The sequence below is a fragment of the Vigna angularis genome, chromosome 3 (assembly GCF_016808095.1).
Source record: "Vigna angularis cultivar LongXiaoDou No.4 chromosome 3, ASM1680809v1, whole genome shotgun sequence".
Taxonomy (NCBI): domain Eukaryota; kingdom Viridiplantae; phylum Streptophyta; class Magnoliopsida; order Fabales; family Fabaceae; genus Vigna; species Vigna angularis.
In genome coordinates, this window is record NC_068972.1 from 31807782 (window position 1) to 31879870 (window position 72089).

Below are 72089 nucleotides of genomic sequence, written 5' to 3' on the forward strand. Positions count from 1 at the left end.
ATAGGATATGTTATCGCCGATCATTATAATATTTTTGTTGTTTGTTTATCTCTTAAGCAATCAATAACTATAATTCCTCTATGAACCTAACACTTATGTGATATTGGACCCCATCATATAATTTCAATTCGGCATGTTTACAAAATTCACTTTATGCAAGTACAATATATTTGTTTACATTATTAGTTGAACTTATATTAAATTTCAATTATTTTAGGTGAAATTACAACAAGATTGTCCCATTCCACCAACAAATTTGTTGTGGTTTTCACATTGTTATCTAACCACTTAAGTATGATCATCACAAATTAACACTCAAGGATTGGTTAGATTACAAAAGAATTAAGACTTTTCTGGTTTATCTCATCATCAAACTTTTTTCTTCAAGGCATATTCATGTATAGAGGGAGGAAGAAACTAATCATTGCAAATTCTTTTAGAGTTATTGTTAAGTCTCTGCTTTATATTGAATTTCTCCATGTTCAAGTAAGAAAATTCATTAAATGTTTTTCATGAATCATTTAATGCAATCTCTTATTTACTTAACTCTACACAACATGACTTATCAAGTCTAAGTCATATAGTTTTTCCCCAAACTAAAGTAGAGTGTAGGACCTAATAACGCTAGAAATCTTTATAACATGACATTTTATCGTTTCAAAAAAAAATTGTTTATGTAAAACAACTTTAGGTGCATTTTTCTAAAGATCTTTGTTGTAGACACTTCATTGCAAGATCCTCTTGTAAGAAATGTAAATACAAACATTATCTAGAAGTATAAAATAAACATTTATACGTGTTTGACATGTACCATAAAAAGCTTATAATATGAAGTTAAATAAGCAAAATATTATGTGTCTATTCAGTCACACAAAGCACTTACTGTTGATGGATTGACAAGTGTACCAAATCGCACAAGTAATATAAAATGGTAAGACCAAGTATCATATCCCAGAAGACTCTCGGCACTAAACAGTTGTGTGATGACTCCATTAATTAAGACTTAAATAAAAGGAAATCATTGGTTTAAGATGCAAGAACAAAAAATTAAAAATGAATGCAATTTGATCACTAGCAGAGTAACACAAAGATGAACGGATGTTGTTTATAATGAAATGAGTATGTTGTTGGGGTTAGATTTCACCAAGTTCCCTCTCATGTATGTAAGAATTCTTCTTTATGCATTAATGTTAACGTCACTCACTAAATCACCTAAACCCGATCCCTCGGCGAATAAGCATGTCCTTAACTATCAGTTCATGCAATTCCTAGCAATTAAATGTGAAGATCAAGAGCTTAAGACGACCAAGACTCATACCCTCATCCTTGAGAAATATTACTCTTTGGAGAATTCAACAAGAACCTGAATTGTAAGGAACCTCCCGGCACTCATGCAATTCATAAATCATGCGATGAATGAGTTAAACAAAGCATGTAATAAGCACAGAAGAATTACTCTAACAATTAATGAAAAAGCATATGGAATTAAGAATCAATTCAAATACATGAGAGTTCACAAGGTTACATCATTCCCCAACAACAAATAGAGTTTAGTTCCCCATAGACATGGAGAAACTAGATGAATAATGGAAAAGCATGAGATAGCAAAACCCTAAAAGTAGAGGATGGAAGCTTCCGCCTCCAGATCCGCCTTCAGAGAGTGAAAGAGTGTGCTGTTGTGCTGCTCTAGCCAGAGATACAAAACCTAGGACGCTTGAGTCCTTTAAATATAACAGAAGCAGAACAAAAACAAAGCCTAGGCCCGAGTCGCCGGCACTCAAGTGCCTCACTTAGGACGCCCGGGCGGCGAGCGGTGATCTTCCACGCTCAAGCCTCGCAGAGGTCGCCCAAGCCTTCTACATCCGGTGCTCAAGCGCCCCCAAAAGGGGCGCCCGGCGGTGAGCGGCACTTCCTGCGCTTAAGCCTTCCAGAGGTCGCCCAAGCCTTATACATCCGGCGCTAAAGCGCCCCCAAAAGGAGCGCCCGGGCGGTGAGCGACACTTCCTACGCTTAAGCCTTCCAGAGGACGCCCAAGCTTCATGCAGTTGGCGCTCAAGCGCCCAAAAAGAGGCGCCCGAGCGGCGAGCGGTGGTTTGCTACGCTCAAGCCTCCAAAAAGGGCGCATTTAGTATTAAAATTACATCACAAATAACGGTATTTTCAACCGTTATCACTTACATCTATCAAGATCTTATGCTTATTAAATAACTTTTTATACTCTTGTTAAAGACATAACCAAAATTATATATAGGGTTTGTTGAACTATGATCTAGCAAAAATAATTGGAAATTGTTCTCTCTATGCACAACATTATAGCACTCATAGGAGAGAAGGACCCAAAAACTTGGTCAAGACATGCCAAACCTTGGGCCATACAACATAGTAACATTGTTCAATTTTATTTTCATCCTTTTTTGTCTCTTTGACCAAAAATCACAACACAAATGGGCATAGCCCATATTGTTTATGTTAACTCTGAAGCTTAATAAAAAAATTTACAATCCTATGGTGAAAATTTTAACAACGTAATACTTGCAAAATATAAAGAGTGATGAAATTTTAGTTAATATATATGTATTAATTAAATTTTTATTAAAAATTGAGGCCCAAAACTAACCCATTTATGACTCTAAAAATGATACGAGTTGATTCATGAATTGTATCACAAAACAACATAGTGTGAACTATAATGCATAACATAGACTGAAATTTAAGCCAAAGAAAAAAGAACTATGTGGTTCAAACCTCCTATGCAAATTGGAAGATGAACGACACAAATGAATGTGCTTGGAAAGAAATCTTACCACGCCACTTGGAGGTGCTCCAAAATGAATAAGGATTGAGTTGCCACTTGTACCTATGTGGAAGGGACTCACCCTTGAGGGGGAGATGTTGGGTATCCAAGTGTGAGTCTAAGTCCCAAATTGGATAGAAATGAGAAAGTAAAGCAGTATATAAAGATGAAAGACCCATTAACCCATTGTCTTAAGGTTTTGGGTAAAGAGTAGTGTTGATCCCTTATATAGTTGGCTCAGATGTTATTGGTGTTTGTGTAACCCACAGAGAACCTCCTTCTCGATAAACCCAACATTAAGATGATACTCACAAATAAGATAGAAAAAATCCAAATTTGAAAGTGATACAAGTGCAACTCTCTTATTTATAAGAATAGAAGTTGATCTCATCAAGTAGCTAATCACTTCCTAATTAAAAATTAAAGATGAGTATACTACAAGATATCCACTAATTAGAAGCATCATATGCAAGGTACTCCTAATGTGAAGTGTGTTAAAGAAGATACTAAAATGTGTACTCTAAACTTGATTTCTCTCAAGTGCATATGCTCCAAGCTGTTGGTTTTCTCAAGTGCCACTTCATGACAATTGCATTGAGTAAAGAACACCTTTCGCTGAGCAAGTTATCCATCATAGGGAACAAAAGAAATCTCGCTAGGCACCACCTAATTTTGTATAAAGGAATGGTGAGTGTTGATATATGATTTAAGGTCACATAAAAAAGCACCTAAAATTATAAGAAAAAAGTGTACACATTTTCAATTTCTTCGTAGTAGAGTCTTCATCATTAAGGCTTCATCTTCTTTTTTCCTCTTACTCCTGGTGTTGTTTCATTAGTTTAATGCAAATTTGGTAGTCATAAATCAAGTTAGTGTTAGCATAGTTGCCTATAGAAAAAGGGGTTTAATAGAGTTTTTAGAATATTCTCACAAAAAATTAAACTAGACCATCTAGCTAATAAGAAACTAGAAATAATATAACATAGGTTTATTCTTGTTCACCCAACTCATGCGCTACATTTAGTTTTTTCTTAAGAACAAAACTTAAAAGGTTTCAACTTAAAACTAATCAAATAAATGATTGCAACAAGTGTAAAAACCACTTTTGATTATAATGAGTATAAAATCACTTCTAAATATCTCAAGTACTCAAACTACTCCTAATTGTTAGAATTCTAAGTGTGAGTCTAAGTCCCATATTGGATAGAAATGAGAAAGTTGAGCATTATATAAAGGTGAAAACTCATTAACTCATTACCTTAAGGTTTTATGTAGAGAGTGATGTTTATCCCTTATGTAGTTGGGTTTAGATCTCATTAGTTTTATATTTCCCTTTATATCTCTCTAGCATCTTAATATTTTCCTCTGAACAAAAGATCACTATATGATTAATATTATTTGTATTTCTCATAAATTCTTATAGGTTTTTTATCTTCATCTTGATATGAAAAATCTTGATTTTGACGAGCATTTTTCTTTATATATATATATATATATATATATATATATATATATATATATGAAAATATAGTATAGCATCTAGATTTAGATTGATGTAAGATTGTTTAGAGATAGAGTAATAACAATAACTAATCTACATTGACATTTAACGTGCTGAAAATTATATATTAGTTTAGTATGATATAATTACAAGTATTAAAATATTTAATGATGAATTTGAAGTTTTGATCAATTTCAAAAGGCTTATACATAATCATGAAAACATTTTAAGGATTAATAGAAAACACTCCATTTCTTATATTAGGAGTTAATTAGTTAGTTTCTCACTCTCAAACTATCACATACTTTGGTTTTATTATTTTAGTTATTAATTTAAATAAGTATTCCTCCAAGTTGAGGGTGTCACATTCTATTATTCATTCTTGATTTGAAGTTGTGTTAAAATTAATTATAATAGGTTAACTCCTTTATTCTTGATTTGAAGTTGAGGGTGTCACACATTCTATTATTTATTCCTCAAACTTTAATAGGTTAACTCCTTTAGATATATTACTTTTGCCAAATAAAGGATGTGTTAAAATGACTTTGGAACCCAGAAATTGGTTTTGGGTTCAAATGAAGAAATAAAAGTTTTCTATTCAAAATAAATCCAAGTTGTATTCAATAGGAGGTGAACATTTTGAAGCGTCAGAAAGGATCAATGATATTGTTTACATGCTGCAATTACCAAGTGATTATGAGAATGGGGAGATCAACCTTCCATATGACTGATTTATTTTTATTTGATGTAGGCGATGAAATTGATTTATGGATGAATGCTTCTGGAAAAGGAAAGAGTAATGAAAATCCAACGTATCAATTTAGGGAGGATCTAATTAGACATGAGAAAGTTTTGCTAAACCTAATGAAATAGGTAAAACAAGATCATGATGGATTAAAAGTTAAATCATAATGGAACACGCTTTTACAAGTAAAAGTAAAAGAAGGCTCTAGAATTAATACAACTTAGGCTAAATAGTCGATTAAAATTCATTTCCTACTTTCTTTTTTTATGATTTTTTTTTAATTTTAATCTTCACCGTAGTAACTAATGGAAGTAATGGATCAGATTTAATGTTTTCCATTGTTAAAGGGGCCTTGCTCCCTCCTCCACCACCACTCCACCTCTCCAACCTTCTGCAAAAAGAATTTAATTACAAAAATAATTTTATTTATTTTTAACTTTATTTATTTACTTTAAATTCAAACTCTATCTTTCTATGCATTTTTACTTTTCACTCAGTCTCACCTCCCAACTCTCCTTTTATCTCTTTTCAGATTCTCACCCCCCGAAACTCCACCACATCCGTTTGTTTTAATTACAAAAATATTAATATAATAAAATTATATATTTCATATAATTAAACTAATAAATATTTTTTTTTATAATTATAAAATTGTTAAAGAATACAAAAACCATATATAAAAAATATATATTATACAAAAACATTAAAACAAAAAACTAATTATATATAACTGCAAAATACAAAAAAAATATAAATATAAACTAATAACAATAAAGATCTTCAAAAATACATTATTAAAATACATCAAAAATATACTAAAAAATAATACATCAAAACATATAAATTACATTATTAAAATATCTCCAAAATTAATATAAAAAGATAAACTAATAAAAATAAACTGGAAAATAAACATGTAACTTTAAACGGATGTGAGCATCCGTCAACGGATGTCAACATCCGTTTAAGGCAAAACGGATATCGACATCCGTTTCCGTTTTTTAAACGGATGTTAACATCCGCTGAGGGATGCTCACATCCGTTTAAAGATTATAGGTGTATTTTTTTAGGGTTTATTACGCACCTTCACAACGAATCATTCAAGCACCACCACACACCGATCTTGGCACGGCTGATCAATTGCTTCCACCACCACTTGCAATCTCTCACTAAGCACACCAGCTAATGAAAGTCCACCACACTCTAAGACCACAATTCTATCACAATTAAAGAATGAGAGGAAGAAGTGGAACGTGAAAAAGAGGAAGAAGAGCACAATGAAACAATAAGGGGATGAACAATAAAGAGGAAGAAGAGTTGTCACTGCATACATGTAAAGGATTGGAGTGGGTAGAGGTTAAAAAATATTAACCCTAAAATTTTACTAAGGGTAAAATAGAAATGGGAAAATAAAGAGAGGGATAAAATAGAAATGGGGTGGTGGAGGGAGAAAGGGGTGGTGGAAGGAGCAACACCCTTGGGAAAGCTTTCTTTTGCTGGTTACAATTTTGGCCCCATTCCTCTTTCTTTTCTTTATATCTTTTATATTTCAAGACTATCCATACATCAAATTTATAAACATCACGTAAAAAGAAAATCATTATATAAAAAAATCATCATTTTTTATATACACATTTCGTTTTTGAATTTTATCCTTAATAATTATTTCTTAAATGATTATTTAGATATATAAAATAATTATTTTACCAATTTTATTTCTTAAATGATTATTTTTCTATTTTTTTTTTTCATTTGACCGTTTTTTTAAACTTAATTTTTTTTAAAACTAAAACTATCTGTAATAAAAAATACCTATAAAATAAATAAAAATTATCTTTTATGGTAAATATTTAATAATTATAATTTTATTAATTTTTGTTATTACAGTGATCAAATGTACACAACACATGTTTTCAGAAGTGATAATAATCGACATAATTCATCATCTAACAGACTACATATAAATTGACAAACAACTATCATAAACCAACGTATTGGTTTTTCTCTTCATCCGAGGAAGATGTATAAGATCACATCCAACTCATCCAAGATATGGTGGCAGAGGAGAGACTATTACAGCATCTTTGTCCATATGCCCAAAAATGGAAAAATTGCAATAAGCAATCGAAACAGCAGAGGTGTGTCACTTTTTCTTTCTCTCCTACTCAACCTACCACCATCTGAAGGAATCGTTGGTGATCCATCCATGGCAAAGGAAGACTTTTTCACGGGTCTTGACCTCTCCAAGTGATCCCATCCACCAAAACTCTGTGCTGCTTCTTGGCTGCCCTTATCAACTGAACCATTATCTTCAACTACCCATGATTGGTACCCATTTTTGGTTCTCTGGTTTTCAGCAGGTTCTTCCTCAAAGATTGTGCCTTTAGCACGGCGAGGTTTCCTCCTCGTCCTGTTCTTGCGTTTTGGTTTGCTCTCTGACTGTCTCCATAATTTATCAAATGCTAGTGCAAGTGCTGACTGACCAAGAGGAAGAGCTAATGCCATGAGGAAAGCTTTAGGGCCACTAGATAGCAACCATGATGCAAGGATGACCGGTAGAGTCCAACCATAGGATTTGAAAATCTGCATTTAAAGAAAAATGGAATGCATCGTAACACATCATGCACACAATTATTTCAATCCATATGTAGACACAAGGTGTTGTAAGCTTATGTAATAAAAATAACAACAGCAACAACCACAAAAATCTGGTAAACCATTAGGTGTTGAAAAAGGTGCTACACAGATTTCTGGAAAGTTACCAATTATGGCACTTCTCTCTCAGTATAAATTTTACCAAAAGAAATTCTGAGTGCTTAATTAGCTAAGGCTTTTGGGCAGTATTATACTTTTAAATAGGAAAGCAATGATGGATAATATATTTATAGACAGAATAAATTACACATACATAAGTGATATGTAACTAGCAATTACTTTTGAAAGCTTTTCAATCCTTTAATGCAAGGATAATTAGAAAGTGTTGTGGATATATAATTTTATGGTGATAGTGTTAGGATAGAGAATATAAATAGAAGGATACTGGGGTAAAGGGGAGAGATTCAGATTAGTAAGGATTTGTAGGAATAGAGCAGTAGCTCTTTTTATAAAAGGGGAAACCCTTGAGGAAGAGTGTTCTCTCTGGTTTTTTCATCTATTTCAATGAAATATTTTATCTCCCACTCTCAATTCTTGGTTCCTAACCAAAAGGAAAAGCAACACCCATTTAGTGACTTAAAGAAGAGAGAATAACAATTATGGAAATGAGAATGAGAGTAAACAAGGTACTGATTTTGAGAAAATGCCAATAAATATACTTCAGTTTTGGATTAAGATTGACTGTGCGGCCAGTGGTAAAAATGCTACAAGAATTGTCTAGAAACCAAGCATTAAAAACAATGATCTCTCCACTCTAGGATGGTTTCATGATTTAGTCCCAGCAACAATTATTAATAAGCAAGGCTTGAATCTTCCCTTAATTTTTTTGTTTAAGTTTGGAACCAAAAGCACTTGAGAAAAAAATTAATTTGAATTTCCGAAACATACTCTTACAAAATGCAAAAGAAATACGAAGATAAAAGTGTAAAACAAATGTTCTAAAACTTAGATGCAATATTAATTGTTGATTCATTTTATTTGGGAAATTAGCTCACTTAATTGTGGTTGTCTTAATCTGTTACCAAGCATTCTCTTATTAGCTTTTAATCCTACATTACTTAAGTAGACTCTAGTTTTTTAAATGTGCTTTATCTATGTCATAATCTAGTTTTGTCACGCATTTCTAACATTTGGCTTAGCTTAATCTTGTTAGATACCTTTTCAGTTTGTCTTAAAATTGTTAAGTTTTGTCTTGGAACTTTTGTTTTCTAAATCTCTTAACTCTCTTGGTAGAATTGTTTCTCTTTCACTTGACACCCTAGTACAAGAAAATTTGATAATAAACTCGTTATCACTTTTAAAAAGTATTGAGAGAATTGGGGTAATCTTACCTTGTCTAAAATAAAATAGCCGAAAGACTTGTGAAGATTATATTGACTAATTTTATTTTCTAATCCTAAGTTGTTACTTGTTTAATTTTTGTTTCTTTTCTGCAAATTGTTTTAGGAAACATGTCATGTTCTTCTCCTCTTTCTCCCATTGCCGTCAACTTCAAGATTGAAAATGAATAATTAAAAAGAAACCACACATGAGATATGAAAAAAGAAGGATAAATCAAAGAATTTGGTGATGCTAGGAGGAGATTTGAAGAAGGGAAAAAGACTCTTTGAAGAGTCAAAACATTAAGAAGAAAGGAGAAGGATTTCATGAAGTCCTTCTCATCATGGAAGCCAAGAGGAAGAGGATCAGCGGGAGCTCCATAGATACAATTGAAGAAGACATGAATCCATGAACTTCAAAGTGTAAAAGCCCAACATCAAGATTCCAAAATCTTATGGTACCAATGATCCAGCAAAGTACATTGAATGGAGGCTAAAGTTGAACAAATTTTTAGATTTTCTAATTTTGATAAGGACTAAAAGGTCCAAATAGCTAGCTTATTAGAATTTGAAGACTATGTCATGACTTGGCGGCACAAATATTGATAGACATTGGGCAAAAGGATATGACCATGCGTGGTCTCTTGGGTATCAGAGTAGGTTTCTGTCCCTTAATCTACACATTCTTTAGTTCCATTTGTCTATGATAGTAATTAAAAATTGTTCAATCCAATAACAGTATTGACCTCTACAAAAACAACAGTATGTTAAACATACATTTTTGCTTATGTTTACTAAAATTTGCTTGCTGAGGACATGTCATATCTGGAGAAAACTGTTGAGATCGTTGTTCATGGTGAGTTTGGTGCATTAATCTTTTATCATGGTTAAGCAATGTTGTTTTGTGGTCGTGTACCCTAAATTATATGCATTGAAATAAAGCCAACAGAATCTGAAAGTGATAGGTTCTTTTAATCAAGAACCTATGAATAGCACTAGAAACACAACACATAACAGGTACTCGGAATTATACAGCCTCCTTTTATTGAAAAGAATCAACAAGAATGGTGTTACAACGTAACCCGAGAGCTTAACCTCTCTCCAAAGAACTACAAGAGTTCTCGCAAAACAAAAATACTCCAAAACTGTCCTCTCACCAACCAAGCCACCCCTTTTATACTGACTTTCCTAACTGCCTTGGCAGTTAGGCTGGGTAACGTTTCTCCTTCTACTATATACAATTAGTTCCCTAACAGAAAGACAAGTCCTTGTCTCTAGCAATCGAAATCCACAATAGGAACTACTACAATCCCTGTAGCTTAGCTGAGACAATCCTAATCAGGATACACTGCATCAGTCACTCAAGAGATGACCTCAACAAAAATCCATTGAAAATAATTGTCTGCCAATCTCATGTAGTAGAATATTTTTCAAATAGAAATATATGAATGTGAGGAACGGTTTCATCCTATGACACTCAACTAAAAGATATATTTCCATTACATTGGTTACAAGTGTGAAATTTTGATAGCAAGATGAGCAATATTGTTAGCATTATGCATAGAGAAAGCTATGAATATTAGAGAGAAATTGAACACAAGTTTTCCCTCTCCAGATTTCAAAGGCCTGAGATCTCTCCCAAACCAATCTCTCACTCAACAGAATGCCCTAATCTTCTCTCACTATCTCTGTATAGCCTGTCTGTCAAAAATCTGTTATATGTTTAATTAACAGTCACTAACTCTAGCTCTTGCTCCCTAGCTAACAGATTTCATATCCCAGCCCATTAGGTCAAGTTTCTAACAGAATACATTACATGAAGGATTAACAGAACCCATGGTTACAAGACATTTAGGTAAAGGGTCAAGCCAATACTCGAGGTTTGTCTGACAATAAAATCAAATTAAATGTATTAAAGTATGTCTGCCCCAACCCATATGTATTTTTCCATATGACACACCGTTCTTGTGTCAGCTCCATGCATTAAAACAGCTCACAAGAAAATATGGGTGACATTTAAGGTCCAGAGCCAAAATGCCTCTCTTTCTTGTAGTAAGAGAAAGATATGATACTGACAGAATATGCAAATTATATCACTTTTCAAGCTAATCACAGTCATGGCAGCATGGGCAAATGATGGGAAATCATTCATTAAGACAGTAGTATCTTCTTTGACACATTTTCACACTTCAACAGTATACGAGTCCTGATTTCATCATGAATGGTAAGGAAACAAGAAAGAAATTCAAAAATCTTTACGAGTATGTAGTAGCTGATTTAGAGCAAGGGATGTTGCTGTAGTTAAACTCTAAAGCAGGAAAAGCCTCCAAGTTAAAAATAACCTTTGCAGAAAAACTTGCATCCATCTCTTATCATATAAAGTCGTGTAAAGGGGTTCAATTTGATGACTAATTAGATGCAAGATTTTGTAATATCTACTCAACCAACTTGGAGTTTCTATCATGGATTATAGAGTTTAAATTATATGTACTATCAATATAACTTTTTTACATAAATATTTGATGAAATTCATCATCACCACATCATAAAAAATGAATACGATGATGTAATAAAATGATCAAAATCTATTGCAGGTCTTCCTATACACGATGCATACAAATCAGTTCTGGTGCATAAAATTTATTTACCTGTGCAAACATTCAACAAATCTTAAAATTGTAAGACACAAGGTAATATTTTACTCATTTATCAATACACTTCCATCTATACCCATAAATTATAAAAAGCGACCATTCTCTAAACAAAACACATAACTAAAAAAATGTCTACCTTCCTTATAAACTACTTATATCTTCCATATAAAAATTAAAAAGGCATCATTCAAACAATCCAAAACACCAAGTCTCACACTCTCAGATTATGCTTAATCCCGTAGCAAGCTGTTACACACGTAACAGAGAAAAAATAAAGACAAATGTTAACCAGTACTTTTAGGATACCCTGAAGGAATGTTTTTGATGGAATGCATAAATGCACGTTCCGTGTAATTTTCACTGCATTCTCGTTTTATCAATGCACTTCCATCTATATCATAAATTCTAAAAGGAAATCATTCCCTAAACAAAAACATTACTAAAAAATTGTCTACTTTCCTTCTAAACTACTTACATCTTCCCAAAAAAAATAAAAAGGCATCTTTCAAACAACCCAAAATATCAAGTCTCACACTCTCAGGGATGCTTAATTCCGTCGGAAGCTGCTACACACATAACAGTGAGACAAAAAAATAAGACATGTTAACCTGCACTTTTAGGATACCCAGAAGGAATTTTTTTAATGGAATGCATAAAAGCACGTTCCCATGTAATTTCACTGCATTCTTCAGTAATTTACCATAAAAATAAAAAATAAAAAATAAAAAATAAAAAAATCTTATTTTAATTCTTCAACCACATTTGCATGGCCCAAAAAAAAAACCAAACACGGACTTGATACGGAAACAATATAGAGAGATAGCTTCACCTGCAGAAACCAGACACCATCAATGGCTTCTTCCACAATTCCACTAGAAATGTCTTCTTCATCTTCCGGGAATTCTCTTTCCTCATCAGACCACCAGCGTCTCTTCCTCCCATATCCTTGTTCTTGTTCTTCCCGTTCCTTGCCTCTGGGGCCGTTGGAGGTGAAATTTCGGGGTCGAAAGGATTCGGCGTTGGAATCCCAACGTGGGAAGTTGTTGGAGGAGCAAGAGACGAGAGAAGGGCAAAAGGGTCTAGCCAGAAGAAAGGGTCGCCATGAGGAAGATAGCTGTGAAGGTGGAATAGGGTGACCCAGAAATTTGGAAGAGTACCAGTAGCATTGGTGAAGATGGGTCTCCATTCGACACCACACCTCTTCATTATCTTTCTTCGTTTATTTCACAAAATTATAAAATGTCCGAAACTTGACATAAAACAAATGTTTAAATACAATATATATATATATATATATATATATATATATATATATATATATATATATATATATATATATATATATATATCAATTCATCTATAAAATTAAATATTAAAAGTAAATTAAATTTTAGAAAATATTGTGTAAATTTAATTTGTGTTTAGATGACAACTAAAATTATTTTTAGTTCTCATTTATGAAATATAAAAAAAGTGGATTAGAAAAAAAGACATGGTTTAATAGAAATTTATAGAAAGGATGAAGAAAATAATACGTTTTTTTTTGTTATCTTAGTTTGTAATACTTTTTTTAGTATAATACTTTGTTTAAAGAAAAATTTATAAAAAATAATTTTTAGGTGAAAGAAATAAAGATATAACTATCGAAAACAAAAATAATAAATTAAGAATTAGGATACATGATAATAATTAGTTTGGGATGTATATTAACAGATTTTTTTTTTTGTTTGGATGATAGGTTATGTATTCTCATTTCTTGTTAGTATAACTACGAAAGACATAATATCTCAACTAGGTTCATACTTCATCCATGAATAATCATGATTCATAAGGATATGTATGGAAAAGAAAGAAAGAAAAAAAAAATGAGAGACCAAATCCAAATCCAAATCCGTATAATCATAAGAACATATATGGATGTAAATCAAACTTATTTCTAGAAAAAATCTTAACTAATATAGGTAGAAAAACTTTCAAACAAGTCTTTATTATTATCATTATAGCAAAAGTTATAGTTGATAGACAATGTATAACTCTTTCTATTTAATAGTGTAGTAACTCAAATGTTATGGTTTGATGACCCGTTTAATTTTTGCCATGGAACAATTGATGCAAGGCTTCTAAACTATTTAAAATAACTTGATTTATCACAAACATATTATTTACACTTTCACCATCCTTTATGGTAAATAATTTGTGTGGACCAGTGAGGATGACAATTTTTCAAAAATGAACATTTTTATTCCCTTCGTAGTTAACTATTAGGGAGTCCCATATTTCCTTTGCAATATGTGCTCTTTCTTGTATTCATTTTTAATTGCATAAATGAGTGTGTACCTAGCTTTGTTATTTAGTTGCCTTTGGTTGTATTTTTGTTTTCATAGTCCTTCCTTGGGGAAGTGATTTTAGTGTCTCCTCTTAAGATGATTAAGCACAACTGATAGTGTGTAGACTTAATGTATATCTCTATTCTATCTTTTCAATATGGAAAGTTTTCTTCCAAGAATGGAAGGGGTTTAGGGAAGGATGATCCTTCATAAAATAGTTGGTTCCATGCTTGCCATCTTTAGACTCAACCATTTAGATCTTAAGTTCGGATACCAATTGTGAAAAACAAAAACTAACACTAGAAAGGAATGTTGAATTGTGTTTTACAATTTCACACTTTTTTTCTTATATTGTCTAAGTAGGCATAGTCAGATAATTTGTACGTTGATGTGAGAAAATATATCAAATTTTTCTTAAAGTTTTGATGGCATACCCCTGGCCATGACCTAGCATATTCATGAAGAGTTGGAGGAATCTATGGAAGATGGGTCTAGACTCTTTCTCTTGGGTCATCTTAAGTCAACATGAAGATTTAGTAGAGTAAGAATAATTTTGGGATTTGTATTTTTGGCCAAGTAGTCTAGATTTTATTTGAGCTTTGTATTTTAGGCCAAATAGTCTAGATTTTATTTGGGCTTTGTGTTATGGGGCTAGTAGTGTAGAATTTCAATTGGGCCTTGTATTTTAGGCCAAGTAGAATAGGATTTTGACCAAACAAGTCCACAAAGGGCCAAGGCCCAAAGTTGACTATGCTTGGACATCCAAAATGGGTGTATTGACCAAGGAGTCAACATTTTTGCTAAGCTTGGAGGACAAGGGAGCAAGATTTTGTCCAAGGCATGTGGAGGTTTCCCATTGGAGGGTTTTCCTCCTAGTTAGTGTCCATGTGTCACTCTAGGAATGAGAGTTTTTTCATAGGTAGTGGCCACATGTCACTCTCTCATTTTAGAGGATTTTTGCCACTTGTCTCCCTCCTATTAGAGAGCATTTCTCCTTGCTCTCCAAGCCAACCAAGGTGGTTCTTTTAGGTTAAAGTTTCTGTCCATTTTGAGACACCTTAGCCTATAAATAGAGGTGCCCTCCATCATGTAATCACTTTTGATTTAGAGTAAAGTTATGCTATCATTTTTGCGTCATACTACTCTTTTAAGGTCACCCTAGGCTACAACAATCCAAGTGGCCTCCTCTAGCCACCTTCCTCCAAGAGTTGGCCCAACCTCTCTTAGAGAACCATTAAACACATCTTCCCTCACCATACAAGTCACCAAAACCATGAGCTATCAACACCTTTCACCACCACCAAATTTTGCAACCTTAATCCATGAACTTATGGCTCGATTTGCTTCTAGATTTGGCTTGTCCTAGTTAATGCATTGTCATCATTTGGTATAAAGAGCTTTTGTTCTTCAAGAGCTAAGTCTTTTAGTCCTTATCTGTCCTTTATTGTTCTGTGTTGTTGATGTTATTTCTTACTTGTCTTGTGTTCTTTCTTTCCATCTATCATTGTTTTTATCTGGAGTAAACTGTGACAATTTTCAAACTTAAACTGCATCTAGCCCAATTGTCCAAAAAATACGTAAAAATACTCAAATGAAAACCCTTTGAGTCTAGTTTAAAAAAAATTCATTTGAAGTTCTTTGGAGAAAGTTACGAGTAAAATACTTAGCAAAGGTCAGAACTATCAAAATGTTGTAATCAGCGTTTTCCAAGTTATGTTTTGGTAGTTTTGGCTATTGTTTTGTGCTTTTTTCTTTTTTTAGTCATTCCTTAATGTTTTGTTTGGTCAATACATGTTTTTTTGAGTCATTTTAAGTTTCAAATCATTCCATGTTGTCTAGAGTCATGTTTAGTCCTTTTGATGTCTCTATTTCCTAGTTGAAACTTTAAAAATCATAAAAAAAAATACAACTTAGTTTGCAAAACTGAACCATATACAACCATTTGAGGTTCTTATCTTTGATGTCTTTGGTTCATACTTGCCATTAGATCATTGGCAAGCTCTTAAAAAAAAATTCTCTATTGACGTTTCTAGTTTTCAACTTCATTTTGATTCTAGTAGGATTCACTTTTATTTTGTGTTTCTTGTCATTGTGGCTTTTAAAACCCATATGTCATCTTTGTTCCAAGTGTGTGGTGGTCTTATTTTGCACCTTAAAAGAATGGAAAAAGAAGTGAAAAAGCTTTTAAGCATAAGGCTTCAAAGGAGTACGGAAAGAGAGCCTAAAAAGTGCTAAAAAAAAGTGTGTGCTTTGACCACTACCACTATTTTTGTGAAAACTATTTGGAACATTTTGCTCACTGTTTTTGGGATTTTTCTCTTAACTTTCCAATGGCTAAAAGTCTTGGCTATGATGTTAAAAGAGTGACCTTAGTGTCCCATTTGCTCAAAGTTGCCAAAAGACAAGAACCACCCACTTTTCTTCTAGTAATTTTTGTTTTGTGAATCTATTCTAGCACCTTTCATTAGAATTTCTTTTGAGTGCTAACCTTTCTTTCTTAACCTTTAATTTCTTGCTTGTCTTCTTGGATTTCTTAGTTTTTTCATAATTAAATTCCTTTTGCAAAGCCTTTCTTGTTTTTAGACTGTTTTATTGCTTTTATTCCTTGTTTCTTCTTGCACAATTTCGGTTTTGGTTACTTTATGTGGTGTAGGTTCTCTTTGTGAGGTGATCCAATATCTTAGAGGTAGCCTTATAGGTGGTGGATACCCAAAGGAAGCTTGAAGTCTAGAGTGGTAGCCAAAAAGAAAGGAGAGAAACACCTTGGGAGGTAGCTTTGATTTGGTTGTAATTTTTGGCTTTGTAATCTTTCTTTCTGTTTTTCTCTTGTAACTCATGACCTTGTTAGGTGTCTTGGAGGAGTCCTTGGTGCTCAATCCCATCTCCTAACAAGAACCTTTATTTCTTAGTAAATTTCGTTTTTAGTTGGTTAGTTGGAGGAACCAAAGTTCTTCTAACTTAATCATTAGACCTCATAGCTAGTTTATTTGTTTTCTTTAATTGTGATGCTTAGTGTGTGTCAACTTTAATTTCAACTTTAGTTCCCTTTGAGAAATTTGGTTCAAGAGTGCCTAAGGTAAACTTTGGGTAGAAAAGGTTTGGTATTTAAGAAATCCATTGTGATTCACCTCCCTTTCCTGGAAGTGAACTTGGGTGTCTTTTACCTCCTTAAATCTCTTAAGGAACTTTCTTTGAAATTTAGGTATTTGTTTGTTGCATTACATCTTTTTGAAAACCTTTAAGGATGTCTAAGACTAATTCCTTCGAAATTGGAAGTGACTCTCGTGAGGATGTAAAACCCACTTTGAAAAACCCACTTTCGATGCTCATCCTTGTGAGGGAGAACTTCTTATGATGAAAAGGGTTTTCCATAATCAACCTAGTTCACAAGAGCACACAAAAAAAGATAACATCTTCCACACTAGATGTAAAATCTTAGACAAAACAGGTTCCCTTGTTGGAGATAATGGCTCATGTTCAAATTGTTGTAGCACTAGGTTGGTTAACAAGCTTGGATTAACTACTTTTCCTCATCCTCAATCTTATAAACTTCAATGGATCAATGAGGATAAGGAATTGGAAGTTAATCAGCAAGTGATGGTCAAGCTATCCATAGGGAATTATGAAGATAGTGTGCCATGTGATATACCTATGGATGCTTGTCACATTTTATTGGGAAGACCTTAGCTTTTTGATAGAGAATCTCTACATAACGGCCACACCAATGAAATAAATATCACTCACAATAAAAACGAAGCTTGTACTTCATCCTCTCACACCTTGTCAAATGGAAGAGGGTCAAGCACAAATGACAAAGAAAATAGAAAAAGAAAGAGAAAAGGAAGGTAAAAAGAAAATAAAAGAAACCTTTTGTTCTAAGTGTCAAAGCATGATGCACAACTCTCAAGAATGCCCTAACAAGAAAATTATGATGTTAAGGGCAAAAAGCTTGTGTAAAAGTGTAAAGGTCTCCTTGCCATCTTCCTCTAGAAGCATGGCAAGAAAAGACCCAAAGCATCCTTGTATGAGAAATAAAATTTTCAAGAAAAAGGCTCCAACTTTTCAAGACCTTAATCATTCATTGGATTTAAGGTGTATCCTTATTGGGAGCTATATCCTTCACATACTCAGTATTATAACACTTGTTCTAACTTGTGTTATAAAATGAGTATTTGACCCTGGTGGAAAAATAAGGAAGAATTGAAGATTATGAAGAAAAGGAAGTTGTCTTTAGCCCATGTTGAAGATTTGAGGGCAAATAATTTTCAAGAGGGAAGGGATGATGGCATACCCCTTGTCATGACCTAGCACATTCATGAAGTGTTGGATGCATCTATGGAAGATGGGCCTAGACTATTTTCTTGGGCCATCTTAAGTCATCATGAAGGTTTAGTAGAGTAAGAATAATTTTTGGGCCTTGTATTTTTTGTCAAGTAGTCTAAAAGTTATTTGGGCTTTGTATTTTGGGCCAAGTAGTCTAGATTTTATTTGGGCCTTGTATTATGGGCCTATTAGTGTAGGATTTGAATTGGCCTTGTATTTTAGGCCAAGTAGAATAGGATTTTGACCAAACAAGTCCACAAATGGCCAAGGCCCAAAGTTGACTATGCTTGGACATCCAAAATGGTTGTAATGACCAAGGAGTCAACATTTTGTCTAAGCTTGGAGGACAAGGGAGCTAGATTTCGTCCAAGGCATGTGAAGGCTTCCCATTGGAGAGTTTTTCTCCTAGTTATTGGCCATGTGTCCTTCTAGGAATAAGAGTTTTTCCATAGATAGTGGCCACATGTCACTCTTTCATTTGAGAGGATTTTTGTCACTTGTCTCCCTCCTATTGGAGAGGATTTCTCCTTGCTCTCCAAGCTAACCAAGGTGGCTCTTTTAGGTTAAAGTTTCTGTTCATTTTGAGACACCTTAACCTATAAATAGAGGTGCCCTCCATCATGTAATCACCTTTGATTTAGAGTAAAGTTATGCTACCATTTTTGTTCCATACTACTCTTTTAAGGTCACCCTAGGCTAGAGCAACCCAAGTGGCCTCCTCTAGCCACCTTCCTCCAAGAGTTGGCCCAACCTCTCATAGAGAACCATTAATGATGGAATCCGTTTTGGGAACTAAATGGAGATCCATGAAGGGAGCATCAACTTAAGCTAAGGCTAGGAGATTAGAAGAAGAATAAGGACTTTCAAGCTTATTCTTGGTTTCCCTTAATCCTTAGAAGACATTGAACCTCTCATAAAGAGCCATGGTAAAAGAAGATGGAAGAAGAAGATGGATCTTGAAGGATTTTACTCTTGTGGAGAATCACTTACTAATCTTCTTCTTTTATCTTTGTAAATATGTAAAATTTTGTTTAGCTTTGTTTTAGAAGCTTAGTAGCTTTTAGAGTAAAGAGCTTAGTAGCTTTTAGAGTAAAGTAGTGCACCATAAACCTTGATGTAGGTGAATATGTGCTTAAAATGGGTCATAGGAAGCCTTTAGAACATGTCAACATCAAGGAAGGCTCTTATACATTGAACTTGGACGGTAGTTAGGGGGGAAGGCTCCTAGACATTGAACTTGGATGGTAGTTAGGGGGGAAGGCTCCCATTCATCCGCCCTTTCCATAGGAAGCTTCTAGTTCATTTCTAGTGCATTAAAATGCTAGCCTACTCCTTCACCTATAAAAAGAGAGGCAACCTTGTATAATTTTTTAGAACTATTTTGAATGCTAGAGTTTATTTGCCAAAGTTGCAAGTCTCCTTCTCCTTAGTTCTCACTCTAAGAAATGTCTTTTTCTAGACTTTTTCTTACCTTCTACTTCAAGGTTGGCCTCACCTCCTAGAAGAACTTCTACCTAGACCATCCAACACCATCAACCACATCTCTTCATCTTGAAAAGTTTTCGCAACATTCATCATCTCACATGGAGTCCATCCTTTGAAGAGCTTCATCAACGCACCTTGGAGAGTATCTCTTGTTGAAGAAGCATCCTTAAAGCAACCTCCATCAATTAAACACATCTTCCCTCACCATACAACTCACCAAAACCATGAGCTATCAACACCTTTCACCACCACCAAATTCCGCAACCTTCGTCCATGAACTTATGGCTTGATTTGCTTCTAGATTTGGCTTGTCCTAGTTAGAGCATTGCCATCAAGTTTAGTGTTAATTTCTCCTCTCTCTTTAGTTAGAAGTTATTAGATACAATATAAAGTATTTGGAAAGAAAAAATATAAAGTATTTGGAAAGACAAGTGGTTACATACTCATGTAATCACCAATCACCTTTGATTTTGAGACACAATATAAGATTAAGGTGATTACATGATACTCAATATTTTTTTATAGTGGTTTACTTGACCACACATACTATTTCCACCTCTTAACCAACCAGTCCCACTAAGAAAACTAATATGGTGAAGTACACTCGAGTATTCTTTCTCCAAGTTACTATTGGGTTAACAAAGTATTTTATCAACAAGTCACATTGATGCAAATCTCTTAACAACATATGGTGAATACATTCTCTACTTGTAGACTGAAGTTTTATAATATTCTTTGAGTACATATTAGCTTAAAGTCATATATTGTACCTATTGTTTGATTGGTTAACATATGTTTATCAAATGAAGTGGAGCTAAACAAAGTGCTTTATCATATGCTAAACGAAGCATACATACTCGTGATCTGAGTGTACATATTCATGTTTTAAACTCTAAGCTTTATTATATTTAATTACTCAATCAAAATAATGTGATAGAAATTTTTGCTTTAACAAACTTGCTATTTAAATATTCACATATATTTGAGTTTGCACAGAATGTTCGAACTTATTTTTGTGAAAACTTGATTTGTTGAACATATCTTTTGAAAATATCATGTTCTAACTTGAATGTTTCAAACATAATGAGAAGAGAGAAAAATTGTTAGAATAAACAATAAACAAAAAAAGTAAAAAATAAAACTTAATTAAAAATATAAAATCTTTGAATAATTAAACAAAAAATGATTAAAAACTTAATTAAAAATGTCTATATTTATGAGACACTTTAAATTTAATTACACCATAATACAAATCCTGTAAATATAGAAAGTAAATATATGTTATTCTTTTGATATAGGAAGCAAGTAATAGGATCCATAATGTAGCAGCAGTGCACAGGCAATTTAGACATAGAGATGGGGAATGTGAGCTATTATGGGCCAGTCCTCTCCGTTTTCCTTCTCACATCGCTTGCTTAACTCAAGATTGCAATCTAGAATACACAATACTTCCACACTACTAAGGCTTAGGCTTGTTGGAAGACGCATCAACTTGTAACACCCAACAATGTTTAATTCACGAAGCAAGGCAAGCTCTCCAAAGCAGTCAGGCAAGGATTCCATGTTTGGAAGATTCCTTAATGATAACTTCTTTAATGCAGTCATATATTGCAAACCTTCCACCTCATCACATCCGGTAATCCCCAAAACCTCAAGAGATGTTAGGCATTGCAAACCTTCCCACACTTTCAACTTAGGAAGCCTCATAATTTCTAATGTCTTGAGAGAGTGCAAACCATGCAGAGAAAAGTTTGGACAATCGTTAACTTTAAGTGTGAAAAGGCACGGAAATTGGTTTTCTCCATCCTCACTTGATAACCTTATTAGGCTTGGAAGACTTTCTAATGATAGATATTCTAGAGCCATGAAACCAACATGATCATCATCATCGTTGGACTCTTCCTGCACGTATTTTACATATTTTGCCCCAGCTATCAGCAGCCTCTTTAGCGAAGGTAATTTCCTCAACACTGGAAGTTTTATACAGTTTCTGCAAAACCACAGCTTTAGATAAGTTAAACTTTTGAAACAAGGACTAGACATCCATTGTGGGAAATTGACACCTTGGTAACCTTCCAGTCTCAAACTCTGGAGAGTCTGGCTACAAGGTTTAAGGGCTTCAAGAACCTCCTCGTCATTTCTTGCTAACTCCCCCTCTCTGAAACCCTCCCATCTCAACGTCAACTTATTCAGCTGCTTACTTGACATATTGCTTTCTTTGGCATCATTGATACTTTTCACTCTCTCTAGATGTTTGATGTCAATACATCCTTTAAGCTTCAGTGGTCCCAATTCTGCCAACAAGAACCCTCTTCCCTCGCCAACAATGTACATGGATAAATTCCTTAAGGAAGTTAACTTCCCCATATGAGGTGTCAAGCGTGATAGCAACTTGCATTCTTTAAGAGACAGCTGTTGCAGGGCTTTTAAGCGTACCAAACTGTCCGGCAACTTTTTGAAAGTATAACAATAGTCTAATTTTAGTATCTGTAAATTCAGTAATTTACATAGGGATTCTGGAAGAGTTTGGAAATTACCATGAGAAAGATTTAAGTACCTTAGATGTTTCAAATCACCAATTGCAGATAAGAATTCTTTCCGTGGTTTAAACTGAAGCAGCCTTAAAGAATAACGTTTCACCACGTCCGGAGAAAGTTGGACATTTTTTCCTAAGTAAGTCCTTAAAGATTTCACTTGATGCAACTGAGCTGGATGAAGCTCCCATCCATAGTCTGAGAAATGGTGGATTCTTTTTCTTTCAAATAAGGCATGTATGTCATCGTCTTTTGTGATACAACAAACCTCCTCTGCAACAAATTGTGCAAGATCACAAACAAGATCATGCATCTTGAAACTTTCAACTTCGCCAAATTCATCCTTCTCAATGTCTTGAAAAAATGATCTCCAGTACAATTCATTCCAGATACCATCACCTACATCTTCAGCATCTAACTTTCCATCAGAGGAAATGAATCCATTAGTCATCCAAAGTTCAACTAAATATTGCTTTTCTATTCTTTCATCTTTGGGAAATATTGCACAATAAGCAAAACATTGCTTAAGATGTATCGGTAAGTTCAAATAACTTAATCTTAAGGCAGGCATTATATTGTGCGTTAAACCCCAGATGTTGCTTTCCTTAACTTTGAGCCACTCTCTTACCTCTCTTTTGAAGCGTAAAAGACCTCCTAGCACTTTTGCTGCCAGAGGAACTCCCCCACATTTCTTTACTATCTCCTTACCTATCACTACAAGCTCCTCCTGTTCTACTTCATCCGCTACAAAAGCTCGGTGTTTAAACAATCTCCAACAATCATTGTCAGATAGATTTGATAATTCAAGAGGTGGCACTGTTCCCATTATTGCAGCAACCTTTGTAAGACGAGTAGTGACCAAAACGGAGGCACCCAACGCCCCACAAGCCAAAACTGATTTCAACCTCTCCCAACTTTCTGGATCATCGTCCCATACGTCATCCAAAACAAGTAAATACCTCTTATTTTGGAGCAGATCTTGAAGTTTTCTTTGCAGTGGATCTAGATCTAAATCTTCACAGGCATGCCCAGACACTGCTTCAATGATAGCTTTGGTCATTCTCCTCAAACCAAAATCTTCCGAAACACATATCCAAACTCTTGGTTCAAAGTGTTTTCTTACCCTCTCATGATTGAGGATGAGTTGGGAAAGTGTTGTTTTTCCAAGTCCACCTAAACCTATGATTGGATAGACTGATAAATTCTCATCATGAGAAGCATCATGAACCAAGAAATCTATAAGTTTATCCCGATCTTCTTCTCTTCCATACACATGTGGTTCGGAAATGAATGAGCTCGTTTGGCGCCACTCAATTACTCCACTTCTTCTCTCGGGAACCATCTCGGCCAAATGAAACCTAGTCCTTTCATCAGCAATTTCTTCCAATCTCTCGCATATCCTTTTCATTTTCTTGGCTATTTTATAACGGAAAACAGTACGCTTGGGATGAAAAGTGGAGAAGCCAGAGCATTTTACCTTGTTTGATGGACAAAGTTTGACTCCTTGGTACTCCAACCTCAATGCTTCATAGGCACACTCGTCCAAAATGTCATCAAGAATGTAAGCGGCTTCTTTTAGCTTTTGTAGCCAATCCTTTATAGATCTGTTGGAGAATTGTTGCTCCTCAGCATCTGCAAGGGTAGCCTTGATTGTGGTGAACACGCTGGCAAGCCTTTCTAAGTCTTGATCAAAACCTAAAAACAGTCCCAACTCCTTTTGAACAAGTGAATTCAAATTCCCTAGCACAACTTCAATTACTGCTTCAGCCATCTTCCAAATTCTTATTCACAAAATGAAATTGCAAGATAGATTGTATGCTTCAGAAATGGAAATACAATGATATCTTCAAGTGATAAAGAGGAGACATAACCCTGTTATCAACCAACACATTTGAAAAGTCAGAGAATTAAACATCACGTTCAAAAATATTTTTTTAACAACTTCTTTTATATAATATTTTAATAATGTAAGTTTTAGTTGATTTATTTCAAATATTTTTTAAAAATAAATTCGTACCGTGAAAAATTTATTATGGAAAAAGTTATTAACCGGTTCAATTTTTTTTATCAATGCCCATAGTCATCAATACTGGCATTTTATTAACTTCATTTTTTTTATTTTAAACTAAATATCAACTCATTCATTATAACCATGCTGTAAATTTGTTAAATACATGCTTTTAAACATATTAACATTTCCTTTATTGATATTTTATTAAAAATAATACAATGAGTATAAAGATTTAGAACACACGAAGAAAAGTTATAAATCTTAATAGTTATAAATTGTTATCAGTATTAAATAAAGTAATGTTGTGCTTTAACCTTTCCTTGTTTGTTTTTATTCTGATTATTGTGCTATTACTTTATAAGATACTTCATTAATGTTTCCTTTTTATATTCATTATTATCTTTAACTATCATCTAAAGAGTCATAGTTGATCAATATGATAGGATGACTATTAGATTACCCTTAAGATTAAAAGAATATAAAAAAATTATAATATATGAAATTTAGAAACAAAAAATACAAATAATTTTAAATTTGTGGTTGGTCCAATACTCATGAAAATTCCCTTTAGATTTATGTCTTGATTAGTGTTGGATATTTTTTCTACTTTTATCAAGTGTACTGAATTATTTGTAATACATAAATAACATGTTATATCTGTTAGTAGTGGGTTTATAACGGCCCGATAGCGGGTGAAATAGAAGAATAGAATGTCCACTTAGAACTCACTAGGATAGGCTCTAACGTGGCTCTGATACCATGTTAGTAGTGGGTTTTAAGCCTAACTCAACCCCACAAAACCGGCTTGTAGGGTGAGGTTTGCATCCACTTATAAACTAAGAATTGACCTTATCTCTAGTCGATGTGGGACTTCCAACAATATCCATGTATATTTATGCAAAATTTCAATTAATTTTAATTTGTCACTTGTAATAAAACTTTTGATATTATTGAAGAATGTGTAATTTTTTAATAAATAATTATTTTTTCTCTTGTTCAAATTTTTTTAGGTATCTAATTTCTCTGTCATTCTCTTTTTCCCATTTCATTTTGAAACAATCAAAACAATTTCTCTTCCCAAAATTACAAGTTCTAACATTTATATTATTTAAAAACTCGATTTTATGTCCAAATAAATGAAGATTTGATAAAAAGAAATGTTATATTTAAAATTGAAAATACGTAGAAAGAGAATATAGATATAAGTTTTTGAATGAATTTTATCATCTATTTGTCAGTAAAAATAACCACATTAATTATGAGTGTTGCTCCGTGGACCTCATATATCTTTACTTGCACGTCTCATTTTATATATTTGTTTTTCATTTATTAAAGTAAAAACAAACTTAATGATGAGTTAATGATTTTTCAACAACCAACAATCCTAAACTTCTCTGTTTGTATAAACTCAACATACACCATTTTCCTATTTTTTCACTTTCTTCACTTCTTCACTTAGTATCATTTTCTTCATTTCTACCGTTTCATTGTTTCCTGAGTTAAGAGTTGAGAGCTTGTGTTTTGTTGTGATTATTGAGAAGGAAGGTGGAGACGAAGGTGGTGACAGAGTTTATAAAGACATTGAGGTTAGTTCATGTAATATGTAAACATCTTTAACTAACGTTGGAGCTACAGTTAAGCGCACCAGCATTCTAACACCGATTTGATATGTTATCCGTTGTTTTTTATATTTAGTTTTATGTTGTTTTAGTTGTATGTTGTTTTAATTTTATGTTTTTATTTAGGTGTTTTAGTTTTATGTTGTTTTTTATTTCACTATATATATTTTTACAATAAATATGTTTAAAATATTTTATATTATATTTTTACAATAAATATGTTTAAAATATTTTATATTTAAATTATAATATGTTAATGTTTTATGTCATTATTTAAATTGTAATAATTTTCGTTGTATTTTATTTTTTATGTTTTATTTATTAGATGATTTTTATGTGTTATTCTTTTTCAATAATTGTTATGATTTTTTAAATATTCTGTTGTCATTAATTGTGTTATGATTTTTTATACATATTATATTGTTTTTTCATTTGTTTAATATTTTTAAGTTTTTACATTTGTTATTTAAATTGTAATATTTATAGGCAGGTTTTTTTAATCATTTTGTTTTTGATAATTTTAGTTCTTTATGATTTAGTAGTTAATTTGTTGTTATTAAATTTTTTTACTTGTTATGAGTTTTGATTTTTTTTATACGTATTAATGAAGTTTTATTTATTTTTGAGTAATTTTTTATTCATTTCATATTTAGTTTATAATATTTTATGTTATTTTGTATTTATTATATACATTTTTTTTATGTGTTAATTTTTTAACTTTTGATTTAATTTAAAATATTTTATGTTATTTATGATGTATTAGTTAATTATTTAGGTGTTATTTTTTACGTAGTAGTTAATATTTTGTTATGAAATATTTTTATTTGTTATTAAGTTTTTAATGTGTTAATGATTTAAAGTTTTATTTAATTTTGAATAAGTTTTAATTTTTTATTTAGTATTTAGTTTAAAATATATTTTTTATATTTTGTCTTTATTGTATACATTTTTTTCATGTGTTAATTTTTTTAAATTTTGATTTAATTTATAAAATGTTTATATTTGGTAATTTTTAATTTAATTTTAAAAATTTTCCTTAACTTTTTATTTGTTATTTGTTAAATTTTAATATTGTAATGTTTATTGTAGGTTGTATTTAATTTTATTAGATGGATAACTATCCATTTCTCGATTCTCAAATAAATTCTAGTTTTATGTTAGAATTTTCTTCTTTCCTAAATGAAGTTTGTGAGGGTGATTACACAAATAAGTATTCCACTGATCAAATCTTTCCATCACGCGCTCATTTAAATGAATGGGTTTGAAAGATTGCATTCAAACTTGGAATTGTTGTCGTGATTATAAGATCTGACACAACAACTGGTGAAGTTGGAAGAAAGACATTCATTGTGTTAGGCTATGAAAGGAGTGGGAAGTATAGGAAATATAAGCCAGATGTTTAGCCTTTTGTATTTGGCACAAGAACATGTGAGTGTCCATTTAGGTTGAGGGGTAAACCTAAAGGAAAGGGTTGGGTGTTAAAGATTATGTGCGGCTATCACAACCACGAATTAGCAGAGACTTTGGTTGGTCATCCTTTCACGGGAAAGTTAAATGCCGTTGAACAATCATTTCTTGTTGACATAACTAAGAGTTAACTAAAGCCCTCAAATATTCTTTTGACTCTCAGAGAACATAATGAAGATAATGTGACCACAATAAAGAAAATATATAACACGAGGTACACTTACAAACGATTTCTAAGATAGAGACAAATACATACAATGGAATAGATGTTTGGACGATTCTGACGAGGTAAGTGACCTGTTTTGGACACATCTTAATTCAGTGCACTTGTTGAATTCATTTAATATTGTCTTTTTAATGGATACAAAATATAAGACGAACAAATATCGTCTTCTGTTGCTTGAGATTGTTGGAGTCACATCAATTGGTTTGACATTCATAACCACCTTTGCATTGCTTTCAAGTGAACGCCAAAATAATTTCACTTGGGTATTGGAAAAGTTCAAAAGATTACCATTGACATCATAGGACAGTCCACGCATTGTTGTCACTGATAGAGACCTTGCTTTTTTAAATGCCATTAGCAATGTATTTCCTGAGATATATCAGATGCTTTGTACATTCCACATTATGAAAAATGTCAAAGCGAAATGCAAGATGTTAGTGGATAATGTTGAGGCATGGGATGTCTTGATGGAAGTGTGGCAAAATGTGATGGACTGTGACGACTAGCCAACCATCAGAGTGGGATTCATGACATACCAACAATCTAGAATCAAGCGACCCTCTACGATGAACTAGGGGCACCAGGATGTCATCAGGAAGGTGTCGCCTCATGCGCGGTGCAAGACTAGGTCGATCATCGTCGTCGGTTGGAGTGATGTACGGGTGAGACACCCACCTAAACCACACTAGGTATCCATCAACACACGCAGAGGGCTCATGAGCTTCAACGACACTAGTAATGGAATGCTCTACATACCGCAACATATTTAGATCAATCGTAGGAATGTTTGGCATCAGAAGACTCTTAGGCGACCGTGGTATGATCTGTTGAAAATCGAACTGTCGTAACACACGTTCAGGCAGGTGTCGATGAATCATGTCAGATGACCACATCATAAGTGAGCCCATCCAGATATGTTCGCCGCTCCGTCAAACCCCAACCCTACCTTAGAGGTATGTATCATGAAGCTCGTGGATCGAGGTTTATGTACCTCCCTAACACTTGCCTCCTTCCCATGCCAGGAAGGTGCTCATATATCCAACTCTACAAAAAACATTACTTAAATTGTTTTATACATTCGTAAAAGATATGAAATAAATTTCCAAAATTAACATATACTTGTAAATGAGTCGAATATCCAACTATCTGCGTGACATCAGTGAAGTTAGCATCTCCTAGTTGCTCATAAGTATGTGCCAGTGTCACTACTCCCCAAGCATATCTCACATAGGCATTCAAGTCTCATAAGAGAAGAAGGTACGAAACTCGAATTAGAGTGTCACTCTTATTCGTAAAAATTGTGCATCCAAGCAGATGCAACAAGTAGGTCCGAGAAGCTCCCAAAGCTCCTACTCAATGCAGGTAGACCTCTCGGAGCCAGCTTAGCTTAACTTTTGGATCGCGTGTCTATTTCATCTCAGTTGTAGCTTTGGAGTGGTCCATGCCAAGCAACTCCATAATTTTAGATTGAGCCTCCTTATACTCTAACTCCTCGACCTCACAAAATTGACCCATGATGGGTAGGTGGAGCAAATTGTGGATGTCATTTAATCTGATGTTCATCTCATCTAATGGGAGGTGGAATGTATTCATCTCCAGGTGCCACCTCTCCACAAGGGCAATGATCAATCCATGATCGACATACTTGTATGATATGTTCACTAAGGAAACCAAGCCCGACATGGAGATATAAGGCTTAATAGCCTCATGGTACAATCCAAAATGTTTTAGTTTTTTCCCATGGGAGATCACCTTGATCTCCCTTTGATCCTACATAAAAACATAAAATTATATAACAAAATTAAATAAACAATTAACGAACAATTAACATTTAGGTTGATGAGTAACTCGGTCTTGCCATATGGCAAATGCAACATGCTGGGTATAATGGATAAGTAAAGAGGTGTCATGTGGACCTCTTGGAACTCCACCATCTTCATCTTCATCTTCTTCCTCACCAACATCCTCCTGTTGGTCATCCTCAGCATACCCCTGCTGTATATACTTGCCGTGATCCTCGTGCTCATGCTCATGAATGACATCCACACGATATTCTTCTACGCGTCTTCTACGAGCAAATGTCGTAGATCGTCTCCTTTCATCATGTCATGAAGATGAAGGCTCACCATGAGAAGATGAAGTCTCACCATGAGAAGATGAAGCCTCACCACGAGAAGATGATGCACCTCTAGTTTTAGTTATTTCTATTAACCAATTATATGCAAAATAAATTATATTATATTTAAATTATAATAACAAAAAAATATAATTAATATTGAAACAAAAAATAAATAATCAAAAAAATTAAAAATTAATAATAAAATAACAAAGAAATAAAGAAATAAAAAATAACAACAAAAATTACTTAATAAATAAAACTTCAATAATTACAAATTATAATAAAAACATTAAAAATTAAAAAATAAATTAAGAAACAAAATAATAAGTCAAAAATAAAAAATTTAGCATAATAATTATTATTTAAATAAATAAATAATTTCAAAAAAATTACAGATTAAAAACAAATTGAGAAATAAATAAAATAAAATTAAACAAAAAAAATACATAATAAATAATATATATAAAGAATTATAAATTATAAAAAAAAACAAAAAATCAAATTAAATTAACCAACTCATTAAAAAAAAGTCAAAAATACAACAAATTAAATTTAAATTAAAAAAAAAATTAAAACTAAAAAAATATACAAGAAATAATTAAATAACAATTCATATTAAAAAAATATCAATAAATAATTATAGATTCAAAAAAATTAACAAACAAATATAAATTTCCAAATTAAAAAAAAAAATAAATTATAAATAATCATTAAATAAATATCAAATATAAAAATAAATACAAATTAAAAAATAAATATAAAGTATCAAAAAACCAAAACAAAAAACATAATAAATATTATTTAAACATAAAACATAACATAAAAATTATATACACAGAATATACAAAGATAAATATAAAATATTAACAAAAGAAATATATAAAATATTAACAAAAAAATATAGAAAATATTAACAAAAAAAAATTAAAATATTAACAGAATATTTAATACATATATATTTTTTAAAAATTTAATATTAAAAATAAATATAAAAATACTAAATAATATACCGCATCAAATTAAAATTGACAATAAATCAAATTAAAATTTAATTAAATATGATTAAAAAAACAATAAAAAATAAGTAATCGCATTTGAAGTGACTACCATCAACCGCAATTCCTACTCCGACACACACTCAAGCACAAATTATGAACAACAAAAAACATTCAACCAAAGCACATCACATATCCAACCACACAATCATACCATTTTCATACATAGCATAAATCCAAGCATAACATCATACCATTTTCATACATTTTCATACAATGTGAAAGCAAAAGTTGAGGAAAGAAACTCCTACCTGGACGCCAAGCCAAGCAACCACAAAGAGAGGAGGAAGAAGCACCACTGCACCTCACCAACATTGGATCGACCACGACAGAACAGAGCACTAATGAACATTGATGGTCGCGATGAACGCTTTGCGGGAGGGAGAAGACAGTTTGCGGAGGGAGAAGGAGAAAACTGAGAATAAAGTGCGACAAAGAATTCTGAATGACAATGAGAGAGGAGCACAAGAGGTGTAGGGTTTTTGGGTCTTTTAATGGATGCACACCATTAAAGATTCGTCTATGTACTCTGAACTTCTGACAGGAACAAACATAAAAATTTCAAAAAAGCTGGAGGTATATAAAGATGGACCGCGATATTCCAACAACGTATTTTTAACACTATTTTGACAACGCCACGTGTCGGCACCTGATTGGTTTGTTTGAAAAATTTTTTTTTTTTTAAAACCTATGACCGTAACCCTTATTTTGAGTGAAAATCCTAAAATAGCCCTTTCTCTGTTCTATTGGAAACGAAGGTCCGTTCTCTTGAGAGGTCGAAGGTCGCGTTTCGTGCCGCTGCACTTTGTTCCGTTTGCGTGGTGTTGTCTCCGTCCAGTTTCGTCTCCTGTTATCGTGCTGAATGGCAAGTTCCGGTGACGATTGTCCGACGACGAAGGTAAGTGGTTTTCCATTCCATGTCGTAGCTTGGTTATTGGGGTTGGTCATCTCGTAGCATGCTTATTTGGTTTGGGTTAAGGTTTGGGGTTGGTATCCTTGTGTTGTGGTTCTTGGGTTATTAGGTTTGGTTCTTTTGATGATTTTATTTTGTTTTTTGCAGTTGAGTGTTCGTCACTCTTTTTCGACAAAGTATATATGTACTTTGAACGAACGATTGACAAACGAGCATCGGTCATTGATTGCGAGGACTCCATTTGCGTGGTTTTTAGATGTCAATGTGAATGTTAAAGTAGGTAGAAATATATTGAGTGAGTTATTGGGTAAGTGGGACGACTGTAGTAGTGGTTTTTTAGTTGGGAATAAAGTTTTGAATATAAATGAAAATGATATTTATTTAGGGTTGGGATTGAGTACAGATGGTGCAAATATTAACTTAAAGGAAGAGTTGGGCAATACTGAATGTGTGAAGTACATAGGCAAAGGAACAAAGGAATTGAATTCGATATACAAAATTCTAATGCGAAAACAGAAGAAAAAGATACCTTGTTCTCATTTTTGTAGCCTTTACCTCCTTGTAGGGATAAGTGAGATTTTATTTCCAAAACGTAGCGGGAAAGTGTTTCCCGTAATGTTTAATCTTGTTGACAACTTAGGTGGTTTGGGTAGTTATTGTTGGGGTAGTGTAGTTTATCGTTTTCTGTTACGTAGTTTGTGCAAAGCTTCAGAAGGCTTGAAGAAAGGCAAAGGTATTTCAAACGTTTACGTTGATGGTTGTGTTTACATGCTGTAGGTAATTAATAGTATTTGATGTAATTACTTTAATTGTTTTTTGATTTAAGTTTCTTACAAGTTAAGATGATTAATTTGTCTTAGGTATGGTTTTTTGAGCTCTTTGTTCCACCAAAAGGTCCTATTGAGAAATTTCCACGAATATTGCGTTGGATGAATATAAGTGTTGGAGACAAGTTTGTAAAACGGTGTATGGAGACAGGTTTGGTAAGTTGTTTGTTATCGGAAGTTTTGTTATGTTTTCATATATTGACAAAAGTTGTGTAATCTGTAATGTGTTGTTAAATTTCAGGTTGTTGACGATGTTTATGGTGGTCCTTCAACGAAGGATAAGGAGGAATACAGACCAACACCTAAAAGAAAGGATGCTAAACCAAGAGGAAAGAAGAAACAAAAAAGAATTCGAAGAGAAACTTTTATGCGTGCGTTGGAGGAACAAGAATTTCTAATTGAAGAACTTAAAAGGAGGGTTGCAACTTTGGAGGCACAATTGGCTGAAGAGAAGGCAAGAAGGCAAAATAAAGATGATGTTGGACAAAGTGTGCCTCGTACAGAACCATCCGTGAACACTGGTTTTGTTTCCCCTACTGACATTGTCGGAAATGAACAACCTTTGAAGACGTATGTTAGGGTTGGATCACGAAAGCGTTACAAGGGAAGAGCACTTAGGACTCCATACATCGGAACCGTAGTGCTTAGAATAAAAAATGAGTGATATGTGTATTTAGTTGATGGAAAATGTTATTTGGAAAGTAATGATAATTGTAAGCATTGTAAATAGATTAAGAAAACAATGTTTAATGTATCCGATTTAGTTCAATGAAATAAAATTTGAGTTTTGGTTTGATTTTGTGTCATATTTTATTTATTCAATAGTTATTATGAGTAGTGGGTTTGTGGATTTTAGAAAATAGTAATTTATTTTGTCTCGAAAGTTGCAGGCTTGTTTGTAAGATGTTGGTGTTTGAGTGGTCATTTTGGGTAACATGGGTGAACAGGGGTCAGCACTGGCAAAAAATCTGACTTTTAGGCTGTTCTGCACCTGTCTGAGGCTGGTCCATGTGTTTGAGTGCTTGGATAGGGTGGTTGGTGATGTGATGTGAGTCCAGGGAGTGTGGGGTGACCCCTCATGAGTTGGAGGAGCAACCTCTGCAAGGGATGAGTGAGGGTGCTCAAAATAGGGTGTGGTAATCGTTTACAGCATCCCTGTAAACGATTACCCGAGAGGAAATGTGATTTTGTACAGAAAGTCCAACACAGGTACTCAGTCAGGTGAACTGGGGTCACCAGTGGGCAAAAATCTGACTTTTAGGCTGTTCTGCACCTGTCTGAGGCTGGTCCATGTGTTTGAGTGCTTGGATAGGGTGGTTGGTGATGTGATGTGAGTCCAGGGAGTGTGGGGTGACCCCTCATGAGTTGGAGGAGCAAGGTCTGCAAGGGATGAGTGAGGGTGCTCAAAATAGGGTGTGGTAATCGTTTACAACATCCCTGTAAACGATTACCCGAGAGGAAATGTTATTTTGTACAGAAAGTCCAACACAGGTACTCAGTCAGGTGAACTGGGGTCACCAGTGGGCAAAAATCTGACTTTTAGTCAGTTCTGCACCTGTCTGAGGCTGGTCCAGGTGTTTGAGTGCTGGGATAGGGTGGTTTGTGTTGTGATGTGAGTCCAGGGAGTGTGGGGTGACCCCTCATGAGTTGGAGGAGCAACCTCTGCAAGGGATGAGTGAGGGTGCTCAAAAATGGGTGTGGTAATCGTTTACAGCATCCCTGTAAACGATTACCCGAGAGGAAATTTGATTTTGTATAGAAAGCCTAACACAGGTACTCAGTCAGGTGAACTTGGGTCACCATTGGAAATAAAAACTGACTTTTAGGCAATTGTTATTAAGTGGTATTGGTTAGTGGTATTGGTGTTTTACTCACAACTGCGATGCTATTAAGTGTATCATAAATTGAACATTACATAATAAATGTCGAGATTTGAGGAACCATTTTCAAAGTAAACAACTTCATTAAATTAAATACTTGAAATGATCAAAGCAGGAACTGTGGTACATAGTTCTTTAAAATGAAGTAAATAAAGCCTAGACAACCTATTCTAAGTTTGAGGATTGTTTCCAGAAGCACTTTGCAAGTGTTGCAGTTGTTGTTCAATGTTCCCAACGTGCGATTGCAACGCATCAAACCTTGTAGTGATGACCATGTCCATGTTTCCAAATCTTGTTTCAAGGGCATCAAATCGAGTTTCAAAGGCATCAAATCTTGTAGCAACAAAGGTTTGAAGTTGTTCTATGCGGTTGATGACATTATTTAGTGTTGTAGATGAACTGCCTTGTTCATCATCTTGTCCTTCTTCATGTTGAGCTTGTTGTAAGGGGGGATGGGGGGCGTTGCCTTTGGGAACCCATTCTCCTTCATCATTTTGCATATAACCAAATGATGCTACAACTTCACAACCAATTTTTTGCTTCAACTTCAGTTCTGAAATGGGATGACTTTCAGTAGGCACTTGAAAGTGTTCCATGAAGATGGTTATCAAATGTGGATATGGCAACTTTGCGTTCTCCCTTAATGCTCTTTTCATCTTATATCTAATAAGATGTCCCCAGTTAATGTGAATGGAATTGAAAAAGGCCCATAGCAGCATAATATCCTCTTCGGATGCCTGACCAATATTGGTTGCACGAGGAATTAATACTCTAGTCAGAACGTAATGAAGTATCCTTGGTTGAACCTTCATTTGCCCCACTAGTATTCTAGATTATATTGCTGCATCATCTCTACACACTAGTTGCCTTGCAGTCACAGAATCGTATTGTTCTTTCCACTCAATAAACGTTCGTACTACAGTAAAGATTGAACGACCGACAGAGCGAGAGAGCGACAGACCGTGAGAGCGAGAGAGCGAGAGAGCGAGAGACCGTGAGAGCGAGAGAGCGAGAGAGCGTGAGAGCGAGAGAACGAGAGAGCGAGAGAGCGAGAGAGCGAGAGAACGAACGTCTTTCCGAGAGAGCGTGAGAGCGAGAGAGCGAGATAACGAACGTCTTTCCCACCCTAAACCGCCAAACCCAATTCTTAAAATTTTAACCTGGAAATCCCAAACTACCCCTCGCCCCGTAACCCTTTCTCTGATTTAATTTCAAATTACTGAGCCAATGAAGCGCTGACACGTGGCGCTGTCAAAACAGTGTTAAAAAAACGTTGTCCAAATAACATTTTCCTATAAAGATAGAGGTGAGGTACAGGGAGAACACTCTATTAAACATTATCTAAAAGATCTTAATATAGATCAAAACTACTTTTGTTGATTATCTGGTCTAAAACCTTTCATAATTGTACAACCTTTTTAATTAATATATTTACAATAAACTTCAAATTTGCAAAATATGATTTCATTTTTATCTAATAAGAATTGTGATAGAAATAGAAATATAAAAAAAAAGACAAACTATTCCTCACACTGGTAGTGTTATGTCCAGTGCTATGTATTTGTTAAGAAGAAATAATTTAGTATTTTTTTTTACTGAGGTTCTATTCTTAGTTCTTAATTATATTATGATTTTTTAACTTTGATATACTTTTTAAAAAAAATAAAAATAAAATATATTATCTTTCATGCAATAAATATTTTAAATTAAACATATTTTCAACATTTTAATTATTTGAAAGTAAAGGGTAAGAAGTTAACCAAATTATGTTTTTGAAAATATTGAAAACATGGAAATAAAAACATTTTAAAAACTATAAACAAAAATTAATTTGTTTTTCTCAAACCATTGAAAATTATAAAAAGAAAATTAATATTTGTAATTGACAAATATTCAAATATTCATAAGTGATCAAAACTAATAGATTAAAAGCAACAACCAATTGTTGTGATTGATATCAATAAAGGATATAAACTATAAAATTAAATAAGAAAGCACTAGAACAAATTAACATAAGAGATTAATTATTTCACACAGAATGTATAACTTTAAAATAAAATCCACACATATTAATACAAAATATGGCAAGCATAGATATCACACATTGCACCATCATTTACCACTATTATAAAAGCACTGGATTGCTAGCAGAGTATTGTATTGAGATTATATGCACTCTCAATCAATGATTTAAATCACAATTCTCCTACGTTTGAAAGAATACAAGCTACAACCTACAAAAGAAAACTAGTGGTAGTATTATATCTTAATAATAAATTTATCAAACTGAAGAATCTAAATAGTTTTGTGAAAAGTCAGTTTGAAAATTCAATAAAAAAATAATATTCATGATACTAATTTCACATTATTAAAATAAATATGTCCCTGCAATACATCAATAAAACATTAATCCTTAAAGTAATAAAAAGATATTAAAAAACTAAAGAAGTTACCACTTCCAAACATCTTTAAAAAAAAATCATGTTTCGGATATAGGATCGACGTCCTATATTCAAAGCACTCAAGATTGTGTGGATGGCCGGATGGACCTTGAAGACTGGGCGAACCTTACAGACCAGACAGACGAAGCATTTTGAAGATCAGACGGACGAGGGGCTCAGAGCGGACAAACGCTGCTCCATGCACTAGGTTGAAGACCGATCGGACGTTTCTCCATGCACTTCAGGTGGTCGTCCTCCTCTTTCTCCAAGCCGGATGGGCGGACATGTGTCAAAGGCACTCCGACACTCAAGTTAGTGATGTAACCGAGCGGTAAGTAATGCATGTATATAATGCATCCTATGCAGTCTGTCCCCAAAATCATACCCGGGACCTTTATTTATACTGGTTATAATGGGCTTTTATCTTTCGCCGGCCTAATGACAGTCCAATCACACCTTAATCTTCATTAGGGGCTTTAATGAGCTATCGTTTGTAATCTAACCATGTGGTCGGCTCGGCCTAAGTGGCCGGTCAGCCTGGTAGGTGGGCGGCCTGATGGGCGGTCGACCTAATAATCAGCCGCTCACTCGGCCTTGTTTGAGGACTGTCTAGTTTGGTGGTGAGGGGAGACCGTTCGGTAAGCGATGGAGCATGGAGACCGAACGGTGCCAGTCGGTGCATGAGGGAGCAAGGAGACCATACGGAACAGATCATAACATAACCTAGAAGAATGAAAAGTATGGAACCACATTATAATACTTTCTACGATCCTAAAATTAGAGCTACATTTCCAAAATAGAGATTAGAACAACAATTTTTTTTCGTCGTTTTTGTTCACATTGCATACTGGGTGACTAGATCTCCAACTCGCGAGTCTACTACAAGTCAATCGAGTATGAGCGAGTCAACTACAAGTCCATTGAGTCTGAGCGAGTCGACTATGAGTCCATCCAGTTTGAGCAAGTCTACTCCGAATGTATTCAAAGAGAGTTTGCGAACGAATCAACTTGTGAATGAAAGCCAAACTCGTAAACTCGTACGAGTTTGCAAGTCAACTTGCTAGTTTGATGACCATGTTTATTAGCAACTCGTTGGTTACAAATAAATAGTCAAGGTTTAATGTTTCGGTAGGTCCCTATTTTCGTCCAAAATCACAAATAAATCCCCTGCTTATTCGGTATCTCAATTGGATCCTTATTTTTGTAAAATTGAAACAAATAGAAGTTTTCCATCAAATTGGACAAATGACGTTTAATATGACCTTATGTGACACGCTGAGGGTATTATTTAAACTAACGTAACATTAAAAACGTGTATGATATGTATTTTGTAATTCAGCAATTGAAAAATGGAGTAGAAAGAGGGGAAATCAAATTTAATTAAGACAACCCCTTCTTCTACAATTGAGAAATCGAAGGGGAAAATGTGATTGGAGCTTCACATTAACACCGTTCAACCACCATCTTCATCACCTCACAACAAGAATTTCCAAAACCCATAAAATCAGGAAGGCACTGTCAAGCTCGTCTTTCCCCTCCAGAATCCCAAACTCGTCTTTCACCCACAACCAATACCACTCGCATTCTCTTCCAAGTCAACCTCTCCACTTGCACTCACATTCAAATCAAAACCACATTCTTCTTTAACATCACGTGCAACTTCATCCTTCTTCTCAATCGTTGAGTTCTACACCTTCAAACCCTCACCATCCTTAGCATTAGCCTCGCTCTTCACAACAACCTTTTTCTTGCTAACAACTTCTTCGTCTCCAGAAATTGTCCCCAATCGCGGTCGTGATCTCAGCCCCTCTCTCATTTCTCACGGAACCGTAATTCCAGAAACACCGTACAGTTGTGCAGATGAAGCAAAACGCATGTGAGGTATGTTTCCCAATCAGCTTCTGAAACCGGCCACAAAAAGAAGAGCGTTAAAGAGAAATCGAATAGAAAAAACAGATCAACATAAAACGCTTGCACAGGTTTGGAAGCTTACCAATGTGAAACCAATAATCAATCAAAATTCCCAATTTTACGTTTTAGGGTTTCGAAATTATAAGAATTCACCATGGGGTGTGTGGGAGGAGACAACACCGCCACCAACGCCGTTAGAGGAGGAAGTGAGGGCGTTGTCGTTACTGCAGTGATTTCCACCATCGTAGTGGCAGCCATTCCACCACCCATTACAGGTTGAAGAAGAGCAGGATATCATTATCCATTAATTTTATCACAGTTTTCTTCAAAAAAAATTTCGCAAATGTTAATCCGAAGAGAGGGACTAATGTGAATTAAAATTTCCCCAATTTCTTAATTCAAATATGAATTTACACTTCAATCATCTAATTACAATATAACTATCCCACATCATTAAAAATAACACCATAAGCAATGTCAATTAAAATTTTCCTAATTTCTTAATTCAAATATGAATTTACACGTCAATCATCTAATTACAATATACCTATGCCACATCATTAAAACTAACACCATCAGCAATGTCAATTAAAATTTCCTTAGTTTCTTAATTCAAATATGAATTTACACGTCAATCATCTAATTACAATATAACTATGCCACATCATTAAAAATAACACTATGAACACGTATATGCTAGTCTAGTCTAACGGCGTTGAGTCCAATTTAACGACAATATTCTATTTATTTCAATTTTTCAAAAATAAGAAATCAATTAAAACACTGAATAAGTAGGAGAAGTATTTGAAATTCTAAGACAAAAAAACCTACCGAAACATTAAACCAATAATCAATAAAAAAACCTACTACATATAACTTCATATTAATGCTTAAGGTCTTACGTGAACTTTAATTATCTTCTTTTTTTTATATGGTATTTTCCTCCAACCTTCAACAATTTCAGAGTCTCTATCTCCGTTCACTCTACACCACCAAACGCTACACTCGAAACCACTGAGCTTCTCTTCCCCTTCTTCTGCATCACCTACATCCTTTCTCCCTTTGCAACTACACAACTTGGACTTCTATCCTTTAAAGCATCAAAAAAACGTTGTGGGTTTGCTTGTTCTTTAGTGGTTGAAATGCATCAAACAAATCCTTGAGTTTCTTTGTCGTTCAAATTTTCAAACTCATAAGACAAAGCCTTCAATTTGTTTTTCATTCAAAGTTATAAACGCGTCAAATCAAACCTTAAGTTTGTTTGTTCTTCTTAGAACAAATGGAGTACAAACAAAAGTCCTCCATTTGTTTGTCCTTAAGATTTCATCAAAGTCTTTTCATATTGACAAACCTATCTTTTTGTACGCGTAACCAAAAGTCGTAATCACAAATCGTTTCAAAATATTCAATCAAAAAATTTATTTAGAAATTATAAACTCGCATGCATGTTTAAATAAACAAGTAATAGTTAGTTTTTGGAAAGAACAGGTGTTACAATTTTAACCTTATTAGCCTTCTTAATTTACTTCCACTTTCACATACAATTTCTTTATTACATAAATAATGAGTATCTAGATAAAAGTTTATTTAAAAATATCATGAGAAGGTTAACACCATATTGAAAAACAAATTAAAAATTATGTTAATTAAAAATTTACAATAAATTTGGATGAGTTTGATAAAGAAAAAATTGACATCGCTCCATCATTAAGGTAGATGTGTTGTATATGTTTTCAAAGGATACTGTCTGACCAAATTCTTTAACTGATCAATCAGTTTAAACGAGACCAATCGATTACAATAAGAATTAATTAATCATCTAGCTAAATCAGTTTAAACGAGACCAATCGATTACAATAAGAATTAATTAATCATCTAGCTAATCTAAATAGTTTAACATAATTGAGTTGTAATTAAATCGACCTTAATCAGAAGCTTATGAAAAAACTATAAATACAGGTTAAAGGTATACTTGTTGAGACATTTTACAACACATTTATTACAATATTAATTGCTTAACCTATCAAACCCAAGCTAATTTAAAGATTGAAGTATCTTTAACATGTATATCCAATCGATTAGAGAACAAATCATGAACAGGAAGAGGACAGTTAAAAAAGTAAGCGATAATGATTGAAGTTAAGTTGTCTTTGAATTGGGGTTCTATTTTTGGGATTCTGACATTGGGTTTCCTTAATTGGATTGAGTTTCTATTTTGTTTTGGTGGCACAATGGTTGAGGTTCTTCGTGATCTTGTGATTTAAGGATTTTCGTTTAGGATTGAGGGTTGTGATTTAGGAATTTCTTGTGTCTTGTTTCTCTTCCATAGATGGTTAATGCTATTTGGGGATTAGGATTTTCGAATTGGAGTTTTGTTTTCTGATTTCACGTTTTGAAACGGTGGTTTGCTTCCAACCTAATTGTAATTTGCTTTAACCTTAATTTTAACCTTTTCACATCAATAACTTTAAGTTTTAACATTTCCATGTCAATTAATCTAAGCTTATCACATAATGAATAACTAGACAGGTCTAGTTAGCGATTTTAACGCCGTCAGCAAAAAGTACCAATTTGAACTATTTTTACAAAACATTAGACCACTATGAACAACTCAAAAATAGGATGACCACTTTGAACACAACTAAAAGAATTGGGACCAAAATTGATATTAAGCTAAAATGAATTTATTTTAGTGGATTGAATATTCGTGTGATTTCAAAATTTAAGTAATACATTCACATAAATCCAAAATAATGTCATTTATCTAGGTTTTAACAGCCCTGGGTGAGTAAATTCGAAAGGAAGAGCACATAATACTCATATAAATCTGATGCTGGTCGTAGATTATTTTAGGTTAAACCCCTTTAGTTGTTCCTATTTTTGTGGGTTTTTCCCAGTTCGATCCTCGTTTTATTGGAATCCTCATTTTAATCCTAAAAAAATGCTAATTTGAGTCAATTGGGCCCCTACCGTTAAATTGACTTAACGGGGTTAAGTTTTTGATGAGGTGGAAGGTTGACGTGACAAGTTTTTTAAACATAACATTCACAAAGCTCTACGTGGAATTTAAAAGCATTTTAACATTTTGATTAAAATTTTTAAAAAAAGTCATATTCCATTACAGTGAAGCACTACCCAGAAATCCTCTTTCCTGTCAATCAACCAGACCCTAAATTCAGCAATAACTTTCATTCCAGCATCTGTAATTCCTACACATTACACAACAATAACCATCATCAGAGAACCCAATCACGCCTCAGAACCACCATCATCTTCCTCGTGCACCATCGACTTGCAATCAAGTAACCATAAAATCAAAATCGTGACTCCGCCATGTTCGCTTTAATTCATCCCCTTCCACCCAGCATTGCGAGGGCAAATCGTCATCATGGCCAACGTAACCAGCGCTAAAGTTCTTCCCGTCACAACCAAACTCATCATCATCTATTTTCTTCTCCGTTAAACCATTTGAAACCTGTAAAATTCCAAACTAGTTATTTTCCCAACCAGCTATGTTTCCCCAAAATTCGGTCATGGAGCACCGATCTCCAAGAGGAGTTTTGTTCTAGAACACGTAAATTGAACTCAAAATTCTCAAAATAAATGGATTTTTTCTGATTTTCACACAACGTTGCTGTTAAACTCCTGCAAAGCCAACATGTAAATATTCTAGATTTTGGCGTAAATAGGTAGAAATGCATTCAGCCCAAATGCGAAAACAGGAATTGTTTCCTTTTTTTCCTTCTTGATTTTTGCAAATATATGCTCAAAAGCCATTCTAAAACCCCCAAATCTGAAATTACATTCGTTTATGAAAAAGACAAAGATTCTCGATATAGAATCACAAATTTGAAAAGCCCCAAATTAGCCACCAACCCTAAATCGCGCTAGACACAAAACGGAGACTTTCGAATCTCCATGGAACCTACGAAACACCTTTAACTCCAATCTCGAACCTAATTTGATTTTACTAAACCCTAATCTGGTGGTTCTTAATTTCATGAAAACCAAATTTCGTGATGAACATCAATTGTTAGGGTTGAAGATGATGAAAGGTAAGGTTTAAGATGATGAACCCTAATTTGGGTTTCAATTTTCAGAAATTTTTTTAATTATATATTTCACGTATACAGCGTAGAGAATAACACGTTTAAAAAACTTGCCAAGTTAACCTTTATCCTCGTCAAAAACTTAACTCTATTAAGCTAATTTAATGACATGAGTCCAATTGACTCAAATTAACATTTTTTAGAACTAAATTAAAAACGGAAAACCCACAAAAATAAAAGCAGGTGTAACCATTATTTTATTCTTTTCCAATACTAGCTAGAACATTTCCATTGAAAACATCCATTTGACTAATCGAACAACCACAATTGTTGCCACTGATTGCTGAGGTCACTTTTCTGGCACTGGATGCCAGTTGTAAAAAGTAAGTGACACGTTTGATTTCTGAAAGTCTATAAGAAAATGCATTGGGATAGACTAAAGTATTGAATTATTGATAGTTCACTATCATACCGTCAAAAACTAATTTATAAGTCAAAATTATCATACTTGAAAATTGTTTGCACAAATAGCTTCAATTGAAACTAAAGCTACCAAGATCAACTAGCCAACATTAAGACCAGTGTTATCTAAACTCCGGCCAGAACATCCAATAATCATAACCCCACCACAAGGTCATAGTTCTGATGCATTAACAATAACCACAGAAACAAAAACAAACTGACACACATGGCAGATGATCTGTTTCTGCACTTTTAAGCAAAATCTTCAAAAAGTTTTCCTAAGTCAAACTTGCCATTGTTGCATTCAATAGCATTCACCACCTCTTGAAATGTTGAAGCAGTGCATGGAACCACTAGGCCATTCCTCTGAGCAAAGCCAAATTCATTGTAGGCCTTCTCCAGCAGCATCTTGAATAGAGGGTGGGAAAGGTAGCTGGTTGGGACCACATATCTCTGCCGTTCATCACCAACGTAAAGTGCTAAAAAACCAGTTGGGGTTACGCCAGACCCAGATTCCTTTTCCTCTTCATACCCCTTCAGCAAACATTCTTGGTAGAGAGTATCAGGCTCTGGCTCAGCGCCACCGACAGCCTTCACTTTCTTCGCTAGTTTCTTCAAAGATACCATCTTTTTCCCTAGCATTTTGCTTCAGATTAAACTTAACATCAAAGGGTTTTTTGAGAACGTTGAAGGGGATGTGCATATATTGAGCAAGTTAAAGATGGGAGATTTAGATTTATATGTAAGAGAGGTGATGAGAGACAAATGAGAGTACAATGGGGAATGTTGTCCTTTTGAAAAGTCCAATGTTCTATGTTTGAATAATAACGTTTTTGAGTGTGGAAACATATTCTCAAGTTTTTCAAGTTGTCTTGCTGACTTAATAATAGTTAAATTGAGAGACTAAATAAGATAACTTGGTAATAGAATATGGAAAAACACACCAGCAATGTGTGGCACACTACTACTTCAACCACTTTAAAGTTTAGTAGAGTAGCAGCATGACAATACAATTGGTGAGTCTAACGTCCACATTTGTTGGTTGTGAATTATTAGGTGGCAAAAGTGTACCTGTCATTGAAGTGGAGCATACCCATGTCTTGCTCCAGGATAAAAAAATTATTAAAAAATGGTGGCATTTATAATTAAACATTTGATATTATTCATTAAAAATTATGAGACCACACTAATCCCGTGGGCGTGATTATTAGTGGTCCACTAATTAGAGTCATGGTGGCTTGAATCTCCAAATGGATTACGGTTTAATTTTGACTTCTTATATTCTCCTATAAGAAACTATATATCAAATAAAATCTCAAGTTAGAGAAAGCCACAAAAAGGTGAGCCACGAAATGGGCAGAATTAATGTTTCTAGTACTGAATAGTGTTTTTAAGAGCCGTATCAAAATCTTAATTCTCCACCACTCTTTTGCTAGGAATGAAAGTTAAGAAATAGTATAATAATGGTTGGATATCCAAATTTAAGTTCAAGTATCACCTTCACTTAAGTTTTCAGTTTAAGTATCGTATTAAAATTAAATGATATATAAAAAAGATTCGTCTTAAAATTTTGGATTAAATAATAGTGTTAATTATTTATGTCGGATGAACGCATGACTTATTAATTATCTCCTTTTGGTGAATTTCATAGAAAGATTTTTTTTTTTTGGATTACAATGTATAGATATATAATGGAGTTCTTGGGATACTTTACCTCTTATATACACATACAAAATTTTCTAAATACAATAATATGCATATAATGGACCTTAAAGTTTGCACTTTAAAAAAAAATCTATGAAGATTCTATTCCTACATAACAAAACTACCACAATGGTATATAAGCAAACAAATTACCAAGAGAAGTATACAACACATTGATCTATTAAGATACTAGAGCATAACACTAATCCTCCACTTATAGGCTAACGTCACAAAATTTGTCTCTATATTTATGTCTATAACTCTTCATCTTATTTAAATACCAATAACAATTTTCTTAAAGACCCTGGCATGAATGATGTTGCGTCCATGAGAGGTATCCACAAGTGCGAGTCTTCCTTAGTAGAAGCTGAAAACTACTTCGACAACAAAAACAAATCACTCTAAACCACAAAGTCTAGGTGATAGATTATAGATCCCTTTACAAATACCAAGTTATTCTTCTTAACTAAAAAATGTTCTATTAATCTCTCATCTTGTTACACCTTCTAATGTAAAACATCTCTATGGTAGATTTGATGTAAAGAGATTTATACTTGAGGAGGAAATTGTTACGATATTTGGGTGTGAGGACTCATCCGATGTATTATCCGCTTTGACAATTGAATTTTTGTCACAGTTTTGTTCTTAAAAGATAATTTATATTTAAATCATCATTGGTCTTGACTCTTAAACGATGTAAGATTATTAGATATATCGAAATTTTGAGATAATTGATTTTCATTTTAAAGTAGTATTATCTGAATCTACGATTTTGAATCTATTATCTACATCTTTTTCTCGAAAGTCACAATGAATGGTAAGAGTTTAAGAAATTTAAAAAAAGGTTTTAACATGAGGTATGAATATACCAACAATGAATAATGTGAAAATAAAATTTGAGTTTCAATAAAATAAAAATGTCAAAGAGGTACTAAAAATGGAAGATTCATTAATTCAAAATAAATAGAGAAGGAAGTTACAAAGAAAGTCATCATTCCCTAAAAAAGAAGAAACCACACTCATTTTGCACCGCTATGAAGGATCATGTAGAAAAACAGTTATATGTTGCAATTCTACAAAGAACATGGATGAAGAAAAAGACATGTGTCTTCACACATTGAAACCAAGTAACCATCGAAAGATATATAATAAAGCAGGAAGGTTGGTCTAAAAGAGGCCGATACATTGGTGTTAACCTCGAGCTTCTTCTTTGATTTTTTGAGCTATTGACATTAAATATTTTAAATTTGTTCCGCAACTCCAATATTTGAGCTTTTGACATTTCATATATGAATTATCAATAGTTTTCTTTGCTTGTGAGTATTGGAGTCTTTCTTTGTTACCGTTTAGAGTTTTAATCATTGAATTTTGGGAAGTTTTTCTTTTTCCATTTTTTCCTTTCGATGGCAGACTTTAGTTGCCTTAAAGACTTGTGTCAGGCCTCGTTAAATACACCCAAACCCCACCTGTTTAATCTCATTTATTACACCTAAAATCCCGCTCAGAACCATTAAAACGCACTCACAAACTCTCTACGCTAACGCCAAGTGTCAAAATGGAAGATTTGGAAGTCAGTAAGTGGAGTGCAGGTGTCAACAGAAGAGCGCACGACCGTTTGGTCGTGGGGCGAATGAAAATGATTTCTGAAAAACTTGCCCACTCTCTTCTGCATGCACCTTCTCCTTTCCAAACTCTGACCTTCCATTTCCTCCTCCTTCTCTCTAGAAATTTTCCTTCTTTCTACTGTAACTCACTATTCTCTTCTCCGTTCATCATTCAGAGACCGTAGACTTATTCCCGGCGTCATAAGCTTCAATCTGGACCGAACAGTTCCAGATTCTAAAACTGGTAAGTTTCTCGACCTTAACTGTTCGTTCTTGGGTTACATGCAAAACCAAGTTCTGGTTGCATGCAGGGATATAGTTTAAGTTATTTTTGATATTTTTATGTGGATAGATTTAGTTGCAAGAGTTAAGTGACCTTGAGGGTATAAAGCTATAGACGGGCGAACCCAAAATCTTACGTTAGAACGTTTCACTCACTGATCCAGGTAAGGGGAGCTTATTTAATTTAATTGACATTTGTATGTTGTTTTACTGTATGAACGTCCGTTGTTTGGAGGAATGAATATGATGCATGCTGCCTGATGTATATATATGATGATGGTTAATATGTATGAATGTGAATATGAGTAATCATTTTGTAGTATGAATTATTAATGTGAAACTCTATAAAGTATGTAAATTGATACTTGATATGAATTTATGAGGTATGAACTGATATGTTGAAAACTTGAGTTGAAAATATATGAAATTCTGAATATGAAATTCTCATTATGATAAAGTACGTTCGTTATCGAACGGTCCTCTACCGTTCGGTTTGTTCTAGTAAATTGTTTCAAAACGGAATTCTTTCATTTGGAGGGAATTCTAATCGAGGACGAGCGTCCTCATGTGGAACACTATGTTTGAGCGTTCGTTCAAGCATAGTTGTACCCGGATATCCGAAATAAAGTAATACATATATACACCCCCATACTTTAAGACTAGTAGTGCTCGGTCTTATACCTAGCGCTCGTAATAAAGTGGCGCTCGGTCTTACACCTAGCGTCCGTACTAATTAGTGTTCGGTCTTATACCTAGCGCTCGTAATGAGCAGTGCTCGGTCTTATACCGGACGCTCATACTTGTCTTTAATTATCAAGCTTGTTGAGATAGCGTTCGTCCAACTTCAGTAATATTTCCCTTTATCATGTTCGTTCATTTACTGGCATTGGATTTCCGTATGTGAACTATTCTAAATATAATTCTTAACCTCTTGACTAGTCTCCTTTACTCGATCTGGCCTAAAGGCCTCCATATTTGACTTATTCCTTAAGTATTCGTTTGAACTCAAGAGAGTTAGTTCATTCAACTGACTCACGTGGTAAATACCGTTCGTCATATATATTGCTCCATTTTACTCGGTTCATTTCGTAAATCCAAAAGTAACTCTCTTCGCCTTATTCTGTTCTGAACAAGAGAATCATCGATCTCTTTCTTATCGTTCGTCCTCGTTCTGAAGAGGACTGAACGTTCGTTATTTTATGTCCTTGTAACTGAGGATGAAATTGATAATGAAGTGGAAGATTATAAAGGAAGAACAGTATATGAGATGAATAAATGATTGTGGTTTTTGAACGAGCGTTCCAGGGAGGAATGACTCATGTATTAATTTGGATTTTTGTAAAGTATGACTGTGGGCATGCTAATGCTGGCAGTTCATCCTGATGTTCCGTGAGTACTCGTCCTCACGTAGATGAGGGTAGGTCATGTGTGGGAACGACAGGAGGTCCTAATCCTTAGGGGTACTATGGATAGGGTTAACCTCGGGTGGCAGTTGTTGAGTGTATCCCAGTTACTACATCACCTGGATGCACGAACGCCTATAGCTACATAGATTCATATAGTCCGGACGGTCAGTCTAGTGTTAGTTTTCGTATCGTTATATATATGTTGAACTGTTCTTGTGGTATTGGAATGTTTAATATTATATGTTAATGTGTGAATTAAATTACATAAGCTTACCCTGTGTTTTCTTGTGTTGTCTCGTACTTGTACGTCGGTCTTGTCATTGCAATGATCATCCGTGTGGATGTGAGCAGAAGGAGAAGCATTGTTGGAAGACGTGATTGAAGAGGAGAATCTGGTGGACGTTGAAGTTAAGGCCGAACCTTAGGTCGTTCGGTGGTATTAGATGTTGGTTGTTTTGTAAGCGATCGTTCGGTAATTGGTTTTGTAAAACCGTTCGATCCTGACTCTTTCTTATTTCTGTAATATTGTAAATTAGCTCTGTACTTAACGCCGTTCAGCTTTTGAACGTTAATATTAGTGTAAGACTGCAGTGTTTATTACGAAATGTGATTAATTCTATTATATGGTGATTACTGTATTTTTGAGATGTTACAACTTGGCACAATTAGGAAATAAATTGTCAACTTCCTTATCGAACACAAAAAGGGAGTAACTTAGAAGGAACTGAACACTTTTGTTCTAACAATAAGTTCAAGGTGAAAAGAACATGAGAGCTCCAGAAATGAGACAATTTGTTGAATAAAACTTTGAAATGCTCTGAAAAATAAGTTCTTAAAATGTTTGTTAGTAAATGATCTAGAGGGATCATGTACTAGTTTAGAAAATAGTTTTCGAAATATTTTTGCGAGATTCTCAAATAGATTATGGGTTCTCAAATACATGTATATTAATAAAAAAAGCATTGAAACACTTGATTTTTATTTTAGTTCATCCTAATTTAGTATGTCCAGTTTTTTTAAAAAAACTAAAATACAAATATGCAAATTTATTACGGACTATCCCTTTATCTCTCATAAGATAAAAGAAAACAAATATTCATGAGTATTTTTGGTACAAATTCTATGTTGACTAGAGATAAGATCAATTTAAAGTATATATTTAGATCTAAACCTTATCTTACAAATCCATTTTGTGAGGTTGAGTTAGACTTAAAGTTCACTTTTTAACCTGATATCAAAATCATGAGTTAGATGTTTGTTGAACATATCATTTCATTCGTTATTGGGCCGTTATAAAACCACCAATAATATCAAGTCTCATATACAAGATATAATTGAATGATTTTCAAAGAGATTGTATTCTCATTTTATGACTATTATGTTATCAACATAAATTGCACTGAAAGAAACTAACCCGCATGCACGTAATACATTTTGTAACACCTTCACTAATATATAAATTATTATTATTGATTAAAAATTAATTTTTTTTTGTGGAATAAAATTTTCTAAGAAAAAAAACCATTAATCATAACTTCACTTCATTCATATATATATATATATGTCAATATTTTTTACACCTTTGTAATTTATAGTATATTACAAGAATATATATTTTGTGCAATATCAAGAGTTCTACATCCGAATAAATGATTATATATGTACTTAATCTCTCTTATGAATATTAATATAAATTTTCCATAAGTCAAGATTCTAAAGATTTCCCAAAAATTTTCCAAACAACTCTAGTTGAATAGGTTATCTTTCTAATCATACAATAGGTACATATGAAAGAAAAAAAAATGAAAAAATTAAGTCTTGCCCTAAATATTAACCTTAATAAACCTAACATTCAATACAAACAATGGAGATCTAGCATTAACCTACCATTGAAAGACTAAAACTCATTTTATCATACATTATAGATCCATATTCAACATCTGATTAACGTTACTTGAGGAAATTATGAGGTTGAGTATTTCTCATTAAAAATATTTGTACAATCATAATTATTTCTTTCTTGAAAATATCAATAATTTATTACCATAGTATGTGCCTTTCATCCTGTAATGTACCAAACTTTGATTTACAAAGACTTTTACAATTGTTTAATCTCTACACATTTGAAATCAAACTTAAGGCTCTTTCTCAATCTACATAATGTCGAACATTTTAAATGATAAAAAAATGTGATGAAAATATGTCATTTTCTGTTAACTAATAATCTACATATACAAAAGTATAAAAATAATAATAAAACGTAATTTTGTTTTATTCAAGTTCATTGAATAAAAAAAATCTATTTTTACTTTATATATATACATATATATATATATATATATATATATATACATATATATATATATACACACATATATATATATATATATATACACACATATATATATATATATATATATATTATTTCAAATCATAAAAAAATATGTTTAAAATAACACAAAATAAAATAAATCAAAATAAAAATTTTAAATAAATAATTAAATATGAATTAAAATATTATAAACAAATATAGTAAAAAAAATATAAATTAATACAAAGAACCAATACATTACTAGAAATAAATTAAATAAACAAAACTAGTATGTGTAAGAGCCTGAAAAAGTTTAAGGCCATTGGGCCCTATATGGGGCAGTCATGCCCATCAGACTAAGGCCAACCTAACCTTAGGAAGGGCTCCTCAGAATTTTTCATTTTCTAAGCTCTTCTCTCTCTAAGACTCTTTTCCCTAAACTCTTCTCTGCCTTCTTTCTTAATTTCCAGCTCTCTGAACCGTTCAATCTTGGGTTGGAAGGTGCTCAAACGTTCACCACACCGAAGGCTTCCTTTTGAATCGATCGTATTTTCGTATGGACCAGTAAGTCGTTTTTCCCTTCTCTTTCACTATCTTCGAACCTAGAGCATGCAACATTACTGGTTGTATGTTACTAGGGGGTTTCGTTTTCCTGTTTCTGCCAAATCAAGCTCTAAGAGCTGTTGCTGTCACCACTTTGGTGGTTTGTAGGGTTTGGATTGAGATCGCATGTGTGAGATACCAAAAAGGGGCATCCTTGTGAGCTTGGTAATACAACTCTGAGGTAAGGGGAGCTAGTTATATTTTAGAAGCTGTATGATTGGCCTGTTTAATTTATTTTGAGTGGTTTACTGTTACACTATATTTTGGGGTGAGCATGTTTTAAATTGCACCTGTTGAATATGTGAAATTTGTGTAACCATGGTTTGATGATTTTGATTTGACTTGGATATATTTGTTGGTTGTACTTGCTTTGTTGGAGAGGCTTGGAGTATGTAATGTTGGTCATGTGGTTAGTAAGTAGGTGCATAGGTACTGTTTTAGGTTATTGGGAGGTATTGAAGTTAACTAATTTGAAGTATAGAACACCATAGGACAATTTGGATGACTTAGATAAATCAATTGTGACTTGTTGAGAGTATTGTGTTGGTAGGATAGAGGAATCTTAAAAACCTGAGTTGGCACATCCCTGATCATAGAGCAGCCCTGGTCTGATCCAGTCAGTTGTAACTAGTCATATGTGCTAGCGTCGAAGGTGAGACTGATGCGTTCAGACATTTGATTCTTCTCCGATGACCAATTGGGTTAGTAAGGAGTGGTTGAGGTGGAAATCATGTGTTAGTCGCGTTAGAAGGGTAAATAGTTAAGGAAGTACTGTTTTGAGTCTTTTGAAAGGAACTAAGGTAGAGAATTTGAGCATAGGTAGTCCTGAGTACAATTGGGCAGTTTGGCTAGCTGGGATGAATAATTAGAACAGGTTAGGATCATAAAACTGAGTAAAGTCATGTTCAACATGGTAGAATTGAAATTGGTTTCTTGGGTTAATGAAAAATGGGAGTTTAAGTTAAAACTTGGGTATTGATCACTTTAAAATCATGTTAATAACGCTTGATAATCATCTAGACAAGTTTAATTAGGTACAAAATATGAATTAGAAGTCTTAAAAGTTGGAAGAAAGGCCTAGAAGTGGTAAGGAGTGGGTGAGTGGGTAATTCTGCAAAATTTGCGTTATGCAGATTATGCAGACCCGCTAAGCGAATGTTTTCGCATAGCGAGTCCTCACAGAGAGGTGCTCTCTATTTGAGCATTCGCACAACGAGTTGGTGCGCTGTGCGAAAGACTAGAGAGGGTAGCTATCTGTTTGGTAAGTCGCGTAGCGAATGTAGTCGCTTTGCGACTGTTGCTAGCTTGAGAAATTAGCCAAATTAATTCAAATAGCGAATTTGGGGCGTATGCGAATTTTAGCTGTCCCCCTGTCAGGAAAATTCGCTCAACGCATCAAGGGTGGTGCGCTATGCGAATTTTAGCTGAAAAACACTCCCCTCGTTAGGAAAATTCGCTCAGCGCACCAAGGGTGGTGCGCTGTGCGAATTTTTGATGTCTTGCCTTGCATCTTGGTGCATTGTGAGACCTGGTTCAATGAGTTTCATATTTTTCCACATCTGTTTGAGCTGTTTGATGTTGTTTGACTGCCAGGATGTATGTATGTCCATATATTTGAATTGTGTGGCTTGAAATAATGTGACTGCAAATTGAAATGATGAAATTGAGTGTGAACTGGACATCTCAGGGTGAGATGATTGAAAGTGATGTGCGGGGTGTTAATGTTCTTCTGTATAACTGTATGGAGCTTTGAACTGGTATGTCTATCCCTACACTCAAAGCACTGTTCATGCTCAAATAGAGAAGAACAATGTGAGTGGTGAGAGTAGAGGTAGGTCCTCGTCTATAGTCTTAGAATTTAGACATAGACAGATGGGGGGATTTACCTTGCATAGTGTTGGGGAGGGCTAGCTGAACTATGCAAGTGTAAAGACGACCAATAGTTCGACAGTTATACCAATCTGGATGAGTCTTGTTGAGTGTTTGAGTCATGGTTTAAAGGGTATGCTTTAATTATTCTTTTATATGTAACTAAGCATGATGACATCGATTGATTGTATTATATGATTATTGCTTGTTTATCTAGCTCACCCTTGCTTCTTGTGGTGTGTTGCTTTTGTATGTTTTCTTTTGCGATGATCATCCACTTGGATGGGAGCAGAAATTGTTGAGGAGATACCTTTGGAGCAAGAACTAGAGGACACTGATGCTGCAGTGCAGTCTACTTAGGAATTTCCTATTTGAACGCTTGAAGTGTTGAATACTCTAAACGATTTAAGTTTAAAATTATGTCTTCATATTTGGATGACTGTAATTCCGTACTTAATTGCAAGTCATACTCTAACTGTTCTCTTTATTTGGATGTTGACGCCTAAATTATATGGTTATGATTATTATATATTTGGGATGTCACAGTATGTAACTAAAGATAAACTAACTAAAGATAAACTAACGGACATAATTATAAATAAATAAACAAATGAGAAGGTAACCAAAAAGTAAATTAAATTTAATAAATAAATAGAACTAATGTGTACTAAAGACAAATGAAATAAAATAAATAAACAATACTCGTATCTAGAGATAAATTAAATTAAATAAATACGATAATAATTGAAAATAAATTAAATAAAAGTAACTAAAATAATATATAATTCAAAATAACTAAAAGCTAGTTAAAGTACATAAATATTAAAATTAATATAAAAATATTTTAACCTCGTTCCCTTCTTAACTTATTTATTGAACTATAGATACTTACAAGGTTAAGATTTTTTTTCACATCTCTTGCTCCAAATTTTATCTCTTCCTCTCTCTCCTCTCTCATCTCTTACTTATTAGTCTTTTATCTTCTTTTTTTCTATTTTGTTTTCTATATTATTTCTTCTTATTAACTAGAAAATTATTTGAAAAAATAATTATTTAATATATATATATATATATATATATATATAATAATAATAATAATAAATTTTTATTTAAATAATGTATTTTTATTTGTTTTTGTTTGCTTCTTATTATTTATTTCTATTATTATTTTCATTTTATTTTCAAATAATTTCATGCTAATGTTTGAACTTTATATGAAAAAACAAAATATTTTTTAATTTATGAATTTAATCATAACTTAAAAAAAAATTCCTAGCTCTTATCTTTTTAAGTAAAATTAAAATAAATAATATAGTTATTTAAGATAGGGAACTCCATTCTTGGAATTCACTTGGGTATATGAAAGTGGTGATACATTTCTCTCATATTAGTTTCTAATATTTCCACATTGTATTATCTTCTTCTTGTTGACCCCACGATACCTTTATCATAATTGTGTCTTTTTTCCAAAGTTGTTTAATCTTCTAATCTCCAATCGTCACAAAAAGCACATCATACGGTTTTCTCATACATGTACCATAGGTGATACATTATCATTAACGTTATCAAATTATCACTAGACAAAGACAATTTTAGTATTGTTAATTTAGTAGTTAAGAAACTATGTATGGTTAAGTTAATCCTGAAAATCGATTTTCAATAATTGATTCATATAAAATCCTACACGAAAGGTTAATAAAACACAATGCAAATAATAAAACATAAAAGTAAAAATCTAAGTAATAAATTAATATTTAAGATTGATCTATATAAATGTGAATTTGATAACAATAAATGGAATAAAAAATTAATAAAAGACTTTAAAATCATTTCAGTAAAACAAACTAATTCTACTACTTTTTCAAAATACATTCATCATTAGTTATTTATAGATTAGGGTTCAATTGATTTTTTTTTTGGACATTCTTATTGTTAGAAGTCTCACATTAATTAGAGATAACGCCCATTTAGAGTATATATGCACTAGTGAGAATTGGCCTTTAACGTCACCTAGTAGACGTCAGACCACAAAATAATCAACGTAAATTATTGACCGGTGGCATGTTCATAAATAAGTTGGACAAATAGACGTCTGTTAGGAGGGGCACTGCCGTCTATAATATTATAGACGTCGGTGCCCCTCCTAATAGACGTCTATGTGTCTAATAGGTAGATGAAAAGTTCTCTTTTTCCGCCATATAGACATCTGATCCTGCCACCCCGACGTCTATATACGATTATAGACGTTGGTGCCCCTCCTAACAGACGTGTATATGTCTGACAGGTAGATGAAAAGTTCTTTTTTTCCGCCATATAGACGTCAGATCCCGCCATCCGACGTCTGGCCTGATAGGGTAAGTGAAAAGTTGTTTTGAACGTCATATTAGTTAGGGCTCCGACGTCTAGGCGAGAATAGACGTTGGTGCCCTTTGTGTCCAACGTCTTGTTTGCTGTTAAATCAGAAATCGAACCCGCAGTTACGCGCACCTCATCGTTTTCCTTCTCGCCTTTTCTCTCTGCGGCATTACATTTCTAGGTGCGTTTTTGTCTCTTTTGAACCGTTTAAACTTACTTTTACTTTGATTAAATTAGTCTTTGATGAATTATCTTCCATTTGAACCGATTAAAATTAGTTTTCGTTGTGTTTTGATGTAGTTTTTCTTGTGTCTTTGGGTAGCGTAGTAGCACATTCTCCCTTTGCTAGTTTCCTTGTAAGAAAAGCTTGTGTCTTTTGGATGTCTTATAGCGTTTCAACCCAAAACTGAACCTGGGTCCTTGCCTAGTTCTCATGTCACCGTATTCGTTTTCATTGCTGGTTGGAATGGAACTAGGCAAGGACCCAGATTCGGTTTTCGGTTGAAATACCATAAGAGGTCCAAAAGACACAACCTTTTCTATGACGAAACTAGCAAAGGAAGAAGGTGCTACTACACTACCCAAAGACACGAGCTGAAGTAGACATCGGTTAATGCCATGTCCGACGTCTATAGTGCCCTTAGACGTTGGTTAATGCATGTCCAACGTCTATAAAGACGTCGGACCTGTGGAGTCCGACTTCCCATTAACGTCACCCATAAAGATGTCAGATCGGGATCTGACGTTAAAAGCCCAAAATAACAGACGTCTAAAGCCCTTTTTGCACTAGTGATGTGGGTGCAAATCTCTCCTTACAAGCTAATTTTGTGGGAGTTCAGTTAGGTTTAAAGTTCACTACATAACATGGTATCATAACATTAAGTTAGAGTCTATCCTAGCGAAATTTGTATTTGTTGAGCGTCATTCCACCTATTAGGGGACCGTTATCAAACCACCTATTAATGTTTAATGTCACACACAAGATGCATATACATTAGCGTGAAAAAGAGGTATTAGATTATATATGTAAGTGCAAACCTCACCTTACAAGCTAGTTTTGTGGGTTTAACTTAGTCTAAAAATCCACTTTTTAACACTTACTATTAACCAAAGTAGATTCTCAATTAAAAGCAAGACTTTTTTAGATTATTCATAATAAATTCAACCAAAGTATATTCTCAATTAAATTATATTATGTTTAGTGGTTTCTATTCTTTTATCCCCTAACCAAGTAAAAAGTTAATTAATCAAAGTACATTCTTGATTAATTATTGTTAAACATTTTACCACTAATCAATATACATTCTCAATTGGTAATAAAAACTCATTTAATCACATGAAACTTCCCAACTATAATGAAAGTATATTCTCAATAAAAATTAAAAACCATTAAACTTAAATGATCAACATGCATATAAATTAAAACACCTGGCTAATTAACTATGATGTAAAAACCATTACTTTTTACGTGATTTAAAGATGAAAGACATAGATATATGAAAACCAAAACAATAATAAAAAAGAACAAAAATATTATTTTAATTTAACTTCAAAATCCATAATGAAATTACATTACCCTAGAAGCTTAGCCCTCCATGGTGGAATACATAATGAATAAAAGAAAAAGTAAGAAGGTGGAAAGATTGTGAGACATGTAGTGGATGATATGGTTGCACAAAACTAGAGTTGATAATGCTTGACCCATTGAGGGGTTGCCTAATGAGGGATTGCCATGTGGCAATTTCTCTTTCACTCAAAATTAGGGTTTTGATGGTTGTTCCTATGTTGGTTTCATGGTGGTTTAATGAGGTTATTCGTGTTGGCTGATTGCTGAAAAAGAGAGTGTATAAGTAAAAGTTATAGGTGCATTTAGCTCTTTGTATATTTCTTTCTAGAACTTACTAATTTTAATCTTATTTTGTAACTTGGAACAATTTATTTTCACATTTTTAATGAACCAAATTTAACTTCAACTGGATCAATAAACATTAGAATATCCAAAAATAATTTATGCAACTAAAAATCATTTTTTGAGACATTTTATTTCATAAACTCAATAAATCCAATTATCACAAATCATATTTAAATCAATAATTTAAACACAAAAAATCAATTAAAAAATTAAAATTAAAGCTTAAATGAGGGCATAAATATGTATCCATCACACTCCTACACTTATCATTTTACATTCCTAGCATAATTGAGTAATTTCAAAACTTGTTATGGGTTATTTTATTTCATATTTATAGATCAATCATCTTGAAATCAAGTTATTATGGATAAGAAAATGGAAAAATTCTATTTTTCACACATGAGTTAATCTTTTGAATTTTTTTTTTAAAATCAAATATAAAGATATCACTCAAGTTAAAAATGTATTTATTTCACCCAAAATCGTTAAAGTGTTTTGACTCGTGTTTTCACTCAAAATTTTCATGATACATAACAAAACTTTAATACTACAATACTTTCATAAAAACATGGAATTATTGATCATGAGGACATTTAAAGGTTGTAATAAGGCCAAGGAAAATATAAAACTGCTTTTAAGATTTATGATTTTTTTTGAAATAAACATAGAAACATAAAAAGAATAACGGAGCATGATTTGAAACATTTTTTTTTCTTATTATTTCTTTTGTTTTTATTTTGAGAAAGAAATTTTTTTCTACAAATTTTTCAAAAATCTAATTTTAATTTTTTTTCTCTTTTTACCATTTTTACTTTATTCATCTGTCATTCCTAACACAATCTGTTGTTCCTTATTTCTTCCTAAGGTAAGGGAGAACATGATCTTTTTCTACTTAAGGTTTTGTAGTGGGCTATCAATGGTTTACTGTTAAAATGGATTTATTTGGCCAAGTAGCTAAAACAAAGTAGCTAAAACAAGAAATGTCTCAGTCATATCAAATCATGCATATTTACCTAAGTTGCAAAACAAAGAATCAAGATATAGATTAGAGAATAAATAAAACATGGGCAAATCACTCAAGAAAGATAAAAATGACACATTGTGGTTCATCCTTTACATTTGACTTAAAACTCCCAAGGTCAAAATTCTTTCACAAAAGATTATAGAAGAAATTTGTAAATCAACTCAATTAGCAAATAATACAAGCAATTCACTCATATAAAAAGGACTCATATTTTTGTAAAGTTATGATTGTCCCAGTTATCAAATCAAATCCTAAAATCTACTACAAATATTTAATAAAAACATTTTTTTCCAAAACATTAATAAAACTGCAAATTAAGCAAAAACAAACTAACAGAAAACAAAAACAAAATAGGGAATAAAATAATTTTTTCCCCATAACCCCTACTTAATCCATGCATTGTCCTCAATGTATGCAATATATAAAATACAAAGAAAAATTATGAAGGGTACTTACCTCAAGGTAGAAATTCATCTCATCCATCGTCTTTTTCTGTATGTCTTGATTTTCTTTGAATATCCAAAAACAATATTAACTTTGAAAATTATATTTGAATATTCTTCTTTGATCTCCACTGCTCCATAAGGATATATTTGTGTAATCATGAATTGTCCTGCCCATTTGCACAACTTATCACTCTTGGGACCTATCCTAGATTTATACAATAACACCTTTTATTGTACCTTGAAATCCTTTCTAGCCACAAGCTTTGGTCATGGTATAAAAGTATTCTAAGCACATATGGTCTCAACCCTAGACAATTATCTAGACTGTTTAACTCAATTGAGTTAAACACTAAGTGTTTTAATTCTCTTCAAAATGTACAACACAATCAATGTTATGAGCAAATACCGATTGATAACTCTCAAAAAGAGAATGAAAACAATACAAAGAAATATGAGATATTGCTAAAGTTTTTCTCTCTTAGAAAATTTTAGCTTTAGACGATGTATGAGCATAGTAAGCATAATGCTACCATGCTCGTTGGGCAAATGGAGATGGCTCGCTAGGCAAGCCATTTTTGGCAACAACAATTTAACATGCTCCAATCTTCCAATTTCCTTTTAAATAACCCAAAAGTAGATAAGTATTTATCTTTATAACACCTATATACAAGTCTTACACATTTTAATGGAATTTAACAAAAAATAAATGATAAAAAGATAAATAAAGGGTTCTAATAAGTGTAAATAATAGGTAATTATCACACTTATTAATAAGCATCAAATAATTTTATCGTACATGCATTACTTGAATGTTGATAAACATTAGGTGTATTGTGTGTTCAAAACATTTTATCATGTGTCATTTCAATAATAAATGCATCATTTGGTAAAACATTAAACATATATGATCATCAGATGGTGTAAAACATTAGATGCTTTATTTTTCAAAGTTGTTATAGATATGCAGTATTTAGCGGTCTTTTGTTAGATGGTACATTACATAAAATGCTTGATTGAATTAACACTATTTAGAAGCTTCAGTGTTGTCATTGAGATAGACCTTTTTGTTCATAAAATGCTAGCTTGTAAGACGTTGTTCGTTTAGAAGTTGCGTGTAATACATTGTTCATATAACGCTATTTATTACACATATCGTCTGTTAGATGATTTTTTAAATAAAGATACTTTCTTTCAACAGATGTTGTATATAAAACTTTGTTTATCAGACAACATAGTCTTGAAAATGTTATTATTAGCTTGTTTTCGTTTGTAAGGGATGTTCCAAAATATTTTTCTCTTAGACGTTATTTCTTTAAAACAACATTTCATACAAAACGATATTTTGTTTAATGTTTTTTGTTAAAATTCAAAACCTGAGTTGTTAGACGGTCTAATCTCTAGACGATCTTGTCTTAACAAAATTTTAGGATAAAATATGTAGTATATGGTATTAGATATTTATGCGGCTAAAGAGATGGTGCTCATATGTAAACATTGTTTTAATTAGTTGTTGTTGGATTTGTATTGCAACATACTACTCATCATGAGTAGTCGAGCTTCCTTGTGATTAATTGAATGGAACAATAACTTCTTTGTACTCTTTTTTCTTTTATGCAATCATATTTAGATGTTTATGCTATCCATTGATTTACTTTATTCACAATGTTGGGCTCGAAGTATGCCTTAGAGGTTGATGTGTTGGAAGGTCCTATGAATGAGATTTCACTAGTTAAACTAACTAAATCAAACAAAATATTGTAAGTCACCAAGAATGGGATTGTGTGTTTACCGACACTGTTTTGACTCTTAATTCAAGTATTGAAAATATCTTATAACTAAGTAAGTTGTTCTAGAGTTATATAGACCATACACGAGGAATCTTTGTGTTCTTGGCCTTAAAGAACACGAAAAACATTATTCATCCTCAAATGACCAGCAAGAATCACTACTAGACATGGAAATATATCTAGATGGTCATCGAGATAGAAACTATTCGAATAAGAAATACACATTTAGATTGAGCATTTTATCAATACTTTACACTAGTCCTAGCACTCAGTTGCTTTAGGTTTTCTTTTCCTTCAAAAGTGTTACAATTTTATTATAAATTCATTAAATTCAACTCTTCTCAACTTGATTTTTTTATTTGTTTCCAAACAAAAAAAGTCAATAGGAAAGGAGTGATAACGAGAATAATTCAAAACAATTTTTACATTGATTGACAGAAAAACTAATATCAAATTTCAAAGCATTGCCTACCATATTAAATAATATCCTTCAAAATTTCAATGAGCGTAAGAAGATTGTTCCACTGAAATTCATGACACTGCAATAAAAGTATGATTGAACCTGTTCAATTGGTTATTATTGAACAGAACCAGCACATGCATTCAATTTTTATTTCAATTGTTTTCACCGTTTAAGAATTTCTCATGGTTTTAGATGCTTCTTGTAACCTGTTGTGTTTCTCTTTCTTGCCCCAACAAACAGATGTAGGATCCACTGTTTCAACAATTTTGTTTTACACTTGAACCTGATTATATCTCCGAAAAAATAAGAAAACATTACAATCCAAAATTGTTATATGTAACACAAAAAGTGCGTTCTAGAACGTTTTTCCAGATGTTTTCAAATTTTTTGAAATTAATCACATAAATGTTGGATATAATTTCTGATTACTAAATTACTAAATAAGGAAATACTAACCTTCCGCAGAGGTTAGAGATGCAATAACTCTTACATCTTGATGAACTCTACCATAAAGAGAAACTAATAAGTGAGTGAAACATTCTATACTTTTATTTAAAAATCTATACCTATATATATATAAGACTTGTATGTATTTTGATTAGTGCATTAATATTATAATACATTATTTAAATGAAATTAAAAAAAGAAAATTTTCAGTTGATTATAATCCAAATTTTAGACATAAATTTTTCACTTTTAAATTGTATGAATTTTGTAACGTCCCAGATTATATAAAAATATATAATATAATAATCCACATTTTAATATAATAGAATAGTTAGAATAAGACTTGTACATAAAGTCTTAAGGTTACAGTCATTCCAAAATGGCTATAATTTAAAACTTTAAACACCCATAAGAGTATTTAAAAATACAAGAACGTCTATGAATCCTAACTAGGTTAAGCAGCGACATCATCTTCCTCTAAGGCTTGCTCCAGAGGCACATCACCTACCTCTGCTCACATCCAAATGGATGATCATTGCAAAAAGGATACACCACACACAAGCAGACACAAAACAAACAGAAGGGTGAGCTAGATATACAAAAATCATGTTATAACAATCACACACAACATACAAGTTTAATTCAAAGTTACTGGATCACATAACATAACTTGTTACACTTTTTAACTTGACTCATCCGGACTTAGAATGATTGCCGAGCTATGGCAGGTCATGCGCTCGTGGTGGCTTCTACTGCTTTGCAAAGCCATTGTCAATGGGTTTCACCCTACCACACTCACGAGGTTACACTATAGGAAATGCGTATATTACCGGCGGAATTTTATCGAAGGCCTTAGGGTCGTCGGTAATGCTTTGGTGAGTTTAAATATCGAAGGACCTTAGGCCTTCGGTAAGAGGATCGATGAATTTAGATAAAAATTTGGGATTTCCCTCTCGTGAAATCATTTCGTGCTATCCAAAAAACCCATTTGCTCTTTCTTCCCTTACAAAACTGGTCGTGATTCTTCCTAGGCAAAGGTGCTCTTTTGTTTCGTCGGCGAAGGTGCATTTGGTTCATTTAGTCATGATTATGAGGTGAGGTGCGTGGGCCATTGACGTTGTGATAAGGATGTTGGTATGGTGAGCAGAGGCGATTGGTGTAAGATCCTTAAAAATATTTGTAAGTTAAATGCTAGAAAAAAAATGACGATGAATAGTAAATTGTGAATAGTAAATTGTGAATAATAAAAAGTGAATAGTAAAAAAAATATAATATTTGAAAAGGATAAGTGTTCCACGTAGCTTTGAGATCAGAATTCATCAAATTGCAAATAAAAAATTATTTTTGTAATAGTAAAATGAATAAAAAAATGAATAGTAAAAAATGAATAGTAAATTTTTTTGCTATAAATAGCCAAGGGGGGGAGGTTGAAAATTTACACCAAAGAACTTAGAAAATTTTTGAGAGAAGAGAGTTGGAAGAATTTCTAATTTCAAAGGGGATATTCTGGAAATTTTCAAAGAGCGAGGATATTAAGTCTGTAATAGAGGTAAGGGGAGCTAACTTTGAGTGTTTCCTTTTGTATTATCTTGAGTCTTGAATATACTATATTTTGCTTTTGTCTGATCTTAAATCTTGAATATGGAGTATTTTGTTTCTGTATGATCTTGAATTTTAAATGAGAGTAGTATGAAATGATTGCTTATGAAATGATTTGATGAAATGTTGGAGTGGATATAAGAAATCATTGCTTATGAAATGATGTTTCCTACGGGAAGTAGTATGTTCGGTTTATACCATGAGAGCTTGATATGAGCAAAGTAACACCTGAGGTTTGTGAAAGCAGGCAGCAAGTGGTCTGACCATAAGGCTTTGACATAAATATGTGGTTCATAAGTTTTATAGAAGCAGGCAGAGAGAGGTCTGACCATAAGGCTTCAGAGAGTAAGACATAGTATACAGGTGAGGCTTAAGGAAGCAGGCAGAGAGCGGTCTGACCATAAGGCTTCGTGAGTAAGCATGGTAAAATTGTAAGGTTTATGAAAATGAGGAAGATGATTTTGATAATGATGAATTAATGACACCGGGGTAATGATATTTTAGCAATTGTAGAAATACATGATTGAACTATTTTTATTACAAGTTTAATGATTGATATGATATGGTTGGCTTACCCTTATTTGTTTGTGCTATGATCATATAACTGATGTTATATGTGAATAGATAATGTTGCAGATGCGGTTGAAAAAGCTTAGAGATGAGAGAGATGCGGGGAAAAACTTTCAGGGATATTTTGTAAAAAGAATAAATTTGTATTGGAAAAATTATGTTGTGTAAAACTTATAAGTTGAAATTTCGAATTTATGTTAAGAGGTGAAGACTATATTGTTTGAAGTTTGTAAGTTTGGTATTGTACTTTGGGAGAATTGAAATAAAGTTTGATTGTTTATAGAAGATATCAAGTTAATTTAGTCTCTACTAATAGTAATACCCTTTAAAATATTAGGGTGTTACATTTTGGTGTTGCGGTTGGTGGTGTGGTTAGGGGATTGTGGTTGAAGGCTCTTAGTAGACGATGATTCCTACACATTCTTCGGCTGTCGTGGTGTAGGGAGGCCGTTATGGAGGTAGGGTGTCGAGAATCATCCCTTTCGTGCAGGTCAAATCTATATTGTTTTTAATGGGTTGCTATTTATGATGCAGGTCAATTGTTTTGGCGTTGTGGGTTTAAGGTTTTTCGTGAAAGGTTGGTCCTCCGGTTGAGGGTTTTGTTGAAGGCTGGTGGAAGGGCATTGGTACATTCTTTAGTGCTGCCCTAGGGTAGGGAAGCTCGTGTGGAGCGAGGGTTCGAGAATCCTGTGTCGTGGGGGTCATTAAAGGGAAAGAGAACCTTATTTGAAGAGCTAACACAAGAATAAGAGTGGTGGGGCAGTGTTAATTGGTTGGACAGTTGGTGAGAATTCAGTTTCCTTTTGCTTGACTTGGTGCTTACTATTTTAGCTATTTTAGTTGGTTAAGTTAATGGTTTTTGCTAGAAGCCATCGCATGGGAATAACTAAAGTGTGGTGATAATTTTGGTTGGTTAGTAAAAGAAATTTAATTATGTTTTGGGTTTGGGGAAAAGGGTTTATCATGCTTTGTGATTGTGTGTTTTGTTAAAATGCAGTGTAAGGATGAATTAATTGAGTTCTTTTGATGAAATCTGGAATTTGATTGTTAACATAGTAAACTGTTTCACTGTAACTCATTTTACATTTGATTGACTAAGTTCTATGGAAGTTAAAAAAATTTCATTTGGTTGGTGTGAATGTATAATTACTGAAAAGATTGCTTTATTTTCTACTTGCATCTAAACTCTGTTGTACTCTATACAGCAGGATCATTCTAGACATAGACATGTATATATATATATATATATATGTGTGTGTGTGTGTGTGTGTGTGTGTGTATGTGTGTGTGTGTGTGTATTTGAATGGAATTATATCATGTTACAACATCTTGTTGGTTAATGATTGAATCTTGATTGTCTAGGGTGTGATTATTTCACATACTTAAGAGTTTGATATGTGGCTCATCATTTTCTATGGTATTTCAGTTGGTATGAATTAATAAGTATAACTTTCGGTCAAAGCAAAGATAGGTATGTTATGTTGATCACATATAATATCTAAGTTAAGTTAATTGTATGGAATCAAGTTAACATATAATGAAAAGGATAAAGTAAGTGTTATGTTAAGCAAGCATAGGTATTATTGATATAAAAAGAATGTGCAAAAGCATGAGAATTGGTTTAATTAGGCATGAAAAATTGATATAACATTGAAGTAAATGATTTTTGCAGTGCAGTTATCTGTTTGCTAAATGGGAGTATGATCTTAGTTGCTGAATTGGAGTCAATATATGCAGAAAACCTTATTGTTTTAGTTATAAAACTCTGCAGAAAACCTTGTTGTTTTAATTATAAAACTCTGCAGAAAACCTTCTTGTTTTAGTTATAAAACTCTGCAAAAAACATTTGCTGTCTTAGTTTCAAAATTCTGCAGAAAAGCTTTGATGTATTGCTGTAAATTCTGCATAAAATCTTTGTTGTTTTGGTGTAAAATTCTGCAAAAATACCTTACTATTTTGCTGTATAACCTGCATAAAAATCTTGTTGTTTTGATGGTATATTCTGCATAAAAATCCTTGGCTATTTGACATTTGTTAATCTGATTGAGTAGTTTATAGCTTTTGGAGATATTGTTTTATGTCAAGTAGGTATTATTGTTGTTAAAGGTTGTTGTTGGACTATGTATAAATGTTGAGATTGTGACTGTTTTAGTGGACACAATATTGTTTTAATGCTCAATTTCAGTTGTAGTGGTACTTGATATTTTTTGTACCTTTTTGTGGTTTGTGGTGCATATTAAAGACTATTATATGTTGCAAATGTAGGTTTTTGGAGGAAGACCAAGTGTTCAATTATTAGAAGTTGGTGCCAAATTTTGAGGTGTTGCAAATTGGGAGAAGTTGAACCCCTCAAAAAAGTATGTAGTTAGTGATATTTAATTTTATTTTTCAAAGTCTTGTTATTGCTGCCTGAATGTGCATTTATTGCAAAACTTGTTGGTTATGTGCTAATTTTAGCATTTTAGATAAACTTATTGGAATAATTTGAACTATCGACTTGTGTTTGATATAAATTGTGATTTGTATGGTCAAAAACTATATAACAGACCTATAATCTGAGCCTTAGGTTCATCTTTTTGCATGAACTTTGTTTGTTTCTTTTTATGAGAATGCTTTTTAATTTTTGCCTCTGGGTTCCTCTATTCTGTTGCTTGGTTCCAATCCCTTTGTTGAGCAGGGATTGTCTGTAATAGCCCTCCTAAATAAACTTTTAGAAACAAAGTGTGTGTGAGACGCAATCACAATGCTCTAAACTTGATCTCACTCTCTCCCTCTCTTTCCAACATCCAAGCACATTTAATATAAGTGTTATTGTTAGACAAAAAAACACATAATACTAAAGTAGCCTAAGAAACTACAAAGACATTGTTCTAACATTGTTCTCTCATTTTTCAATGATTCACAAACTATTTTAACCATAAACTCTGTCACATATGCCTCTTTTTCAATGATACCCCCACACTTGAACTCAACAATGTCCCATAACACACAACTTACTTTACCTCACAATTCTAGGACATGGTATAATCTAGTTTTACAAGTCCAAGGCTGACAATGGACTTGAAAATCTGAATAAAAGCCTAAATTGATTCTGGACAATGGTTTTACATGTCATTTTTCATTCTGCTTTGATTCTGTGATGTTTGGAAGTTTAAAAAAGTACAAATTGATGTATTAAAGCGGTTAGAACCATTGATATGAAGTTAGAATGACCTATAGGGAATTTAGTATGTCAAACCATCATATTTGAGCCATTTTTGGAACTTGCAAAGTGAATCTGAGTTGCAGTTCTGTTTTATGCCTAATTAGAGTTCAAACAAGTGTATTTTGATGAGTTAAAACTGTTAAAATGATTAGCAAAGTGTCAGAATGGCTTAGGCACAAAATCACTTCCAAAACCACCAATTTTGAGTCAATTGTGGGAAGTAGAAAGGTGATTTTGAATAGCAGTTTGGTTTTGAGTTAAATTTGAGTTTTAACAAGTTTCAATTCACCAAACAAAGTTGTTGAAGTGGTGAAAAGCAAAGAATAACCTAAAACTCAAAGTTTGAGTATTTAGATTATAAAAAGTGTACTTATAAGGTGAGAAATTGTCAATTCACCTAATATAGACTCATTTTAAGTAATGTCAACATCCTAACAAGTTTAAAGTAGTGAAATGAACCTAGGAAACTAGTCAAAAGCAAAGAATTAAGTAAAACTCAAAGTTTGAGTTGTTAGAACCTAAAAAAGTGGTTCCAAGTTGGTGAAATGCTACTGAAAATCAACCCAAATTGCTACTTTTAGAGCTACTTCTTTGTCCAATTTAGAAACCCTTCCATTACCTAGTATGCTACCCCCTTGGAGCAAGAATTCTGGACCTTGGAAGCCTCACCAAAACGTCACAACACCCTACCACACATTAAACCAGTCACAGCAAAAATCTGCACTGCACCAGATTTTAATTTCAGGTAACAGACTTTGTGGCACAATTTGGAGGCCAAACAAGTGGATTTCAAATGATTTTAAGCCTTGAATCAATAGAGGGACACAAAAGGAACCTAGGAGAGGCACTAGATTAGATTAAGCACGCAAGAAAAATAAAAAACGAAGAGCCAAAAGTAGTGCAATAAGGTGTTTGATAAAAATGCAACTGTTTGATGAAAGTCTCCAAAGAAGTGCAGATTTTGTGATTTTCGATTTTTGGGGTTCAAAACTGGATTGCTTGGTTTTCAAATGATTTTTATAATTGGATTATACTTTTTTTATCATATAATTCCATTTTCAAACATGTAACCAACTCTTGCCAACCCAGAATTGAAATTTAAAGAATGTACAAAATCAAACAATATTAAAAATAAAAACTGCACCAGAAAAATGGCTTTAAAAGTGTGCTTTCAAACCCAAAAATGAGTGGCAGTGTTTCTAAAGCTCAAGTGATGATTCAAGCAACTTTATATCATCAATTTAAAGGTGTTTAAACATTGAAACAACAAGGAATCACACTACACTCAAAAATCACTAATTCACTTCCAAATTTAAGCAAAATTGATGGTTTAGGAAGTGATTTTGCATGTAGGCTCAAATTTGACGAAATGAACAGTGCACACAGGTTTGAAATGGTAAAATAAACTTGTTCAAACATTCACAATGGACAGAAACAACCAGATGCTTCAAATCACACCTGCTATAGCCAATTATGCAGCATTTTTAAACCAAAATTAGCACTAGAATTGAAAACACACATTGGAATCAAACTATACAACATAAACAAAGCTAAAGGAAGTCCTAATTCACTAGATCTAGGTACAAAATCTTAGCTAGGAGATGTTAAATGGCCTAAGACACAACAAAATTCTGATGCAGTTTTGGTGATGCAGTTTTGGTGACATTTTCATACATATTTGGCTATAATAAGTATCATTTGTTGAATCTTGTTGTGGTTGTGCATATACAACGTTTGAGCAAGTTTATTTTGCCATTTTAAAGTTGTGTGCACTGTTGAAATGATCATTTTTATGCCTATATGTAGAATCATGTCTTAAACCATCAAAATTGGCTTTAAAATGGAAGTGAACCAGTGAATTCACATTGCAATTTGTTTTCAAACTATTTCAGTGTTTAAATATCTTTAAAATGATGATAAAAATTTGTTTGATGCATCAATTGAGCTGTTGAATCACTTCCAATCAATATTGGGTTTAAAACCACCAAATTAGAAGCATTTTCCTGGTGCAGTGTTCAAATCAAGTTTTGTTTGAAAATTTGTTTGCTCCAATTTTCGATTCTAGGTTGGCATGTGCAGGTTTATGTTTCCAAATGCAAAGTCCAGTGGTGCATGACAGGACAAGGTTCAGAACGCCCTTCGGTAATTACCGAAGGCTTTTGGCCCTCCGTAATTACCGAAGGCTTTTGCCCCTCGGTAATTACCGAAGGGCGGAAGCCCTCGGTAAATGTTAGCGACAAGGGATTTACCGAGGGCTCCTGGCCTTCGGTAATGCCCTTCTTTTTTGTAGTGTTAGTCTGTACCACGCCTTGTAGCATACTGGAAGCCTCCAAGACTAAGACCTCCTGATACTCCTCAGGACATAGATCGAACCTCTCTAAGTGAGAAGAAAGACTATTGGAGCTTCAGGATAACCCCGAAGACTGAGCTTTCATGCACATAATTCTAAACATACAAAGGGCACCACCATGGATCATCTCCTTGAGAATCATGGAATTACGTCCATTAACCACGCTTTCACTTTAAACACATTCATAACTCTTATATTCATACACTTTTACTTTAACAATATACATCAATCACACTTTACATCTCAAACAACATTGTACTAAAACCAAACCAAGATAAGGAACTAAAAAGCACATACTACTCAGATGATTTGCTCAACGCACTTGATTCGCAAGGCGAGACAGGAGTTGCTCGCACAGCGACACCTCTCGCTATGCGAATTAACTCTTAGATGTACCAGACTTCAAACCTCTCGCACGACGCACTCAAGTCGCTATGCGAGAGCCTAGACAAAGACTACCTCTCCCAAAGACTCGCTATGCGCCCAAACTCGCCTTTCCAATTAAAATATTAGCAGCTCCAAACCATCACCAGTCGCATAGCGATAGGATTCGCTATGCGAATCACCAAACAGAGAGCAGCACCCTCCAATCATTCGCACAACGCACCAGCTCGCATAGCGAATGACTCAAACAGAGAGCACCCTCTGCAGGGACTCGCTATGCGAGACCATTCGCATAGCGAGTCTGCATAATCTGCAGAACGCAAATTTTGCAGGATTATGCAACTCACTCACCCTTTACCATTTCTAGTCATTTACCCCAACTTCTAACACCCATAATTTGTGTTTTATACTTAATTAAACTTGTCTAGATGATCCCAACCCTTCTTACTACCAATTTAGAGTGATTAAGACTCAAATTCAACTCTAAAACACCCATTTCCCCAACTTAGGGACCCAAATCCAATTATACTACTTTGCACCTATTTTTGACCAGTTTAATGACTCTAACAAGTCACAAATAACCTCCCTACACTGTCCCAACAAACTACAAGAGCCCTAGACTCCTAACTCTCAAATTCACTATCTCACTTCCTCCAAAAATAACTTAAAATACTACCAATTCACTATGCTTTCTATCTAAACAATGTAACAAAATTCACACCCCAAAATCACTCCCAACCTAATCAATTACAGTAAATTAAACTCATCCACTCAGTTCATAACATCACAGCACAATTCACAAATTTCACATTTCAACACATACCACACAATATATTTAATAATGTAAAATACAACCCAAACACTACACCAATTCAGAATTCAGTATACATACACCTCATGCAACCAATTTAAGGAAATATTCTAGCTCCTCTTACCTCAAAGTTGAATTGCCCAGCTCACAAGAACTCCTCAACAGTACCTTACACAGTAAGATATCAACAAAACCCTACAAACCACCGAATTGGTGATAGAAACAACTTTTAGAGCTAATGAAAAGAGAAAAGCACAAGACACATGCAACCAGCAAAATCGCATGTGCTAGGTTCAAGAACAGTGGAGAAACTGGACAGAAGGACTTACCAGCCTAGGACTCGAAATGAATCAGTCAGTTGTGAAGCCCTCTACGATACAGATGCTTGGGCACCACCTGATCGGAAATCCAATGGTTCAGTGAAGAGAAATGGAAGAAAGAAGGCAGAGAAGAGTGAGACGGCTGCGAAGAGTGATACAGGTTTCTTCTCAAATAATGGGAGGAACTTTGAATCCAACACTTTTATATTAACATTATTTTTAACACTCAGTCCCATTATCTGCTACCACTTGTACACTCCCCAAAACCCACTATTCTCGATCTTTACAACTTTGAAATTATATTATTATATTATAGTATATAATTAGGATGATAAAATTATATTTATGTGAATGAGTTAAAAAACATAAAAGTAATTATATAAAAAATTATTAAATAATAATATAAAAAACAACAAATATTTAAAAATATTAAAAAGTAAAATTATTAAATGTGTGGATAAACGATAGGATATGCCATATTGCACCGAAAAAAAAATTATAATTAAAGGTATTATCAAATAAAAAATACATTTTAGAAAATTTTTTAGATATCAAACCGTTAAGAGATAATACAAATTGTTTGAATGAAAAAACAAAGTTCTTTAGATAAAATAAAAATTAAGAATAAAAAAAATAAGTTTTTCTATACAGTAAATGAATGGTTTAGACTATTGAGCACAAACGAAGAGAGTCAAACATTTTCGTACGAAAAAATTAATAATAAATAAATATTAAAATGAGTACAAATAATTGAATGTAAAATTTAAAAACTATTTGGTTCACTAAAATTGATTGAGACCAATTGAACGTAAATATAAAAAAAGATTGTACATTCAAAATTGTGATAAAAGAAAAAAAATACTTTGAGAATGTAAATAAATTTTGTAAAAATATAGAATAAATCATACAATTAAAAGAAAAGAAAAAATTATGAAACTAAATATTGTGCCTTACACTAGACTTTTTGAGCTTTAAAAGTTACATCTTAGCCATATGTAAAGCTTAAATGGAAGTGTTGTGAGTGACATGATTTTCAGTCCAAAATTAAATCAAATTGTGTTACAAATACACGGACTCTTTATATATATATATATGAAACATAAAAAGAGTATGTAATAATAAGATTCACACTTATAAACACTAAAAGATAAAAAGTATATATATATTTTAGTTTTTAAAGAAAGGAAGGTTAGATGACTCAGCTCTACCTATCATTCATTGAATTTAACCTACTTTATCATCCATTATTAGTATTTCAACAAGTAAATTGTTGTCAATAGATTTTTTTTAACAATTCGGAGTGCATGTGGAAACTGAGAA

The 72089-nt window shown here is 33.2% G+C and overlaps 4 protein-coding genes across 4 annotated transcripts; 1 reads left to right on the forward strand and 3 right to left on the reverse strand.

Moving 5' to 3' along the window:
• Positions 1-6889: 6889 nt before the first annotated feature.
• Positions 6890-12907, reverse strand: LOC108319822 (uncharacterized). The gene is made up of 2 exons (XM_017551110.2): positions 12498-12907; positions 6890-7623 (listed from the first exon to the last, which is right to left on the reverse strand). The coding sequence occupies exons 1-2, from the start codon at positions 12852-12854 to the stop codon at positions 7114-7116; spliced, it is 867 nt and encodes a 288-aa protein (XP_017406599.1). The 5' UTR covers positions 12855-12907; the 3' UTR covers positions 6890-7113.
• Positions 12908-20987: 8080 nt separating this feature from the next.
• Positions 20988-24229, reverse strand: LOC108319813 (disease resistance protein RGA2). Its single transcript, XM_017551101.2, has one exon. The coding sequence runs from the start codon at positions 24106-24108 to the stop codon at positions 21148-21150; it is 2961 nt and encodes a 986-aa protein (XP_017406590.1). The 5' UTR covers positions 24109-24229; the 3' UTR covers positions 20988-21147.
• An 8428-nt stretch (positions 24230-32657) lies between these two features.
• Positions 32658-33314, forward strand: LOC128196023 (uncharacterized). The gene is made up of 2 exons (XM_052875491.1): positions 32658-32730; positions 32816-33314. Exons 1-2 carry the CDS (start codon positions 32677-32679, stop codon positions 33236-33238), a joined length of 477 nt encoding a protein of 158 aa, XP_052731451.1. The 5' UTR covers positions 32658-32676; the 3' UTR covers positions 33239-33314.
• Positions 33315-43324: 10010 nt separating this feature from the next.
• LOC108319820 (auxin-responsive protein SAUR19) lies at positions 43325-44123 on the reverse strand. Its single transcript, XM_017551108.2, has one exon. The coding sequence runs from the start codon at positions 43957-43959 to the stop codon at positions 43570-43572; it is 390 nt and encodes a 129-aa protein (XP_017406597.1). The 5' UTR covers positions 43960-44123; the 3' UTR covers positions 43325-43569.
• Between the last annotated feature and the right edge of the window lie 27966 nt (positions 44124-72089).

Excerpts from the sequence above, each read along its gene's own strand:
- LOC128196023 (XM_052875491.1), top strand. The coding sequence starts at position 32,677 with ATGAATATAAGTGTTGGAGACAAGTTTGTAAAACGGTGTATGGAGACA. Across the intron at positions 32,731-32,815 it reads GGTGTATGGAGACAGGTTTG|GTTGTTGACGATGTTTATGG; the intron begins GTAAGTTGTTTG and ends GTTAAATTTCAG.
- LOC108319813 (XM_017551101.2), bottom strand. The coding sequence starts at position 24,108 with ATGGCTGAAGCAGTAATTGAAGTTGTGCTAGGGAATTTGAATTCACTT.
- LOC108319822 (XM_017551110.2), bottom strand. The coding sequence starts at position 12,854 with ATGGAGACCCATCTTCACCAATGCTACTGGTACTCTTCCAAATTTCTG. Across the intron at positions 7,624-12,497 it reads ATGGTGTCTGGTTTCTGCAG|ATTTTCAAATCCTATGGTTG; the intron begins GTGAAGCTATCT and ends CTTTAAATGCAG.
- LOC108319820 (XM_017551108.2), bottom strand. The coding sequence starts at position 43,959 with ATGCTAGGGAAAAAGATGGTATCTTTGAAGAAACTAGCGAAGAAAGTG.